The sequence below is a fragment of the Eleutherodactylus coqui genome, chromosome 10, assembly GCF_035609145.1.
Source record: "Eleutherodactylus coqui strain aEleCoq1 chromosome 10, aEleCoq1.hap1, whole genome shotgun sequence".
NCBI classification, from domain to species: Eukaryota; Metazoa; Chordata; class Amphibia; order Anura; family Eleutherodactylidae; genus Eleutherodactylus; species Eleutherodactylus coqui.
In genome coordinates this window covers 1,745,889-1,817,977 of record NC_089846.1, presented here as the reverse complement: position 1 = coordinate 1,817,977, position 72,089 = coordinate 1,745,889, and the positions used below count along the sequence as shown (strand labels likewise).

General features: G+C 51.5%; 1 protein-coding gene across 2 annotated transcripts; it reads left to right on the top strand.

The window, feature by feature from the left end:
* Positions 1-34,560: 34,560 nt before the first annotated feature.
* LOC136579659 (myoD family inhibitor-like) lies at positions 34,561-62,886 on the top strand. 2 transcript variants are annotated; one of them, XM_066579705.1, is made up of 4 exons: positions 34,561-34,812; positions 37,983-38,104; positions 38,398-38,556; positions 57,477-58,079. In XM_066579705.1, exons 2-4 carry the CDS (start codon positions 37,993-37,995, stop codon positions 57,728-57,730), a joined length of 525 nt encoding a protein of 174 aa, XP_066435802.1. In that variant the 5' UTR covers positions 34,561-34,812; positions 37,983-37,992; the 3' UTR covers positions 57,731-58,079. The 2 variants fall into 2 exon arrangements, with proteins under 2 accessions (XP_066435802.1, XP_066435804.1); XM_066579707.1 differs by lacking the exon at positions 57,477-58,079 and adding an exon at positions 62,553-62,886 and having other exon boundaries at positions 34,587-34,812.
* Positions 62,887-72,089: the final 9,203 nt, after the last annotated feature.

Below are 72,089 nucleotides of genomic sequence, written 5' to 3'. Positions count from 1 at the left end.
GTACCCCTATAAATACTACTGGTGTACCCCTATAAACACTACCGGTGTACCCCTATAAACACTACTGGTGTACCCCTATAAATACTACTGGTGTACCCCTATAAACACTACTGGTGTACCCCTATAAATACTACCGGTGCACCCCTATAAATACTACCGGTGTACCCCTATAAACACTACCGGTGTACCCCTATAAATACTACCGGTGTACCCCTATAAACACTACTGGTGTACCTCTATAAATACTACTGGTGTACCCCTATAAATACTACTGGTGCACCCCTATAAATACTACTGGTGTACCCCTATAAATACTACCGGTGTACCCCTATAAATACTACTGGTGTACCCCTATAAACACTACCAGTGTACCTCTATAAATACTACCGGTGTACCTCTATAAATACTACCAGTGCACCCCTATAAATACTACCGGTGTACCCCTATAAATACTACCGGTGTACCTCTATAAATACTACTGGTGTACCCCTATAAATACTACCAGTGTGCCCCTATAAATACTACTGGTGTACCCCTATAAATACTACCAGTGTACCCCTATAAATACTACTGGTGTACCCCTATAAATACTACCAGTGTACCCCTATAAATACTACCAGTGTACCTCTATAAATACTACTGTTGTACCCGAATTAATACTAGTGTACCCCTATAAATACTACTGGTGTACCCCTATAAATACTACTGGTGTACCCCAATTAATACTACTGGTGTAACCCAATAAATACTACTGGTGTACCCCTTTAAATACTAGTGTACTCAAATAAATACTACCGGTGTACCCTAATAAATACTACTGGTGTACCCGAATTAATACTACTGGTGTACCCGAATTAATACTACTGTACCCCTATAAATACTACTGGTGTACCCCAATTAATACTACCGGTGTAACCCAATAAATACTACTGGTGTACCCCAATAAATACTACTGGTGTACCCCTATAAATACTACATGCGTACCCCAATGAATACTACTGGTGTACCCCTATAAATACTACCAGTGTACCCGAAAAAATACTACCGGTGTACCCTAATAAATACTACTGGTGTACCCGAATTAATACTACTAGTGTACCCGAATTAATACTAGTGTACCCCTGTAAATACTACTGGTGTACCCCAATTAATACTACCGGTGTAACCCAATAAATACTACTGGTGTACCCCAATAAATACTAGTGTATCCCTATAAATACTACCAGTGTACCCCAATAAATACTAGTGTACCCCTATAAATAACTACTGGTGTACCTCAATTAATACTACCGGTGTAACCCAATAAATACTACCGTGTACCCCAAATAATACTACTGGTGTAACCCAATAGATACTGCTGATGTACACCAATAAATACTAGTGCACCCCTATAAATACTAGTGTACCCCAATAAATACTACTGTTGTACCCCAATACTACTGGGGAACCCCAATTAATACTACCGGTGTACCCCAATTAATACTACTGGTGTACCCCAATTAATACTAGTGTACCCCTATAAATAACTACTGGTGTACCTCAATTAATACTACCGGTATAACCCAATAAATACTACCGATGTACCCCATAAATACTAGTGTACCCCTATAAATACTGCTGGTGTACCCTAATTAATACTACCGGTGTAACCCAATAAATACTACCGTGTACCCCAAATAATACTACTGGTGTAACCCAATAAATACTGCTGATGTACACCAATAAATACTAGTGCACCCCTATAAATACTAGTGTACCCCAATAAATACTACTGGTGTACCCCAATACTACTGGGGAACCCCAATTAATACTACCGGTGTACCCCAATAAATGCTACTGGTGTAACCCAATAAATGCTACCGGTGTACCCCAATAAATACTACCGGTGTACCCCAATAAATACTACTGGTGTACCGCAATTAATACTACTGGTGTACTCCAATAAATACTAGTGTGTGTGAGACAGTGACTGACAAAGTGCTGGAGGGTGGATACGTGCCACCGAGCGGCCTGGGCTCGGTGCAGGAAGCCAGCATTTCTGTGTCAGTAACGCTATGTTACTGACACGTTGTAGTTTGTAAGTGGCTCCAAGCCGCATAGTCCGGGCCGGCTTTTCCTGGAGCGGTCAAAGCGAAGGGTGGGATGGCCACTCCCACGTACCAGGTGAGGCTGGTACCAGGCCTTATAAAGCCTGGGCCTGCAGGTCAGAGCCGGAGAGAGAGTGTCTGGCTGAGAGCCAGAGAGTGTCTGGCTGAGAGCCAGAGAGTGTCTGGCTGAGAGCCAGAGAGTGTCTGGCTGAGAGCCAGAGAGTGTCTGGCTGAGAGCCAGAGAGTGTCTGGCTGAGAGCCAGAGAGTGTCTGGCTGAGAGCCAGAGAGTGTCTGGCTGAGAGCCAGAGAGACGGCTAGCCCAGCGTGTGGGCTGAGAGAGCCAAAGGCGAGGTTGACAGGGTGACGCCCCTAACCTCAACACCCCGGAGGGTGTGGTGAGACCTCCACAGGTCTGAGGACCGGACTGGCTATGTGACATTTTGAAGTGAGTAGTCAGGGCCGGACTCTGTGTAGTAAGCGCTCAGACGAGCAGGTGATTATTTTATGTTGGCCTGAAGTCAAGGCCGGGTTTATTTGTGTTGTATGCTGCAATAAACCCAGGCGAAGCCTGGACTAAAGGACCTTTTGTTGCCCGGTGTCACTGTCTCTGGCCGCGGATGCCCACGCTGCTACTGACCCTAAACGCTAATCCCCACAGTGCCCCTATAAATACTACCGGTGTACCCCAATTAATACTACCGGTGTAACTCAATTAATACTACCGCTATACTCCAATTATTACTAGTGGTGTACCCCCAAAAATACTAGTGTACCCCAATTAATACTACCGGTGTAACTCAATTAATACTACCGCTGTACTCCAATTATTACTACTGGTGTACCCCCAAAAATACTACTGGTGTACCCCAATTAATACTACCAGTGTACCCCAATAAATACAAGTGTACCCCAACTAATACTACCGTATACCCCAATAAATACTACCGGTGTACCAAAATACTACTGGTATACCCCAAATAATACTACCGGTGTACCCCAATAAATACTACTGTTGTACGCCAATAAATACTAGTGTACCCCAATGAATACTACTGGTGTACCCCAATGAATACTACTGGTGTACCCCAATAAATACTACCGGTGTACCCTAATAAATACTACTAGTGTACCCGAATTAATACTACTGGTGTACCCGAATTAATACTAGTGTACCTCTATAAATACTACTGGTGTACCCCAATAAATACTACCGGTGTAACCCAATAAATACTACCGATATACCCCATAAATACTAGTGTACCCCTATAAATACTGCTGGTGTACCCTAAGTAATACTACCGGTGAAACCCAATAAATACTACTGTGTACCCCAAATAATACTACTGGTGTAACCCAATAAATACTGCTGATGTACACCAATAAATACTAGTGCACCCCTATAAATACTAGTGTACCCCCAAAAATACTACTGGTGTACCCCAATACTACTGGTGTACCCCAATTAATACTACCGGTGTACCCCGATTAATGCTAATGGTGTACCCCAATAAATGCTACTGGTGTACCCCAATAAATGCTACCGGTGTACCCCAATAAATGCTACCGGTGTACCCCAATTAATACTAGTGTATCCCTATAAATACTACCAGTGTACACCAATAAATACTAGTGTGCCCCTATAAATACTACTGGTGTACCCCAATTAATACTACCGGTGTAACTCAATTAATACTACCGCTATACTCCAATTAATACTACCAGTGTACCCCAATAAATACAAGTGTACCCCAACTACTACCGTATACCCCAATAAATACTACCGGTGTACCCCAATATTACTGGTGTACCACAATACTACTGGTATACCCCAAATAATACTACCGGTGTACCCCAATAAATACTACTGTTGTACGCGAATAAATACTAGTGTAACCCTATAAATACTACCAAGGTACCCCAATAAATACTACCGGTGTACCCCAATAAATACTACCGGTGTACCCCTATAAATACTACATGTGTACCCTAATGAATACTACTGGTGTACCCCAATGAATACTACTTGTGTACCCCTATAAATACTACCGGTGTACCCCTATAAATACTACCGGTGTACCCAAATTAATACTACTGGTGTACCCAAATTAATACTACTGGTGTACCCCTATAAATACTACCAGTGTACCCGAATAAATACTACCAGTGTACCCGAATAAATACTACTTGTGTACCCTAATAAATACTACTTGTGTACCCCTATAAATACTACTGGCGTAACCCAATAAATACTACCGATGTAACCCAATAAATACTACTGGTGTACCCCAATAAATACTACCGGTGTACCCCAATGAATACTACTGGTGTACCCCAATTAATACTAGTGTACCCCTATAAATAACTACTGGTGTACCTCAATTAATACTACCGGTATAACCCAATAAATACTACCGATGTACCCCATAAATACTAGTGTACCCCTATAAATACTGCTGGTGTACCCTAATTAATACTACCGGTGTAACCCAATAAATACTACCGTGTACACCAAATAATACTACTGGTGTAACCCAATAAAAACTGCTGATGTACACCAATAATACTAGTGCACCCCTATAAATACTACCGGTGTACCCCAATAAATACTACCGGTGTACCCCAATAAATACTACCGTGTACACCAAATAATACTACTGGTGTAACCCAATAAAAACTGCTGATGTACACCAATAATACTAGTGCACCCCTATAAATACTAGTGTACCTCAATAAATACTACCGGTGTACCCCAATAAATACTACCGGTGTACCCCAATAAATACTACTGGTGTACCTTAATTAATACTTCCAGTATACCACAATAAATACCACCGGTGTACCCCAATTAATACTACCGGTGTACCCCAATAAATACTACTGGAGTACCCCAATTAATACTACCAGTGTACCCCTACAAATAGTACCAGTGTATCCCTATGAATACTACCGGTGTGCCCCGTACATACTGCAGCAACCCCCTTATTAAGAGTAGCAGTGTACCCCTATGGATATTTTATTAAGAAGACCAATGTACCCATATTAATACTACCAGTGTACCCCTAAAGATAGTGCCACAACCCCCTATAAATACTACCAGTATACCCCTATACATAGTATCGCAAACCCCTTATTATCAGAGTACCCCTATCAATACTACCAAAGGGTACTAATAAATTGTACCAGTGCTCTCATAGAAATAGTGCCAGAATGCCCATTATTGTTCTGGGTATAATAGATGATGGGAGAGATCTCTGTACTGACCTCTGATATATCTATACATAGTTATTAGAGCGCCCCCTTGTTACAGTCCTGGGTATAATAGATGATGGGAGAGATCTCTGTACTGGCCCCTGATATATTATACATAGTTATTAGAGCGCCCCCTTGTTACAGTCCTGGGTATAATAGATGATGAGAGAGATCTCTGTACTGACCTCTGATATATCTATACATAGTTATTAGAGCGCCCCCTTGTTACAGTCCTGGGTATAATAGATGATGAGAGAGATCTCTGTACTGACCGCTGATATATCTATACATAGTTATTAGAGCGCCCCCTTGTTACAGTCCTGGGTATAATAGATGATGGAAGAGATCTCTGTACTGATCCTGATATATTATTCATAGTTATCAGAGCGCCCCCCCTTTTTACAGTCCTGGGTATAATAGATAATGGGTGAGATCTCTGTACTGACCCCTGATATATTATACATAGTTATTAGAGCGCACACTTGTTACAGTCCTGGGTATAATAGATGATGGCAGAGATCTCTGTACTGACCCCTGATATATTATACATAGTTATTAGAGCGCCCCCTTGTTACAGTCCTGGGTATAATAGATGATGGGAGAGATCTCTGTACTGCCCCCTGATATATTATACATAGTTATTAGAGCGCCCCCTTGTTACAGTCCTGGGTATAATAGATGATGGGAGAGATCTCTGTACTGACCCCTAATATAGCATACATCGTTATTAGAGCGCCCGCTTGTTACAGTCCTGGGTATAATATACGATGGGAGAGATCTCTGTACTGACCCTTGATATATCTATACATAGTTATTAGAGCAACCCCTTGTTACAGTCTTGGGTATACTAGGTGATGGGAGAGATCTCTGTACTGACCCCTTATATATATATCTATACATAGTTATTAGAGCGCCCCTTTGTTACAGTCCTGGGTATAATAGATGATGGGAGAGATCTCTGTACTGACCCTTGATATATTCATTCATAATTATTAGAGCGCCCCCTTGTTACAGTTTTGGGTATACTAGGTGATGGGAGAGATCTCTGTACTGACCCTTCATATATTATACATAGTTATTAGAGCGCCCCCTTGTTACAGTCCTGGGTATAATAGATGGGGGAGATCTCTGTACTGACCCCTCATATATCTATACATAGTTATTAGAGCGCCCCCTTATTACAGTCCTGGGTATCATAGATGATGGGAGAGATCACTGTACTGACCGCTGATATATCTATACATAGTTATTAGAGCACCCCCTTTTTACAGTCCTGGGTATAATAGATGATGGGAGAGATCTCTGTACTGACCCCTCATATATCTATACATAGTTATTAGAGCGCCCCCTTATTACAGTCCTGGGTATAATAGATAATGGGTGAGATCTCTGTACTGACCCCTGATATATTATACATAGTTATTAGAGCGCACACTTGTTACAATCCTGGGTATAATAGATGATGGGAGAGATCTCTGTACTGACCCCTGATATATTATACATAGTTATAAGAGCGCCCCCTTGTTACAGTCCTGGGTATAATAGATGATAGGAGAGATCTCTGTACTGATCCCTGATATATCTATACATAGTTATTAGAGCGCCCCCTTGTTACAGTCCTGGGTATAATAGATGATGGGAGAGATCTCTGTACTGACCCCTGATATATTATACATAGTTATTAGAGCGCCCCCTTGTTACAGTCCTGGGTATAATAGATGATAGGAGAGATCTCTGTACTGACCCCTGACATATTATACAAAGTTATTAGAGCGCCCCCTTGTTACAGTCCTGGGTATAATAGATGATGGGAGAGATCTCTGTACTGACCCCTGATATATCTATACATAGTTATTAGTGCACCCCCTTATTACAGTCCTGGGTATACTAGATGATGGGAGAGATCTCTGTACTGACCCCTGATATATTATACATAGTTATTGGAATGCCCCCTTATTACAGTCCTGGGTATAATAGATGATGGGGGAGATCTCTGTACTCACCCCTGATGTGTATATACATAGTTATTAGAGCACCCCGTTGTTACAGTCCTGGTATAATAGATGATGGGAGAGATATCTGTAGTGACCCGACATATATCTATACATAGTTATTAGAGCGCCCCCTTGTTACAGTCCTGGGTATAATAGATGATGGGAGAGATCTCTATACTGACCCCTGATATATTATACATAGTTATTAGAGCGCCCCCTTGTTACAGTCCTGCGTATAATAGATGATGGGAGAGATCTCTGTACTGACCCCTGATATATTATACGTAGTTATTAGAGCGCCCCCTTGCTACAGTTCTGGGTATAATAGATGATGGGAGAGATCTCTGTACTGACCCCTGATATATTATACATAGTTATTAGAGCGCCCCCTTGTTACAGTCCTGCGTATAATAGATGATGGGAGAGATCTCTGTACTGACCCCTGATATATTATACATAGTTATTAGAGCGGCCCCTTGTTACAGTCCTGGGTATAATAGATGATGGGAGAGATCCCTGTACTGATCCTTATATATCTATACATAGTTATTAGAGCGCCCCTTTGTTACAGTCCTGGGTATAATATATGATGGGAGAGATCTCTGTACTGACCCCTGATATATTATACATAGTTATTAGAGCGCCCCCTTGTTACAGTCCTGTGTATGATAGATGATGGGAGAGATCTCTGTAGTGACCCCTGATATATGATACATAGTTATTAGAGCGCCCCCTTGTTACAGTCCTGGGTATAATATATGATGGGAGAGATCTCTGTACTGACCCCTGATATATCTATACATAGTTATTAGAGCGCCCCCTTGTTACAGTCCTGGGTATAATATATGATGGGAGAGATCTCTGTACTGACCCGAGATATATCTATACATAGTTATTAGAGCGCCCCTTTGTTACAGTCCTGGGTATAATATATGATGGGAGAGATCTCTGTAGTGACCCCTGATATATTATACATAGTTATTAGAGCGCCCCCTTGTTACAGTTCTGGGTATAATAGATGATGGGAGAGATCTCTGCACTGACCCCTGATATATCTATACATAGTTATTAGAGTGCCCCTTGTTACAGTCCTGGGTATAATAGATGATGGGAGAGATCTCTGTACTGACTACTGATATATTATACATAGTTATTAGAGCGCCCCCTTGTTACAGTCCTGGGAATAATAGATGATAGGAGAGATCTCTGTACTGACCCCTGATATATTATACATAGTTATTAGAGTACTCCCTTGTTACAGTCCTGGGTATAATAGATGATGGGAGAGATCTCTGTACTGACCCCTGATATATCTATACATAGTTATTAGAGCGCCCCCTTGTTACAGTCCTGAGTATAATAGATGATGGGAGAGATCTCTGTACTGACCCCTGATATATCTATACATAGTTATTAGAGCGCCCCCTTGTTACAGTCCTGGGTATAATAGATGATGGGAGAGATCTTTGTACTGACCCCTGATATATCATACATAGTTATTAGAGCGCCCCCTTGTTACAGTCCTGGATATAATAGATGATGGGAGAGATCTCTGTACTGATCCCTGATATATCTATACACAGTTATTAGAGCGCCCCCTTGTTACAGTCCTGGGTATAATAGATGATGGGAGAGATCTCTGTAACTCTATTTTATTTGAAAAATGAAAAACATAACAAAACAAGCCTTTTGGACTAAGCCAAGAAAACAACAGAAATGTACAAGACAACGTAAACAGGTTTGCTTCAAACTGCATCCATGGGACCTCCAGTATGCGCCCACTTCAGACTTGCATTGTATCCCCGATCTTCCAGATCTTTTCTGGTTAGAGACCTTTTGTTCGGACTCCAGGTGTTCCTCAGGTATTTACCGTCCGTCTGGAAACAGAATAGAAAAGGATACAATTACTAACGAGGTCATACCCCACCGAGACCGATGCTGCACAAAGAGGTGTTACAGACATTGTAGCAGAAGCCACAGCAGAAGCCGCACCGACCATCTCTATTACAGCGTGAATATATACATCATTTGTGATCATTATACTCCCCATAATACACTTTACCATATATATATATCCCCCCCCCCCCCGCTCTGGGTGCCGCACACATTCAGGTGGGAAATGATGCATCATATTGTCAGCTTACCCGGATCCGGACCAAACGACCCAAACAATGTCACTTTTGATCGAGGTGTGATGTAAGCAGCGTTCAGGTAGTTTTACAGAGACCTCTTCACACCAACTTCCAAAGTAAAAACCGTCTCTTTTATTCCATTCCTTTGCTAAAAAACGCCTGCAACCTTCAGTCTTGGCAAAGGAATGGAATAAAAGAGACGGTTTTTACTTTGTAAGTTGGTGTGAAGAGGTCTCTGTAAAACTACCTGAACGCTGCTTACATCACACCTCGATCAGAACTACACAGAAACCTTCTTATTTAGTTATATATATACACACTTTTTTTTCCATTCTTCTCTTTAGTTTATACTAATACCGCACACCTTATACCCTACATACCACACACCTTATACCCTACATACCACACACCTTATACCCTACATACCACACACCTTATACCCTACATACCACACACCTTATACCCTACATACCACACACCTTATACCCTACATACCGCACACCTTATACCCTACATACCACACACCTTATACCCTACATACCACACACCTTATACCCTACATACCACACACCTTATACCCTACATACCGCACACCTTATACCCTACATACCGCACCTTATACCCTACATACCACACACCTTATACCCTACATACCACACACCTTATACCCTACATACCATACACCTTATACCCTACATACCGCACACCTTATACCCTACATACCACACACCTTATACCCTACATACCACACACCTTATACCCTACATACCGCACACCTTATACCCTACATACCACACACCTTATACCCTACATACCGCACACCTTATACCCTACATACCACACACCTTATACCCTACATACCGCACACCTTATACCCTACATACCACACACCTTATACCCTACATACCATACACCTTATACCCTACATACCGCACACCTTATACCCTACATACCGCACACCTTATACCCTACATACCACACACCTTATACCCTACATACCACACACCTTATACCCTACATACCACACACCTTATACCCTACATACCGCACACCTTATACCCTACATACCATACACCTTATACCCTACACACCGCACCTTATACCCTACATACCGCACCTTATACCCTACACACCACACACCTTATACCCTACATACCGCACACCTTATACCCTACATACCGCACACCTTATACCCTACATACCACACACCTTATACCCTACATACCGCACACCTTATACCCTACATACCACACACCTTATACCCTACATACCACACACCTTATACCCTACATACCACACACCTTATACCCTACACACCACACACCTTATACCCTACATACCGCACACCTTATACCCTACATACCATACACCTTATACCCTACATACCACACACCTTATACCCTACATACCACACACCTTATACCCTACATACCGCACACCTTATACCCTACATACCACACACCTTATACCCTACATACCACACACCTTATACCCTACATACCACACACCTTATACCCTACACACCACACACCTTATACCCTACATACCACACACCTTATACCCTACATACCGCACACCTTATACCCTACATACCACACACCTTATACCCTACATACCACACACCTTATACCCTACATACCGCACACCTTATACCCTACACACCACACACCTTATACCCTACACACCATACACCTTATACCCTACATACCGCACACCTTATACCCTACATACCGCACACCTTATACCCAACACACCGCACACCTTATACCCTACACACCGCACACCTTATACCCTACATACCACACACCTTATACCCTACATACCACACACCTTATACCCTACATACCGCACACCTTATACCCTACATACCATACACCTTATACCCTACATACCACACACCTTATACCCTACATACCATACACCTTATACCCTACATACCACACACCTTATACCCTACATACCGCACACCTTATACCATACATACCGCACACCTTATACCCTACACACCACACACCTTATACCCTACATACCACACACCTTATACCCTACATACCACACACCTTATACCCTACATACCGCACACCTTATACCCTACATACCGCACACCTTATACCCTACATACCGCACACCTTATACCCTACATACCACACACCTTATACCCTACATACCATACACCTTATACCCTACACACCGCACACCTTATACCCTACATACCGCACACCTTATACCCTACATACCGCACACCTTATACCCTACATACCGCACACCTTATACCCTACATACCGCACACCTTATACCCTACATACCACACACCTTATACCCTACACACCACACACCTTATACCCTACACACCACACACCTTATACCCTACATACCGCACACCTTATACCCTACACACCGCACACCTAATACCCTACACACCACACACCTTATACCCTACATACCGCACACCTTATACCCTACATACCGCACACCTTATACCCTACATACCGCACACCTTATACCCTACATACCACACACCTTATACCCTACATACCACACACCTTATACCCTACACACCACACACCTTATACCCTACATACCGCACACCTTATACCCTACATACCACACACCTTATACCCTACATACCACACACCTTATACCCTACACACCACACACCTTATACCCTACATACCACACACCTTATACCCTACATACCACACACCTTATACCCTACATACCGCACACCTTATACCCTACATACCGCACACCTTATACCCTACATACCACACACCTTATACCCTACACACCACACACCTTATACCCTACACACCACACACCTTATACCCTACATACCACACACCTTATACCCTACATACCACACACCTTATACCCTACATACCGCACACCTTATACCCTACATACCGCACACCTTATACCCTACACACCACACACCTTATACCCTACACACCACACACCTTATACCCTACATACCGCACACCTTATACCCTACATACCACACACCTTATACCCTACATACCACACACCTTATACCCTACATACCACACACCTTATACCCTACATACCGCACACCTTATACCCTACATACCGCACACCTTATACCCTACATACCACACACCTTATACCCTACATACCGCACACCTTATACCCTACATACCGCACACCTTATACCCTACACACCACACACCTTATACCCTACACACCACACACCTTATACCCTACATACCACACACCTTATACCCTACATACCGCACACCTTATACCCTACACACCACACACCTTATACCCTACATACCGCACCTTATACCCTACATACCATACACCTTATACCCTACATACCATACACCTTATACCCTACATACCACACACCTTATACCCTACATACCGCACACCTTATACCCTACATACCATACACCTTATACCCTACATACCACACACCTTATACCCTACATACCGCACACCTTATACCCTACATACCGCACACCTTATACCCTACATACCATACACCTTATACCCTACATACCACACACCTTATACCCTACACACCGCACACCTTATACCCTACATACCGCACACCTTATACCCTACATACCGCACACCTTATACCCTACATACCACACACCTTATACCCTACATACCATACACCTTATACCCTACATACCACACACCTTATACCCTACACACCACACACCTTATACCCTACATACCACACACCTTATACCCTACATACCACACACCTTATACCCTACACACCACACACCTTATACCCTACATACCGCACACCTTATACCCTACATACCACACACCTTATACCCTACATACCACACACCTTATACCCTACATACCGCACACCTTATACCCTACATACCACACACCTTATACCCTACATACCACACACCTTATACCCTACATACCGCACACCTTATACCCTACATACCATACACCTTATACCCTACATACCACACACCTTATACCCTACATACCGCACACCTTATACCCTACATACCGCACACCTTATACCCTACATACCATACACCTTATACCCTACATACCGCACACCTTATACCCTACATACCACACACCTTATACCCTACATACCACACACCTTATACCCTACATACCACACCTTATACCCTACACATCATACACCTTATACCCTACACACCACACACCTTATACCCTACATACCACACACCTTATACCCTACATACCATACACCTTATACCCTATATACCACACACCTTATACCCTACATACCACACACCTTATACCCTACACACCATACACCTTATACCCTACATACCGCACACCTTATACCCTACATACCACACACCTTATACCCTACATACCACACACCTTATACCCTACATACCACACACCTTATACCCTACATACCACACACCTTATACCCTACATACCATACACCTTATACCCTACACACCATACACCATATACCCTACACACCGCACACCTTATACCCTACATACCATACACCTTATACCCTACATACCACACACCTTATACCCTACATACCACACACCTTATACCCTACATACCACACACCTTATACCCTAGATATCACACACCTTATACCCTACATACCACACACCTTATACCCTACATACCACACACCTTATACCCTACATACCGCACACCTTATACCCTACATACCACACACCTTATACCCTACATACCACACACCTTATACCCTACACACCATACACCTTATACCCTACATACCACACACCTTATACCCTACATACCACACACCTTATACCCTACACACCGCACACACCTTATACCCTACATACCATACACCTTATACCCTACATACCACACACCATACACCTTATACCCTACACACCATACACCTTATACCCTACATACCATACACCTTATACCCTACATACCACACACCTTATACCCTACATACCACACACCTTATACCCTACATACCACACACATTATACCCTACATACCGCACACCTTATACCCCACATACCACACAGCTTATACCCTACATACCATACACCTTATGCCCTACATACCATACACCTTATACCCTACATACCACACACCTTATACCCTACATACCACACACCTTATACCCTACATACCACACACCTTATACCCTACATACCACACACCTTATACCCTACACACCGCACCTTATACCCTACATACCATACACCTTATACCCTACATACCACACACCTTATACCCTACATACCACACACCTTATACCCTACATACCGCACACCTTATACCCTACATACCATACACCTTATACCCTACATACCACACACCTTATACCCTACATACCAGACACCTTATACCCTACATACCGCACACCTTATACCCTACATACCACACACCTTATACCCTACATACCACACACCTTATACCCTACATACCACACACCTTATACCCTACATACCACACACCTTATACCCTACATACCACACACCCTATACCCTACATACCACACACCTTATACCCTACATACCGCACACCTTATACCCTACATACCACACACCTTATACCCTACATACCACACACCCTATACCCTACATACCACACACCTTATACCCTACATACCGCACACCTTATACCCTACATACCGCACACCTTATACCCTACATACCACACACCTTATACCCTACATACCATACACCTTATACCCTACACACCATACACCTTATACCCTACATACCACACACCTTATACCCTACATACCACACACCTTATACCCTACACACCGCACACCTTATACCCTACATACCACACACCTTATACCCTACATACCATACACCTTATACCCTACATACCACACACCTTATACCCTACATACCACACACCTTATACCCTACACACCACACACCTTATACCCTACATACCATACACCTTATACCCTACATACCGCACACCTTATACCCTACATACCACACACCTTATACCCTACATACCGCACACCTTATACCCTACATACCACACACCTTATACCCTACATACCATACACCTTATACCCTACATACCACACACCTTATACCCTACATACCACACACCTTATACCCTACATACCACACACCTTATACCCTACACACCACACACCTTATACCCTACATACCGCACACCTTATACCCTACATACCACACACCTTATACCCTACATACCGCACACCGTATACCCTACATACCACACACCTTATACCCTACATACCACACACCTTATACCCTACATACCATACACCTTATACCCTACATACCGCACACCTTATACCATTAAGAAGCTCAAGTTCAGTGCTTACAAGCCCTCTTTTCTTCCTCTATTTACTAAAACAAAAAGCTATCAAGTGAATAGAATAAAATTAGCCCATCACCGGGAAAGGAGACCCCAGGCTAGGGCACTCCAAAAGAAAGACCCCTCCATAGGCGAGAGGTCCTGAGTGCACCCAACCTGTTGAACTCCAAAGAACGCACCTTCACCAGGTCACCGAGGATGTCCCTACACACCACATCCACAGGGAGGATTTTTTTGACGCGTCGAAACTAAACACCGCGCGTGCCACGTGTAGTACCTAACCACTAGACTAACTAGATATAATGTGCACCTGTCCCGTCCACCCAGATCTCTGAATGCCCCATAGGCCCACTCAGGATAGGAGAGGACAGCCAGCCTAGGCCAACCGATGGAAGCCCCTACCCTTCTATAGACCTCTGTATTAAAGGGACACTGAAGTAAGAAATGCTCCATAGTTTCCACTACAGAGCCACACTCCTCCCGGGGACAGTCCCTCTCTTCCACCTTTCTGTACTTCCAGTTATCCCTCACATACAACATACCATGGAAGGAGCGCCAGGCCAAATCCCAAAACTTCAATGGGACCCTTACTGAATTTAACAAAACTAACCCTACCTCTAGGTCCTGACCTGGGCAGTCCCTCAGGGCCAGTGGATTTTGGAAGCGGGTGACCAGAACCCTGTTGTCAAGGAACCTCCTTGACAGAGTCCTAATCTCCTCAGCCCCCAAGCCTCAGAGACGGATGACCTTCAGAACCAGCGCAACGTAAGCCGGGAGATGTCCATGGGTTGAACGAAAATCTTTCAAATGCCCTCCTGTCTCCCATTCCTGGAAGAAAGGCTGAAACCATGCCTTAGAGGAGACTACCCACAAAGGAGCCCTTCCTGTATTCCAGAAGTTTGCTATATTGGTTTTAAGAAAGGTATTCACTAGGAATACCACGGGGTTGACCATACACAACCCCCCTAGTCTCCTTGTGCGGTATGTGACCTCCCTCTTTACTAGGTTCAGTCTGCTCCCCCACAACAGCTGGAAGAACAGACTATAGACCCGTGTCCAGAGAGGCTCCGGCAAGATACATACACTGCCCAAATAGATTAACAATGGGAGCAGGAAAGTCTTGATAAGGCTAACCCTTTCTCTCAGGGACAAAGACCATCCCTTCCACTGGTCAACCTTCTGACTGGCATCTTTCAGTTTACCGTCCCAATTTCTCCCTGGGTAATCACCCTGGCCAAATTGGATGCCTAAAACTTTTGCAAATTCTTGAGGCTCCGGGAGAGTGTCCGGGAGACTGAAATCAGGATCTCCTTCCCCCAGCCAGAGACTTTCACACTTGTCCCAATTGACTCGGGATCCGGAAGCCTCCGAATACCTAACCACCTCCGACATCACCCATCCAGCCTCCTCCTTGGACGAGACAAAGACAGTGACATTTTCAGCGTAGGCCACCACCCTAAGTGCAGACTCCGGCCCCACCAGGCCCATCCCGACCTCCACCAATGGTCCGCCACTCAACCGCCTTAAAAAGGGGTCAATTGCGAACACATATAGCAACAGGCTCAAAGGACAACCCTGGCGGACACCAGACCCTACCCCAAAGGGGCGCCCGACCCAACCGTTCACCAGCAGGAAACTCTCAGCCCCTGCATACAAAACTTTAAGCCAATCAATAAACCCTATTGGTAAACCGTATCTCAGAAGGACTGACCAGAGGTACTCATGGTCAACCCTATCAATGCCTTGGCCTGATCCAAGGACAGCAAGAACACTTTCCAATTACTGGCCCTACCCTGTTCCCCAGCCTCCCGGACACCCAGTACAGCACTAAAAGTACTTTGGCCAGGAACAGAGTAGTGCTGGTCCCCCGAAAGTAGTTTGGGTGCGAAATGCACCAGCCTGTTAAAAATGATCTTTGCAAGAACCTTCCGGTCCGTATTGAGAAGCGCTATGGGATGGCAATTCTCAATCTGGGATGGATCTTTACCCTTTGACAAAATGATCAGGGCCGACCTCCTCATTGACTCTGGCAGAATGCCCGAGGATAGACATTCATTAATTATCTCGGTCAACAGGGGAGCCAACAGCTCCTTAAAGGTCTTATAAAACTCGGATGTTAGGCCATCCGGACCTGGCGTTTTCTTGAGCGCAAGCCCATCAAAGGCCAGTCTCACTTCCTTTTCCCTGATCGGTTCTGTCAAAATGTCAAGCGACGACGCCACCCCCTGCTCAGGGATGGTATCAGCCAGGAAAGCCGACATCTTGACGCGATCTAGATCCTTCCTTGCCAAAAGGTGTGAGTAGAAAGATCTGACGACCTCCAGGATCCCTGAACTGGACCTTTTCAGAGATCCTGTACTATCAACCAGACCCGTTACCAACCTACTATTCACTGACAACTTACAGTTTCTGTAGGGGTCGGGCGAGCGGAATTTCCTTAAATCCCTCTCAAAAACTAAAGCTGTGTGCCTATCATACTGACATCCCTTCAGCAAGGCTTTCACCCTGGAGGCCTCCTCACGGCTGCCCCCAGTCGAGACAATTTGCTTGAGTTTCCTCCTCAAAGCTTGATATAAACGGTACTGGGTCAAACTTCTGAGGTTTGAGAGCTCACGGAAATATTTTGCAACCCGTTTCTTGAAGATCTCCCACCACTCTGACTTACTGTTACAAAGGCCCATCAGTGGAAGCTGGCTCTGCAGAAAATCCTCAAAGGACTGTCTTATTTCCACCTCCTCCAGGAGTGCCGAATTTAACTTCCATAAACCTCTTCCCATCCGAGGGGTTTCTGAAACATTCAGAGAAAACATAATTAAACAGTGATCAGAGAATTCCACCTCCACCACCAGAATTGGTGAGGAGACAGCCTCCTCCTTTAAATAAAACCTATCTATTCTAGATCTACAACTACCTCTATAAAAAGTGAACCCCGTGTCGCCTGTGGTGTGCCGAATGTGGACATCCACCAGGCGAGCCTCACTCACTATATTATTCAAGGCGACGCTGTCGTAAGCCAACTTGTCTCTGGCACCTCCCCTATCACAGAGCCTCGAGACATTATTGAAGTCTCCACCAAAGATCACCAGTCGACTCGTAAAAAGAAAGGGCTTGATCCTTATGAAGAGGTCCTTCCTCTCGTTCTTGCTCTGAGGACCATAAATATTTATGAGCCGAAGCTCTTGACCTCTCATAAGGACGTCCAAGACCAAGCACCTCCCCATTTCCACCTCGATTACCCGTCTGCATTCAACCGCCGCGGTTTTAAAAAGAACCGCCACCCCGCTATATGGTTCGGCCGCAAGAGACCAATAGGAGGGCCCATGCGTCCACTCCCTCTTTGCTTTATGGATACTGGCCAGGTCTGTTAGCCTGGTCTCTTGCAAAAACAAAATATCAGCTTCATTCCGGCTGAAATAAATCAAAGGCCATAAAGCGAGCCATATCAGACTTAATGCTAGCGACATTAATGGTCGCCAACGTCAACGGGGTGAGTGCCGCCATCAAGGGTGATCGAGTTGGACAGCTCTCTTCTTTACATTACCCGATTCCCCACCAGAATCCCTACCACCCCTTTTTAAACACTCCGACATATCCATTTCTACAATATTTATATTTTTTACATGATTGTTTATTTCTTTTTGCGAACCCCCCTCCAGATTCGGAGAGGAGCCGTCACCTTTGTCCCGTGGCACTGAGTCTCCCCTAACCCCCGGAGGAACTTGTGGCCCCCCAGGGGGGAGGGGAGCGACGTCCCCCACCGGCACTACTCTATTCCTTGGCTCCCCCACCTCCTCCTCCTCTAATGAGGAGGATTCAGGGTCGCCTCCTTCCAGAGTCTGAAAGCGGTTTGTTAAGATGACCAGAAGGGAGCCGGTTTGGCCCTCCTTTAGCATCTGACCTGGAGGGGGAGAAGATTTCTTTTTCCCCTTCTTTTTATTCTGTTTACCCTTCTTACGTTTTTCCTTTTGCCATTCCCTACTCTCCTCATCTACACTCTCTTCTGGATGGGAACTTGATAGGGAACTGGACCTTTCGTCCTCCTCTCTCGCCAGTCTCCTGACCTCTTCCTCCAAATCGCTGCCCCTTATGTCCTCAGAGGTGGTCACTGGCCCTTGGGAAACAGGGACCAAGGTCATCCTACTGGATTCCCCCCCTTCCCCTGCCTCCTTTCGGGATATCTGGTGGGGGGTATCTGGTCTTACTCTTCCACCTTTTTCCATCACCGGACCTCCAGACCCCCTAATTCCGCCCACTCCCTCTCCAGCTGAGGCCCCGCTGCCCCGGGGTACCCCAGTCGGATCAGGAGCAACATCAGCACGGGCACGCTGAGGACAGCGACTGAAGGGGTGTCCTAGGACACCACACAGGTTGCAGCGAATGTCCGTACTCGAGGCGGCATGGTGACCCTCTCCCCCACACAATGTACACATCACTTTGGTACATGCCGCACTGAAATGTGTGGGGTCACCGCACTTGTGACAGACCTTCGGCTGCCCCTGGTAAAAGGCCAGGATCCTATCTTTTCCCAAGAAAGCAGAGGAGGGAATGTGGGTAACAGAGTTTCCGGACCGCTTCAATTTCACCAGGAAAGTCCAGGCTCCAGACCAGATGCCGTACTCGTCACGGTTCTTTGTGGGGTTGCCCTGCACCTCCCCGTAACGAGCTATCCAGGTCATGATGTCAATGAACGACAGTGACTCATTATGGGTTAAAACGGTCACTGACTTCACCGTGTCCTGGCGGGAAACGGGAATCACCACGAAATCCCGCCAGTCGGGCCTAGTCTGAACCAGCTCATAATTCGACCAGAAAAGTTCAAGACCTTCTGACCGAACAAAGCTGATATCAAACTCCGAGGTGCCAAAAGGATGGATCAGGGCAAAGATGTCATATGCCCTGAAGCCCATATTCAGCAGGAGCTCAACCACCTTCCCCCGTTTTGGGCATGTATCTCTGCTACCTATATGCCGAAGACGGACTACATTCCTTCTGGCCCCTGATGGCCCGCTTGTTGGGAGCGACCAATTCCCTCTATTCTCTCAGAAGGCCCCAAGTCCATGCCGCTGGATCCAGAACTCGAGGTTAACCTGCTCACCCTCTATATTGGCCGTCTTTTCTCCCCGCCTCAGGGCCTCCAAGAGACACCGCTGTAAATTTCCCTGTCCAGCCCCACGGGAAGAAGGCCTCTCTGCCCCCCCCCCCCCCCCCGGTAACCGCTCCAGCATAACTTTTGGGGCCAGGCACCACCGGGAGGGGAGATGGGTCAGACACAGCCCCCACCACACCCCACACTACGGCAACATCAGCCCTGGCCTGTTCCTGGGCACCAGTCCTATTATGTGTAGATAATGCAGCATCTCCACCAAAACCATCTGAAGACGCAGCACCACTAACCATAGCACCAGATGGGGGGGCAATCATCCCCACAGCATCCCTTTCTGGACAAGCCCTCCCATCCCTAGACTCCGGCTGTTGTACGTCGGCAGAGGAGGTGACCAGGTTTTGAGCCTCTCCCCACAATCTAGGACCAACAACACCCTGCATGGACCCCCCGGTCACCCTTATAGTGGCCGGGCTAGCCTGCACAGCCGGACACCCTCCTGACTTTCCTAATTCTGAAGAAACACTCTTTACATCACTCATGGTTTCCCATCCCACTGCACCTGCCACTACCATCCCAGACATCCTCTCCTCCTGTGACTCTGGATCCACTACCATCCCCACCATTCCTACTACCACCCTCCTCCTCTGCAACCACAGTAGATATGCTACACCCACCCTTATGTAGCCCCTTCCCCTGGACCTCCTTCACACTTTCACGTCCCACCACCTGCATCCCTGTTGACACTAGTACCCCTGAAACAGGAGAAGCCTTCTTCACTCCAACTGCTATTTGACCTCCATGACCAGATGTCACCGATTTTGCCACTGTAACGTCACTAGGCTCTGCCCCCTTCCTAGATGCCGGCACCGCCCCCGATGCCCTGGTGTCCCGTGCTGCCGGAGCAGCTGCAATCCCGTTTCCCTCCCTGCTCAGCATCCAACACCATTACTGGTACCGGGGTCGGCTGAGCAGGGGGGTCTTTCCCATCCTCCCCCTGGGTGCCGCTGGGAAAGATTCTCTCCCTCTGATCCATTCCCGGGACCACCACAGATGCCGAGTCTGTTTGACCAGAGGGGCTAGGAAATGGTACAAAACGGGTGCATACGACCTGTAATTGCTTCTTCTTCTTGTTCTTCTTCTGCTTGCCTTTTCCTGATCTTTCTTTGCCCTCCTCAGGTAGGTCGTCCCCAAAAGAAAGATTAGACATATTAGTGGGGGATTCCATTCTTTTAATTTCTGCCATTAAATAACCACCTTCTTCCTCCCTTTCCTCCTCATCTGAGGAGTAAGAAGCACTCAGCCTTGGGCTGGGCTGCCTTGGGGTGATGGGCTGGGAAATCTCCACAGGTGATAGATCTGGAGACGCCCTGCAGGACATCACACCTGGAGACGCCATTACACCTGCCTCATCCTCCTCACTGTCAGACACAGAGGTCACTGCTAACTCCTTCCCAGAGAGGTTCCTCATGCTGTCCAATCTCTCTTGGTCGCTCAGTCTTTCTTTAAATCCACCAGCATTCTGTAAAATATACTCTTTTCTTGTGAGATGAAGCTTAATGGCCTCTCTCACCTTCCCCATCTCTTCTGATATAGTAACACGGTCCTTTCTCCTTGTAGCAGTCTCGGCCCGAGCCTTCAAAGATTTCAGCTCCATCTGCAGCTTTTTAAGCTTCTGACCGCATGCCTCAAATTCATTAGTACATAGATTAATTCTGGTACTATACTTGTTGGTGGTCTCCCCGGGACGGCGCTCACCCCACCCATGGTACTGGATAAGGGAACTGCCACCATCCCGTCCTTGGGAAGACTCACCTTTCTTTCCAGGATGGCCTGCACTCTCCATGGAGTCTTGCTGCATCAGCCTCTGAGATCTTCTTAGTCGCTCTCCTCCTGAGACCAGTAACACACCATCATTCCCCGCTGGTCTCACCCGGGGAACGGTGGAGGATGTGCTAGGTTGCACACTCATGGAGGCCCCCTCACCTCTCCAGGGGCCTCCCTATGAATGATGTCAGAGCACCCCTAGAACTATTGCCCGGGCGTCCCTATGAATGCTGTCAAAGCACCCCTAGAACTATTGCCCGGGCGTCCCTATGAATGCTGTCAAAGCACCCCTAGAACTATTGCCCGGGCGTCCCTATGAATGATGCCAGAGCACCCCTAGAACTAGTTGCAGGGACATCCCTATGAATGATGTCAGAGCACCCCTGGAATTAGTGCTGAGTGTTCCTATGAATGATGTCAGAGCACCCCTAGAACTATTGCCCGGGAGTCCCTATGATTGTTGTCAGAGCACCCCTAGAATTAGTGCTGGGGTGTCCCTATGAATGATGTCAGAGCACCCCTAGAATTAGTGCTGGGGTGTCCCTATGAATGATGTCAGAGCACCCCTAGAATTAGTGCTGTGTCCCTATGAATGATGTCAGAGCACCCCTAGAACTAGTGCTGAGTGTCCCTATAAAGGATGTCAGAGCATCCCTAGAACTAGTGCCAGGGTGTCCCTATGAATGATGTCAGAGCACCCCTAGAACTAGTGCTGGGGCCTCCCTATGAATGATGTCTGAGCATCGCTAGAACTATTGCCTGGGCGTCCCTATGAATGATGTCAGAGCACCTCTAGAACCTCTAGAGCACCTCTAGTTGCAGGGACAATCACTATGAATGATGTAAGAGGACCCCTAGAATTAGTGCTGAGTGTCCCTATGAATGATGTCAGAGCACCCCTAGAACTAGTGCCAGGGTGTCCCTATGAATGATATCACAGCACCCCTAGAATTAGTGCTGAGTGTCCCTATGAATGATGTCAGAGCAGCCCTAGAACTAGTGCCACGGTGTCCCTATGAATGATGTCAGAGCACCCCTAGAACTAGTGCCAGGGTGTCCCTATGAATGATGTCAGAGCACCCCTAGAACTAGTGCCAGGGTGTCCCTATGAATGATGTTAGAGCACCCCTAGAACTAGTGCCGGGGCATCCCTATGAATAATGTCAGAGCACCCCTAGAACTAGTGCCAGGGTGTCCCTATGAATGATGTCAGAACACCCCTAGAACTAGTGCCAGGGTGTCCCTATGAATGATGTCAGAGCACCCCTAGAACTAGTGCCAGGGTGTCCCTATGAATGATGTCAGAGCACCCCTAGAACTAGTGCCAGGGTGTCCCTATGAATGATGTTAGAGCACCCCTAGAACTAGTGCCGGGCCATCCCTATGAATGATGTCAGAGCACGCCTAGAACTAGTGCCAGGGTGTCCCTATGAATGATGTCAGAACACCCCTAGAACTAGTGCCAGGGTGATCCCTATGAATGATGTCAGAGCACTCCTAGAACTAGTGCTGAGTGTCGCTATAAAGGATGTCAGAGCACCCCTAGAACTAGTGCTGGAACGTCCCTATGAATGATGTCAGAGCACCCCTAGAACTAGTGCTGGGGCGTCCCTATGAATGATGTCAGAGCACCCCTAGAACTAGTGCTGGGGCGTCCCTATGAATGATGTCTGAGCATCGCTAGAACTAGTGCCGGGGCGTCCCTATGAATGATGTCAGAGCACCCCTAGAACTAGTGCTGGAACTTCCCTATGAATGATGTCAGAGCACAGCTAGAACTAATGCCAGGGCGTCCCTATGATGTCAGAGCACCCCTAGAACTAGTGCTGGAACGTCCCTATGAATGATGTCAGAGCACCCCTAGAACTAGTGCCGAGGCGTCCCTATGAATGATGTCACAGCACCCCTAGAACTAGTGCCGGGGCGTCTCTATGAATGATGTCAGAGCACCTCCAGAACTAGTGCCAGGGCATCCCTATGAATGATGTCAGAGCACCCCTAGAACTAGTGCCAGGGTGTCCCTATGAATGATGTCAGAGCACCCCTAGAACTAGTGCCAGGGTGTCCCTATGAATGATGTCAGAGCACCCCTAGAACTAGTGCTGGGGTGTCCCTATGAATGATGTCTGAGCACCCCTAGAACTAGTGTTGGCACGTCTCTATAAATGTTGTCAGAGCACCCCTAGAACTAGTGTCGGGGTGTCCCTATGAATGATGTTAGAGCACCCCTAGAACTAGTGCTGGGGTGTCCCTATGAATGATGTCAGAGCACCCCTAGAACTAGTGCTGGGGTGTCCCTATGAATGATGTCAGAGCACCCCTAGAACTAGTGCTGGGGTGTCCCTATGAATGATGTCAGAGCACCCCTAGAACTAGTGCTGGGGTGTCCCTATGAATGATTTCTGAGCACCCCTAGAACTAGTGCTGGAACGTCCCTATGAATGATGTCAGAGCACCCCTAGAACTAGTGTCGGGGCGTCTCTATGAATGATGTCAGAGCACCCCTAGAACTAGTGCTGGGACGTCCCTATGAATGATGTCAGAGCACCCCTAGAACTAGTGCTGGAACGTCCCTATGAATGATGTCAGAGCACCCCTAGAACTAGTGCTGGAACGTCCCTATGAATGATGTCAGAGCACCCCTAGAACTAGTGCTGGGACGTCCCTATGAATGATTTCTGAGCACCCCTAGAACTAGTGCTGGAACGTCCCTATGAATGATGTCACAGCACCCCTAGAACTAGTGCTGGGACGTCCCTATGAATGATTTCTGAGCACCCCTAGAACTAGTGCTGGAACGTCCCTATGAATGATGTCACAGCACCCCTAGAACTAGTGCTGGGACGTCCCTATGAATGATTTCTGAGCACCCCTAGAACTAGTGCCGGGGCGTCCCTATGAATGATGCCAGAGCACCCCTAGAACTAGTTGCAGGGACATCCCTATGAATGATGTCAGAGCACCCCTGGAATTAGTGCTGAGTGTTCCTATGAATGATGTCAGAGCACCCCTAGAATTAGTGCTGGGGTGTCCCTATGAATGATGTCAGAGCACCCCTAGAATTAGTGCTGGGGTGTCCCTATGAATGATGTCAGAGCACCCCTAGAATTAGTGCTGTGTCCCTATGAATGATGTCAGAGCATCCCTAGAACTAGTGCCGGGGTGTCCCTATGAATGATGTCAGAGCACCCCTAGAACTAGTGCTGGGGCCTCCCTATGAATGATGTCTGAGCATCGCTAGAACTATTGCCTGGGCGTCCCTATGAATGATGTCAGAGCACCCCTAGAACTAGTGCGGGGCGTCCCTATGAATGATGTCAGAGCACCTCTAGAACCTCTAGAGCACCTCTAGTTGCAGGGACAATCACTATGAATGATGTAAGAGGACCCCTAGAATTAGTGCTGAGTGTCCCTATGAATGATGTCAGAGCACCCCTAGAACTAGTGCCAGGGTGTCCCTATGAATGATATCACAGCACCCCTAGAATTAGTGCTGAGTGTCCCTATGAATGATGTCAGAGCAGCCCTAGAACTAGTGCCAGGGTGTCCCTATGAATGATGTCAGAGCACCCCTAGAACTAGTGCCAGGGTGTCCCTATGAATGATGTTAGAGCACCCCTAGAACTAGTGCCGGGGCATCCCTATGAATGATGTCAGAGCACCCCTAGAACTAGTGCCAGGGTGTCCCTATGAATGATGTCAGAGCACCCCTAGAACTAGTGCCAGGGTGTCCCTATGAATGATGTTAGAGCACCCCTAGAACTAGTGCCGGGGCATCCCTATGAATGATGTCAGAGCACGCCTAGAACTAGTGCCAGGGTGATCCCTATGAATGATGTCAGAGCACTCCTAGAACTAGTGCCGGGGCATCCCTATGAATGATGTCAGAGCACGCCTAGAACTAGTGCCGGGGCATCCCTATGAATGATGTCAGAACACCCCTAGAACTAGTGCCAGGGTGATCCCTATGAATGATGTCAGAGCACTCCTAGAACTAGTGCTGAGTGTCGCTATAAAGGATGTCAGAGCACCCCTAGAACTAGTGCTGGAACGTCCCTATGAATGATGTCAGAGCACGCCTAGAACTAGTGCCAGGGTGTCCCTATGAATGATGTCAGAACACCCCTAGAACTAGTGCCAGGGTGATCCCTATGAATGATGTCAGAGCACTCCTAGAACTAGTGCTGGGGCGTCCCTATGAATGATGTCAGAGCACCCCTAGAACTAGTGCTGGAACGTCCCTATGAATGATGTCAGAGCACCCCTAGAACTAGTGCTGGGGCGTCCCTATGAATGATGTCAGAGCACCCCTAGAACTAGTGCTGGGGCGTCCCTATGAATGATGTCAGAGCACCCCTATAACTAGTGCTGGAACGTCCCTATGAATGATGTCAGAGCCCCCCTAGAACTAGTGCTGGGGCGTCCCTATGAATGATGTCAGAGCACCCCTAGAACTAGTGCTGGGGCGTCCCTATGAATGATGTCTGAGCATCGCTAGAACTAGTGCCGGGGCGTCCCTATGAATGATGTCAGAGCACCCCTAGAACTAGTGCTGGAACTTCCCTATGAATGATGTCAGAGCACAGCTAGAACTAATGCCGGGGCGTCCCTATGATGTCAGAGCACCCCTAGAACTAGTGCTGGAACGTCCCTATGAATGATGTCAGAGCACCCCTAGAACTAGTGCCGAGGCGTCCCTATGAATGATGTCACAGCACCCCTAGAACTAGTGCCGGGGCGTCTCTATGAATGATGTCAGAGCACCTCTAGAACTAGTGCCAGGGCATCCCTATGAATGATGTCAGAGCACCCCTAGAACTAGTGCCAGGGTGTCCCTATGAATGATGTCAGAGCACCCCTAGAACTAGTGCCAGGGTGTCCCTATGAATGATGTCAGAGCACCCCTAGAACTAGTGCTGGGGTGTCCCTATGAATGATGTCTGAGCACCCCTAGAACTAGTGTTGGCACGTCTCTATAAATGTTGTCAGAGCACCCCTAGAACTAGTGTCGGGGTGTCCCTATGAATGATGTTAGAGCACCCCTAGAACTAGTGCTGGGGTGTCCCTATGAATGATGTCAGAGCACCCCTAGAACTAGTGCTGGGGTGTCCCTATGAATGATGTCAGAGCACCCCTAGAACTAGTGCTGGGGTGTCCCTATGAATGATGTCAGAGCACCCCTAGAACTAGTTTCAGGGTCGTCCCTATGAATGATGTCAGAGCACCCCTAGAACTAGTTTCAGGGTCGTCCCTATGAATGATGTGAGAGCACCCCTAGAACTAGTGCTGGAACGTCCCTATGAATGATGTCAGAGCACCGCTAGAACTAGTGCTGGGCGTCCCTATGAATGATTTCTGAGCACCCCTAGAACTCGTGCTGGGACGTCCCTATGAATGATGTCAGAGCACCCCTAGAACTAGTGCTGGAACGTCCCTATGAATGATGTCAGAGCATCGCTAGAACTAGTGCCGGGGCGTCCCTATGAATGATGTCAGAGCACCCCTAGAACTAGTGCTGGGACGTCCCTATGAATGATTTCTGAGCACCCCTAGAACTAGTGCTGGAACGTCCCTATGAATGATGTCAGAGCACCCCTAGAACTAGTGCTGAAGTGTCCCTATGAATGATGTCAGAGCACCCCTAGAACTAGTGCTGGGGTGTCCCTATGAATGATTTCTGAGCACCCCTAGAACTAGTGCTGGAACGTCCCTATGAATGATGTCACAGCACCCCTAGAACTAGTGCTGGGACGTCCCTATGAATGATTTCTGAGCACCCCTAGAACTAGTGCTGGGACGTCCCTATGAATGATTTCTGAGCACCCCTAGAACTAGTGCTGGAACGTCCCTATGAATGATGTCAGAGCACTCCTAGAACTAGTGCTGGGACGTCCCTATGAATGATTTCTGAGCACCCCTAGAACTAGTGCTGGGACGTCCCTATGAATGATTTCTGAGCACCCCTAGAACTAGTGCCGGGGCGTCCCTATGAATGATGCCAGAGCACCCCTAGAACTAGTTGCAGGGACATCCCTATGAATGATGTCAGAGCACCCCTGGAATTAGTGCTGAGTGTTCCTATGAATGATGTCAGAGCACCCCTAGAACTATTGCCCGGGAGTCCCTATGATTGTTGTCAGAGCACCCCTAGAATTAGTGCTGGGGTGTCCCTATGAATGATGTCAGAGCACCCCTAGAATTAGTGCTGGGGTGTCCCTATGAATGATGTCAGAGCACCCCTAGAATTAGTGCTGTGTCCCTATGAATGATGTCAGAGCACCCCTAGAACTAGTGCTGAGTGTCCCTATAAAGGATGTCAGAGCATCCCTAGAACTAGTGCTGGGGCCTCCCTATGAATGATGTCTGAGCATCGCTAGAACTATTGCCTGGGCGTCCCTATGAATGATGTCAGAGCACCCCTAGAACTAGTGCGGGGCGTCCCTATGAATGATGTCTGAGCATCGCTAGAACTATTGCCTGGGCGTCCCTATGAATGATGTCAGAGCACCCCTAGAACTAGTGCGGGGCATCCCTATGAATGATGTCAGAGCACCTCTAGAACCTCTAGAGCACCTCTAGTTGCAGGGACAATCACTATGAATGATGTAAGAGGACCCCTAGAATTAGTGCTGAGTGTCCCTATGAATGATGTCAGAGCACCCCTAGAACTAGTGCCAGGGTGTCCCTATGAATGATATCACAGCACCCCTAGAATTAGTGCTGAGTGTCCCTATGAATGATGTCAGAGCACCCCTAGAACTAGTGCCAGGGTGTCCCTATGAATGATGTCAGAGCACCCCTAGAACTAGTGCCAGGGTGTCCCTATGAATGATGTTAGAGCACCCCTAGAACTAGTGCCGGGGCATCCCTATGAATGATGTCAGAGCACCCCTAGAACTAGTGCCAGGGTGTCCCTATGAATGATGTCAGAACACCCCTAGAACTAGTGCCAGGGTGTCCCTATGAATGATGTCAGAGCACTCCTAGAACTAGTGCCAGGGTGTCCCTATGAATGATGTCAGAGCACCCCTAGAACTAGTGCCAGGGTGTCCCTATGAATGATGTTAGAGCACCCCTAGAACTAGTGCCGGGGCATCCCTATGAATGATGTCAGAGCACGCCTAGAACTAGTGCCAGGGTGTCCCTATGAATGATGTCAGAGCACTCCTAGAACTAGTGCTGAGTGTCGCTATAAAGGATGTCAGAGCACCCCTAGAACTAGTGCTGGAACGTCCCTATGAATGATGTCAGAGCACCCCTAGAACTAGTGCTGGGGCGTCCCTATGAATGATGTCTGAGCATCGCTAGAACTAGTGCCGGGGCGTCCCTATGAATGATGTCAGAGCACCCCTAGAACTAGTGCTGGAACGTCCCTATGAATGATGTCACAGCACCCCTAGAACTAGTGCTGGGACGTCCCTATGAATGATTTCTGAGCACCCCTAGAACTAGTGCTGGAACTTCCCTATGAATGATGTCAGAGCACAGCTAGAACTAATGCCGGGGCGTCCCTATGATGTCAGAGCACCCCTAGAACTAGTGCTGGAACGTCCCTATGAATAATGTCAGAGCACCCCTAGAACTAGTGCCGAGGCGTCCCTATGAATGATGTCACAGCACCCCTAGAACTAGTGCCGGGGCGTCTCTATGAATGATGTCAGAGCACCTCTAGAACTAGTGCCAGGGCATCCCTATGAATGATGTCAGAGCACCCCTAGAACTAGTGCCAGGGTGTCCCTATGAATGATGTCAGAGCACCCCTAGAACTAGTGCCAGGGTGTCCCTATGAATGATGTCAGAGCACCCCTAGAACTAGTGCTGGGGTGTCCCTATGAATGATGTCTGAGCACCCCTAGAACTAGTGTTGGCACGTCTCTATAAATGTTGTCAGAGCACCCCTAGAACTAGTGTCGGGGTGTCCCTATGAATGATGTTAGAGCACCCCTAGAACTAGTGCTGGGGTGTCCCTATGAATGATGTCAGAGCACCCCTAGAACTAGTGCTGGGGTGTCCCTATGAATGATGTCAGAGCACCCCTAGAACTAGTGCTGGGGTGTCCCTATGAATGATGTCAGAGCACCCCTAGAACTAGTTTCAGGGTCGTCCCTATGAATGATGTCAGAGCACCCCTAGAACTAGTTTCAGGGTCGTCCCTATGAATGATGTGAGAGCACCCCTAGAACTAGTGCTGGAACGTCCCTATGAATGATGTCAGAGCACCGCTAGAACTAGTGCTGGGCGTCCCTATGAATGATTTCTGAGCACCCCTAGAACTAGTGCTGGGACGTCCCTATGAATGATTTCTGAGCACCCCTAGAACTAGTGCTGGAACGTCCCTATGAATGATGTCAGAGCATCGCTAGAACTAGTGCCGGGGCGTCCCTATGAATGATGTCAGAGCACCCCTAGAACTAGTGCTGGGACGTCCCTATGAATGATTTCTGAGCACCCCTAGAACTAGTGCTGGAACGTCCCTATGAATGATGTCAGAGCACCCCTAGAACTAGTGCTGAAGTGTCCCTATGAATGATGTCAGAGCACCCCTAGAACTAGTGCTGGGGTGTCCCTATGAATGATTTCTGAGCACCCCTAGAACTAGTGCTGGAACGTCCCTATGAATGATGTCAGAGCACCCCTAGAACTAGTGTCGGGGCGTCTCTATGAATGATGTCAGAGCACCCCTAGAACTAGTGCTGGGACGTCCCTATGAATGATGTCAGAGCACCCCTAGAACTAGTGCTGGAACGTCCCTATGAATGATGTCAGAGCACCCCTAGAACTAGTGCTGGAACGTCCCTATGAATGATGTCAGAGCACCCCTAGAACTAGTGCTGGGACGTCCCTATGAATGATTTCTGAGCACCCCTAGAACTAGTGCTGGAACGTCCCTATGAATGATGTCACAGCACCCCTAGAACTAGTGCTGGGACGTCCCTATGAATGATTTCTGAGCACCCCTAGAACTAGTGCTGGAACGTCCCTATGAATGATGTCACAGCACCCCTAGAACTAGGTTTGGGACGTCCCTATGAATGATTTCTGAGCACCCCTAGAACTAGTGCTGGAACGTCCCTATGAATGATGTCAGAGCACTCCTAGAACTTGTGCTGAGCGTCTCTATGAATGATGTCTGAGCACCCCTAGAACTAGCGCTGAGCGTCCCTATGAATGATGTAAGAGCATCACTAGAACTAGTGCCGGGGCGTCCCTATGATGTCAGAGCACCCCTAGAACTAGTGCCGGGGAGTCCCTATGATGTCAGAGCACTCCTAGAACTAGTGTCGGGGCATCCCTATGAATGATGTCAGAGCACCCCTAGAACTAGTGCTGGGTGTCCCTATGAATGATGTCAGAGCACCCCTAGAACTAGTGCCGGGGCGTCCCTATGAATGATGTCACAGCACCCCTAGAACTAGTTTCGGGGTCGTCCCTATGAATGATGTCAGAGCACCCCTAGAACTAGTGCCGGGGCGTTCCTATGAATGATGTCAGAGCACCCCTAGAACTAGTGCCGGGGTCATCCCTATGAGTGATGTCACAGCACCCCTAGAACTAGTGTTGGGCGTCCCTATGAATGATGTCAGAGCACCCCTAGAACTAGTGCCGGGGCGTCCCCATGATGTCAGAGCACCCTTAGAACTAGTGCGGGGGCATCCCTATGATGTCAGAGCACTCCTAGAACTAGTGTTGGGCGTCCCTATGAATGATGTCAGAGCACCCCTAGAACTAGTGCCGGGGCGTCCCCATGATGTCAGAGCACCCTTAGAACTAGTGCGGGGGCATCCCCATGATGTCAGAGCACTCCTAGAACTAGTGTTGGGCGTCCCTATGAATGATGTCAGAGCACCCCTAGAACTAGTGCGGGGCGTCCCTATGATGTCAGAGCACCCCTAGAACTAGTGCGGGGCGTCCCTATGATGTCAGAGCACCCCTAGAACTAGTGCTGGAACGTCCCTATGAATGATGTCAGAGCACCCCTAGAACTAGTGCGGGGCGTCCCTATGATGTCAGAGCACCCCTAGAACTAGTGCTGGAACGTCCCTATGAATGATGTCAGAGCACCCCTAGAACTAGTGCCGGGGCGTTCCTATGAATGATGTCAGAGCACCCCTAGAACTAGTGCCGGGGTCATCCCTATGAGTGATGTCACAGCACCCCTAGAACTAGTGTTGGGCGTCCCTATGAATGATGTCAGAGCACCCCTAGAACTAGTGCCGGGGCGTCCCCATGATGTCAGAGCACCCTTAGAACTAGTGCGGGGGCATCCCTATGATGTCAGAGCACTCCTAGAACTAGTGTTGGGCGTCCCTATGAATGATGTCAGAGCACCCCTAGAACTAGTGCCGGGGCGTCCCCATGATGTCAGAGCACCCTTAGAACTAGTGCGGGGGCATCCCCATGATGTCAGAGCACTCCTAGAACTAGTGTTGGGCGTCCCTATGAATGATGTCAGAGCACCCCTAGAACTAGTGCGGGGCGTCCCTATGATGTCAGAGCACCCCTAGAACTAGTGCGGGGCGTCCCTATGATGTCAGAGCACCCCTAGAACTAGTGCTGGAACGTCCCTATGAATGATGTCAGAGCACCCCTAGAACTAGTGCGGGGCGTCCCTATGATGTCAGAGCACCCCTAGAACTAGTGCTGGAACGTCCCTATGAATGATGTCAGAGCACCCCTAGAACTAGTGCGGGGCGTCCCTATGAATGATGTCAGAGTGTTGCTGTACTTTCTGGGTGCCGCCCTGGGGCCCTGGTGTTTAGTACCCCTGGAGGCGCTCCTGGTGATGCCGGCGTGCTGAACGCCCCGGAGCGTTCTCTGTGAAGGATTCCATAAGACGTGTTGCTCTCGGCGGTCCATCGTGAACGTCTTCCGGAGTTCTGGCTGCAGTCCTCGAGGGATCCGCCGCAGGCGGTGATTGTAGTCCTGGCATGAATAATGCATCGTCTGCAGTTAGCTGCTCTCCGGCAGCAGTAATCCGGGAGGGCGTCCCGCGCTTATCACCCCGGGGGCATGTGGGGAGAGAACACTTGGAGGACCCAGGAAATCAAGGACATAATGGTCCAAAGTGCTGCCAGGGCCCTCCAGACTCACATGTCCCCAGAGCCTACCTGGGATTGCCAGCTTTGCACCCCTCTAGGAGCTGGCTGTTTCGGCACCCCCCCACCTCTCTAAGGGCTCTGGCGCCATTTTTGCGCGTTTTTAACATTAGAAAGTCCCATTGACAATCGCGTGAACAAAACGCACAAGAAAAACACAAGTGTGCCGGAGCCCTTAGAGAGGGGGGGGGGGGGGGTGCCGAAACAGCCGGCTCCGAGAGGGGTTAAAAGTACGCAGCGATGCCGCAAGTGGATGTGAGCCCTAACAGGGACTCGGACTGTTGGCCACAGCGTGCCCTTGTGGCCGCACTCCGGTACTGCAGTGTAGGGGATGTGTCTGCTGCACATCTGCAGCCCTCAGTAGTCAGACACCCTAAAGAGGAGGGTTGTAGCGGCCAGAAGGCCCCCGAAGCACAATCCTCAGTCTAAGTGACTTGCAACCTGGCAAGTGGCATAGAGGAGGAGCGGGCAGGAGGAGGCCACAAAGAGACAGCCGACACATTGTAGCAAGCCACGTCTGGTGGACCCCCACAGGAAGTCATGCCACCATGCTGTCATTCCTGGGGGCGCCCCTCGTGCTGCTCTATAGGGGTGCTGGAGCTCGTTGGGGACACAGATGCCCCCTGGGCGGTGGAGGGTGATGGTGGTGATATGCCGGCACACCAGACATCAACCCTTCACTCTCTCATATTGGGTCCCAACAATATTCGACCCCCGAGAGCCGGAGCGCCCGGGGCAATAGAGCCTGCAGCTGCCATCTGTAGTCCTGATGTCTGACTCCTGGGGGTCCGGGTGTTCCTATGATGCGGGGGGCCGCTTCCTGTTGTGTGGTCTGATGTTTTCTTTTCCATCCTCGCTCCCTCCGCCCGCAGGATACGGTGACGCCAGCAAAAGCTTTTTAACACCATCCACAATTTAATCATGTGAGAGAGTAAGAAAGGGTGTGAATACTAACGCACTGAGTGCCAAGCGGAGAGGTGATGAGGAGGCATCCATCCTCATCAGCGCCACCACAACCCACCCAGGTGAGTCCCATAGGTGACTGGAGGAGAAGTGTCCGAACATGGAGGGGCTGGGCTGTGAGTGTAGTGACCGGAGGGGCCAGGCCGTGTGTGTAATGTCCTAAAGGGGCCGGGCCATGTGTGTAGTGACCGGAGGGGCCGGGCCATGTGTGTAGTGACCGGAGGGGCCGGGCCATGTGTGTAGTGACCGGAGGGGCCGGGCCATGTGTGTAGTGACCGGAGGGGCCGGGCCATGTGTGTAGTGACCGGAGGGGCCGGGCCGTGTGTGTAGTGACCGGAGGGGCCAGGCCATGTGTGTAGTGACCGGAGGGGCCGGGCCCTGTGTGTAGTGACCGGAGGGGCCGGGCCGTGTGTAATGTCCTGAAGGGGCCGCGCCGTGTGTGTAGTGACCGGAGGGGCTGGGCTGTGAGTGTAGTGACCGGAGGGGCCAGGCCATGTGTGTAGTGACCGGAGGGGCTGGGCTGTGAGTGTGGTGACCGGAGGAGCCAGGCCGTGTGTGTAATGTCCTGAAGGGGCCGCGCCGTGTGTGTGGTGACCGGAGGGGCCAGGCCGTGTGTGTAATGTCCTGAAGGGGCCGCGCCGTGTGTGTGGTGACCGGAGGGGCCGGGCCATGTGTGTAGTGACCGGAGGGGCCGGGCCGTGTGTGTAGTGACCGGAGGGGCCAGGCCATGTGTGTAGTGACCGGAGGGGCTGGGCTGTGAGTGTGGTGACCGGAGGGGCCAGGCCGTGTGTGTAATGTCCTGAAGGGGCCACGCCGTGTGTGTGGTGACCGGAGGGGCCGGACCGTGTGTGCAGTGACCGGAGGGGCCGGGCCGTGTGTGTAGTGACTGGAGGGGCTGTTTCCTGTGTGTAATGTCCTGAAGGGGCCGCGCCGTGTGTGTAGTGACCGGAGGGGCCGGGCCGTGTGTGTAATGTCCTGAAGGGGCCGCGCCGTGTGTGTGGTGACCGGAGGGGCCGGGCCGTGTGTGCAGTGACCGGAGGGGCCGGGCTGTGAGTGTAGTGACTGGAGGGGCCGTGCCCTGTGTGTAATGTCCTGAAGGGGCCGCGCCGTGTGTGCAGTGACCGGAGGGGCCGGGCCGTGTGTGCAGTGTCCTGAAGGAGTCAGGCCGTGTGTGTAGTGACCAGAGGGGCTGGGCTGTGAGTGTAGTGACCGGAGGGGCCAGGCCGTGTGTGTAGTGACCGGAGGGGCTGGGCTGTGAGTGTAGTGACCGGAGGGGCCAGGCCATGTGTGTAGTGACCGGAGGGGCTGGGCTGTGAGTGTGGTGACCGGAGGAGCCAGGCCGTGTGTGTAATGTCCTGAAGGGGCCGCGCCATGTGTGTGGTGACCGGAGGGGCCAGGCCGTGTGTGTAATGTCCTGAAGGGGCCGCGCCGTGTGTGTGGTGACCGGAGGGGCCGGGCCGTGTGTAGTGACCAGAGGGGCCGGGCCGTGTGTGTAGTGACCAGAGGGGCCAGGCCATGTGTGTAGTGACTGGAGGGGCTGGGCTGTGAGTGTGGTGACCGGAGGGGCCAGGCCGTGTGTGTAATGTCCTGAAGGGGCCACGCCGTGTGTGTGGTGACCGGAGGGGTCGGACCGTGTGTGCAGTGACCGGAGTGGCCGGGCCGTGTGTGTAGTGACCGGAGGGGCCAGGCCATGTGTGTAGTGACCGGAGGGGCTGGGCTGTGAGTGTGGTGACCGGAGGGGCCAGGCCGTGTGTGTAATGTCCTGAAGGGGCCACGCCGTGTGTGTGGTGACCGGAGGGGCCGGACCGTGTGTGCAGTGACCGGAGGGGCCGGGCCGTGTGTGTAGTGACTGGAGGGGCTGTTTCCTGTGTGTAATGTCCTGAAGGGGCCGCGCCGTGTGTGTAGTGACCGGAGGGGCCGGGCCGTGTGTGTAATGTCCTGAAGGGGCCGCGCCGTGTGTGTGGTGACCGGAGGGGCCGGGCCGTGTGTGCAGTGACCGGAGGGGCCGGGCTGTGAGTGTAGTGACTGGAGGGGCCGTGCCCTGTGTGTAATGTCCTGAAGGGGCCGCGCCGTGTGTGCAGTGACCGGAGGGGCCGGGCCGTGTGTGCAGTGTCCTGAAGGAGTCAGGCCGTGTGTGTAGTGACCAGAGGGGCTGGGCTGTGAGTGTAGTGACCGGAGGGGCCAGGCCGTGTGTGTAGTGACCGGAGGGGCTGGGCTGTGAGTGTAGTGACCGGAGGGGCCAGGCCATGTGTGTAGTGACCGGAGGGGCTGGGCTGTGAGTGTGGTGACCGGAGGAGCCAGGCCGTGTGTGTAATGTCCTGAAGGGGCCGCGCCGTGTGTGTGGTGACCGGAGGGGCCAGGCTGTGTGTGTAATGTCCTGAAGGGGCCGCGCCGTGTGTGTGGTGACCGGAGGGGCCGGGCCGTGTGTAGTGACCGGAGGGGCCGGGCCGTGTGTGTAGTGACCGGAGGGGCCAGGCCATGTGTGTAGTGACTGGAGGGGCTGGGCTGTGAGTGTGGTGACCGGAGGGGCCAGGCCGTGTGTGTAATGTCCTGAAGGGGCCACGCCGTGTGTGTGGTGACCGGAGGGGTCGGACCGTGTGTGCAGTGACCGGAGTGGCCGGGCCGTGTGTGTAGTGACTGGAGGGGCCGTTTCCTGTGTGTAATGTCCTGAAGGGGCCGCGCCGTGTGTAGTGACCGGAGGGGCCGGGCCGTGTGTGTAATGTCCTGAAGGGGCCGCGCCGTGTGTGTGGTGACCGGAGGGGCCGGGCCGTGTGTGCAGTGACCGGAGGGACCGGGCTGTAAGTGTAGTGACCAGAGGGGCCAGGCCATGTGTGTAGTGACCGGAGGGGCTGGGCTGTAAGTGTAGTGACTGGAGGGGCCGTGCCCTGTGTGTAATGTCCTGAAGGGGCCGCGCCGTGTGTGCAGTGACCGGAGGGGCCGGGCCGTGTGTGCAGTGTCCTGAAGGAGTCAGGCTGTGAGTGTAGTGACCGGAGGGGCCGGGCCGTGTGTGTAGTGACTGGAGGGGCGAGGCCGTGTGTGTGGTGACCGGGGGGCCGGGCCGTGTTAGTGACCGGAGGGGCGAGGCCGTGTGTGTAGTGACTGGTGGGCCGGGCAGTGTATGTATTGACCGGTGGGCCGGGCAGTGTATGTATTGACCGGTGGGCCGGACTGTGCGTGTAGTGAACGGATGGGCCTGGCCGTGTGTAGAGACTTATCTTTGCTTATCGCCCAGGTAGCACAGGATGACTGACGGCCCATCCAGCAGCGCTGAAGCTTTAGTGAAAACATTGGATCGTCTTCCTCCTGGAAAGAAATCTGCAAAAGTCCATTTTGGAGAAGTCGTTGTGGAGCGCGGTACGGTATTCGTGCGGTCGGCCGCTGTCTACGTTGCTGCCGCTTTGGGTTGCTTCCTTAGATTTGAGGTGTTTTAGAACATCCGGTAGCTGATTGGATGACAGGAGAGTGATGATGATGGGGGTCAGATGCCACAACGCCCCATCACACTGACTGCAGCCGGGCTTTACAGGCTTTTAGGCTGTAGATATAAAAAAGAAATGTTCCCATTCACTGACAGCTAGCAGAGATATTACAATTCCTGGACTGTCAGTTTGTTAGTCCCGTCATTAGTGACCCTGTCTGTGTTCCAGGGGACGTCCAGGCGGTGACGCAGCCTCCTCACCAGCAGGGTCTCAAGAACCCGAATGTCACTTGTACCAAACAGAAATCATCCCGGAGGAGCAGCCAGAGGAACAGCCGGCAGGGGCCTGTGCTGTCCGCCAGCCACATAGAGGCGGCTGCAGGAGACGGTGAGTGTTGTGATCCCGACAAAGGCAGAGTAGCTTGTTGGCGCCCCCATCTGACACGGAGCGCTGGAGCGTGTGCCCCACCCACAGGGGTCACAGGAGCGGCGCACGCGGCGTTCATCTCTCGGCGCTGGAATGACGCTTTTTTTTCTGTGCTTTTGATGCGCATGTAAACTGCAAGTTAGAAAGTTTCTGCATCCGTGTAACCGCGGCTGTCCGGTGGCGGCTGTCCGGTGGCGGCTGTCCGGTGGCGGCTGTCCGGTGGCGGCTGTCTGGTGGCGGCTGTCCGTGGCGGTTGTGGGGGGGGGGGGGGTGTTTTGGACGTTTTATATTTTCTTTTATTTTTTGAAGAAAAATGAACTAAATCTTCTTTTACACTTTTTCTGGGGGACGTGAACTTGTGATCATGTGATCGCTTCTACTATACAGAGCAATACTTCAGTACTGCAGCACATAGTCACTTGCCATGCTGCCGCAGGCATCTACAAGGGGCAGCTCTGGGGCCTTCAGTTCGCTGCGACTTCATGAGATTCCACTTATTACCTGCAGAAGAAAAATGCGCGTTGGGAGCACCAGAACCGGCGAATCTGTGAAGATGCTGCGCCCCTCCCCCTTTATGATGTCATCACTAAAATAGATTACAGAGTTGGGTTCCAGTAGCCATCAAAGAAAGAGTGCCCACATACACTGTGCCCAGTAGAGAGTGCCCACATACACTGTGCCCGGTAGAGAGTGCCCCCATACACTGTGCCCAGTAGAGAGTGCCCCCATACACTGTGCCCAGTAGAGAGTGCCCCCATACACTGTGCCCAGTAGAGAGTGCCCCCATACACTGTGCCCAGTAGAGAGTGCCCCCATACACTGTGCCAGGTAGAGAGTGCCCCCATACACTGTGCCAGGTAGAGAGTGCCCCCATACACTGTGCCCAGTAGAGAGTGCCCCTATACACTGTGCCCGGTAGAGAGTGCCCCCATACACTGTGCCCAGTAGAGAGTGCCCCCATACACTGTGCCCAGTAGAGAGTGCCCCCATACACTGTGCCAGGTAGAGTGTGCCTCCATACACTGTGCCCAGTAGAGAGTGCCCCCATACACTGTGCCCAGTAGAGAGTGCCCCCATACACTGTGCCCGGTAGAGAGTGCCCCCATACACTGTGCCCGGTAGAGAGTGCCCCCATACACTGTGCCCGGTAGAGAGTGCCCCCATACACTATGCCCGGTAGAGAGTGCCCCCATACACTGTGTCAGGTAGAGAGTGCCCCCATACACTGTGCCAGGTAGAGAGTGCCCCCATACACTGTGCCCAGTAGAGAGTGCCCCCATACACTGTGCCCGGTAGAGAGTGCCCCCATACACTATGCCCGGTAGAGAGTGCCCCCATACACTGTGTCAGGTAGAGAGTGCTCCCATACACTGTGCCCGGTAGAGAGTGCCCCCATACACTGTGCCCAGTAGAGAGTGCCCCCATACACTGTGCCCAGTAGAGAGTGCCCCCATACACTGTGCCCGGTAGAGAGTGCCCCCATACACTATGCCCGGTAGAGAGTGCCCCCATACACTGTGTCAGGTAGAGAGTGCCCCCATACACTGTGCCAGGTAGAGAGTGCCCCCATACACTGTGCCCAGTAGAGAGTGCCCCCATACACTGTGCCCGGTAGAGAGTGCCCCATACACTATGCCCGGTAGAGAGTGCCCCCATACACTGTGTCAGGTAGAGAGTGCCCCCATACACTGTGCCCAGTAGAGAGTGCCCCCATACACTGTGCCCAGTAGAGAGTGCCCCCATACACTGTGCCCAGTAGAGAGTGCCCCCATACACTGTGCCCGGTAGAGAGTGCCCCCATACACTATGCCCGGTAGAGAGTGCCCCCATACACTGTGTCAGGTAGAGAGTGCCCCCATACACTGTGCCAGGTAGAGAGTGCCCCCATACACTGTGCCCAGTAGAGAGTGCCCCCATACACTGTGCCCAGTAGAGAGTGCCCCCATACACTGTGCCCAGTAGAGAGTGCCCCCATACACTGTGCCCAGTAGAGAGTGCCCCCATACACTGTGCCAGGTAGAGTGTGCCTCCATACACTGTGCCCAGTAGAGAGTGCCCCCATACACTGTGTCAGGTAGAGAGTGCCCCCATACACTGTGCCCGGTAGAGAGTGCCCCCATACACTGTGCCCAGTAGAGAGTGCCCCCATACACTGTGCCCAGTAGAGAGTGCCCCCATACACTGTGCCCAGTAGAGAGTGCCCCCATACACTGTGCCCAGTAGAGAGTGCCCCCATACACTGTGCCAGGTAGAGAGTGCCCCCATACACTGTGCCAGGTAGAGAGTGCCCCCATACACTGTGCCCAGTAGAGAGTGCCCCTATACACTGTGCCCAGTAGAGAGTGCCCCCATACACTGTGCCCGGTAGAGAGTGCCCCCATACACTGTGCCAGGTAGAGTGTGCCTCCATACACTGTGCCCAGTAGAGAGTGCCCCCATACACTGTGCCCAGTAGAGAGTGCCCCCATACACTGTGCCCGGTAGAGAGTGCCCCCATACACTGTGCCCGGTAGAGAGTGCCCCCATACACTGTGCCCGGTAGAGAGTGCCCCCATACACTATGCCCGGTAGAGAGTGCCCCCATACACTGTGTCAGGTAGAGAGTGCCCCCATACACTGTGCCAGGTAGAGAGTGCCCCCATACACTGTGCCCAGTAGAGAGTGCCCCCATACACTGTGCCCGGTAGAGAGTGCCCCCATACACTATGCCCGGTAGAGAGTGCCCCCATACACTGTGTCAGGTAGAGAGTGCTCCCATACACTGTGCCCGGTAGAGAGTGCCCCCATACACTGTGCCCAGTAGAGAGTGCCCCCATACACTGTGCCCAGTAGAGAGTGCCCCCATACACTGTGCCCGGTAGAGAGTGCCCCCATACACTATGCCCGGTAGAGAGTGCCCCCATACACTGTGTCAGGTAGAGAGTGCCCCCATACACTGTGCCAGGTAGAGAGTGCCCCCATACACTGTGCCCAGTAGAGAGTGCCCCCATACACTGTGCCCGGTAGAGAGTGCCCCATACACTATGCCCGGTAGAGAGTGCCCCCATACACTGTGTCAGGTAGAGAGTGCCCCCATACACTGTGCCCAGTAGAGAGTGCCCCCATACACTGTGCCCAGTAGAGAGTGCCCCCATACACTGTGCCCAGTAGAGAGTGCCCCCATACACTGTGCCCGGTAGAGAGTGCCCCCATACACTATGCCCGGTAGAGAGTGCCCCCATACACTGTGTCAGGTAGAGAGTGCCCCCATACACTGTGCCAGGTAGAGAGTGCCCCCATACACTGTGCCCAGTAGAGAGTGCCCCCATACACTGTGCCCAGTAGAGAGTGCCCCCATACACTGTGCCCGGTAGAGAGTGCCCCCATACACTGTGTCAGGTAGAGAGTGTCCCCATACACTGTGCCCGTTGGAGAGTGCCCCCATACACTGTGCCAGGTAGAGTGCCCCCATACACTGTGCCCAGTAGAGAGTGCCCCCATACACTGTGTCAGGTAGAGAGTGCCTCCATACACTGTGCCCGGTAGAGAGTGCCCCCATACACTGTGCCAGGTAGAGTGCCCCCATACACTGTGCCCAGTAGAGAGTGCCCCCATACACTTTGCCCAGTAGAGAGTGCCCACATACACTGTGTCAGGTAGAGAGTGCCCCCATACACTGTGCCCGGTAGAGAGTGCCCCCATACACTGTGCCTGGTAGAGAGTGCCCCCATACACTGTGCCTGGTAGAGAGTGCCCCCATACACTGTGCCCGGTAGAGAGTGCCCCCATACACTGTGCCCGGTAGAGAGTGCCCCCATACACTGTGCCCGGTAGAGAGTGCCCCCATACACTGTGCCAGGTAGAGTGCCCCCATACACTGTGCCCAGTAGAGAGTGCCCCCATACACTGTGCCCAGTAGAGAGTGCCCCCATACACTGTGCCCAGTAGAGAGTGCCCACATACACTGTGTCAGGTAGAGAGTGCCCCTATACACTGTGCCCGGTAGAGAGTGCCCCCATACACTGTGTCTGGTAGAGAGTGCCCCATACACTGTGCCCGGTAGAGAGTGCCCCCATACACTATGCAGCAGTAGAGAGTGCCCCCATACACTGTGCCCGGTAGAGAGTGCCCCCATACACTGTGTCAGATAGAGAGTTCCCCCATACACTGTGCCAGGTAGAGAGTGCCCCCATACACAGTGTCAGGTAGAGAGTGCCTCCATACACTGTGCCCGGTAGAGAGTGCCCCCATACACTGTGTCAGATAGAGAGTGCCTCCATACACTGTGCCCGGTAGAGAGTGCCCCCATAAACTGTGCCCGGTAGGGAGTGCCTCCATACACTGTGCCCGGTAGAGAGTGCCCCCATACACTGTGTCAGATAGAGAGTGCCTCCATACACTGTGCCCGGTAGAGAGTGCCCCCATAAACTGTGCCCGGTAGAGAGTGCCTCCATACACTGTGCCTGGTAGAGAGTGCCCCCATATACTGTGCCAGCTAAAGAGTGCCCCCATACACTGTGCCCGGTAGAGAGTGCCCCCATACACTGTGCCAGGTAGAGAGTGCTCCCATACACTGTGCCCAGTAGAGAGTGCCCCCATACACTGCGCCCGGTAGAGAGTGCCTCCATACACTGTGCCAGCTAGAGAGTGCCTCCATACACTGTGCCAGCTAGAGAGTGCCTCCATACACTGTGCCAGGTAGAGAGTGCCCCCATACACTGTATCAGGTAGAGAGTGCCTCCATACATTGTGCCCAGTAGAGTGCCCCCATACACTGTGCCAAGTAGAGAGTGCCCCCATACACTGTGCCAAGTAGAGATTGCCCCCATACACTGTGCCCAGTAGAGAGTGCCCCCATACACTGTGCCCGGTAGAGAGTGCCCCCATACACTGTGCCCAGTAGAGAGTGCCCCCATACACTGTGCCCGGTAGAGAGTGCCCCCATACACTGTGCCAGGTAGAGTGTGCCTCCATACACTGTGCCCAGTAGAGAGTGCCCCCATACACTGTGCCCAGTAGAGAGTGCCCCCATACACTGTGCCCGGTAGAGAGTGCCCCCATACACTGTGCCCAGTAGAGAGTGCCCCCATACACTGTGCCCGGTAGAGAGTGCCCCCATACACTATGCCTGGTAGAGAGTGCCCCCATACACTGTGTCAGGTAGAGAGTGCCCCCATACACTGTGCCAGGTAGAGAGTGCCCCCATACACTGTGCCCAGTAGAGAGTGCCCCCATACACTGTGCCCGGTAGAGAGTGCCCCCATACACTATGCCCGGTAGAGAGTGCCCCCATACACTGTGTCAGGTAGAGAGTGCTCCCATACACTGTGCCCGGTAGAGAGTGCCCCCATACACTGTGCCCAGTAGAGAGTGCCCCCATACACTGTGCCCAGTAGAGAGTGCCCCCATACACTGTGCCCAGTAGAGAGTGCCCCCATACACTGTGCCCGGTAGAGAGTGCCCCCCATACACTATGCCCGGTAGAGAGTGCCCCCATACACTGTGTCAGGTAGAGAGTGCCCCCATACACTGTGCCAGGTAGAGAGTGCCCCCATACACTGTGCCCAGTAGAGAGTGCCCCCATACACTGTGCCCGGTAGAGAGTGCCCCCATACACTATGCCCGGTAGAGAGTGCCCCCATACACTGTGTCAGGTAGAGAGTGCCCCCATACACTGTGCCCAGTAGAGAGTGCCCCCATACACTGTGCCCGGTAGAGAGTTCCCCCATACACTATGCCCGGTAGAGAGTGCCCCCATACACTGTGTCAGGTAGAGAGTGCCCCCATACACTGTGCCAGGTAGAGAGTGCCCCCATACACTGTGCCCAGTAGAGAGTGCCCCCATACACTGTGCCCAGTAGAGAGTGCCCCCATACACTGTGCCCGGTAGAGAGTGCCCCCATACACTGTGTCAGGTAGAGAGTGTCCCCATACACTGTGCCCGGTAGAGAGTGCCCCCATACACTGTGCCAGGTAGAGTGCCCCCATACACTGTGCCCAGTAGAGAGTGCCCCCATACACTGTGTCAGGTAGAGAGTGCCTCCATACACTGTGCCCGGTAGAGAGTGCCCCCATACACTGTGCCAGGTAGAGTGCCCCCATACACTGTGCCCAGTAGAGAGTGCCCCCATACACTGTGCCCAGTAGAGAGTGCCCACATACACTGTGTCAGGTAGAGAGTGCCCCCATACACTGTGCCTGGTAGAGAGTGCCCCCATACACTGTGCCTGGTAGAGAGTGCCCCCATACACTGTGCCCAGTAGAGAGTGCCCCCATACACTGTGCCCGGTAGAGAGTGCCCCCATACACTGTGCCCGGTAGAGAGTGCCCCCATACACTGTGCCCGGTAGAGAGTGCCCCCATACACTGTGCCAGGTAGAGTGCCCCCATACACTGTGCCCAGTAGAGAGTGCCCCCATACACTGTGCCCAGTAGAGAGTGCCCACATACACTGTGTCAGGTAGAGAGTGCCCCCATACACTGTGCCCGGTAGAGAGTGCCCCCATACACTGTGTCTGGTAGAGAGTGCCCCATACACTGTGCCCGGTAGAGAGTGCCCCCATACACTATGCAGCAGTAGAGAGTGCCCCCATACACTGTGCCCGGTAGAGAGTGCCCCCATACACTGTGTCAGATAGAGAGTTCCCCCATACACTGTGCCAGGTAGAGAGTGCCCCCATACACAGTGTCAGGTAGAGAGTGCCTCCATACACTGTGCCCGGTAGAGAGTGCCCCCATACACTGTGTCAGATAGAGAGTGCCTCCATACACTGTGCCCGGTAGAGAGTGCCCCCATAAACTGTGCCCGGTAGGGAGTGCCTCCATACACTGTGCCCGGTAGAGAGTGCCCCCATACACTGTGTCAGATAGAGAGTGCCTCCATACACTGTGCCCGGTAGAGAGTGCCCCCATACACTGTGTCAGATAGAGAGTGCCTCCATACACTGTGCCCGGTAGAGAGTGCCCCCATACACTGTGTCAGATAGAGAGTGCTCCCATACACTGTGCCCAGTAGAGAGTGCCCCCATACACTGCGCCCGGTAGAGAGTGCCTCCATACACTGTGCCAGGTAGAGAGTGCCCCCATACACTGTGCCAGGTAGAGTGCCCCCATACACTGTGCCCAGTAGAGAGTGCCCCCATACACTGTGCCAAGTAGAGATTGCCCCCATACACTGTGCCCAGTAGAGAGTGCCCCCTTACACTGTGCCCGGTAGAGAGTGCCTCCATACACTGTGCCAGCTAGACAGTGCCTCCATACACTGTGCCCGGTAGAGTGTGCCCCCATACACTATGCAGCGGTAGAGACTGCCCCCATACACTGTGCCCGGTAGAGAGTGCCTCCATACACTGTGCCAGGTAGAGAGTGCCCCCAATACACTGTGCCAGGTAGAGTGCCCCATAAACTGTACGAGGTAGAGTGCCGCCATACACTGTGCCAGGTAAAGAGTGGCCCTATAAACTGTACCAGGTAGAGAGTGCCCCCATACACTATGCCCAGTAGAGAGTGCCCCCATACACTGTGCCCGGTAGAGTGCCCCATAAACTGTGCCAGGTACAGTGCCCCCATACACTGTGCCAGGTAGAAAGAGCCCCCCCATACACTGTGCCCGGTAGAGAGTGTCCCCATAAACTGTACCAGGTAGAGTGCTCCCATACACTGTGCCTGGTAGAGAGTGCCCCCATACACTGTGCCCGGTAGAGAGTGCCCCCATACACTGTGCCAGGTAGAAAGAGCCCCCCATACACTCTGTAAGGTAGAGAGTGCCTCAATACACTGTGCCAGGTAGAGTGCCCATATGTAATGTGCCAGGTAGAGTGCCACATACACTGTGCCAGGGAGAGAGGGTCCCCATAAACTGTACCAGGTAGAGTGCTCCAATACAGTGTGCCAGGTAGAGTACCCCAATACACTGTGCCAGGTAAAGTGCCCCCATACACTGTGCCCAGTAGAGAGTGCCCCCATACACTGTGCCCAGTAGAGAGTGCCCCCATACACTGTGCCAGCTAGAGAGTTCCCCCATACACTGTGCCAGCTAGAGAGTTCCCCCATGCACTGTGTCAGGTAGAGTGTACATATAAACTGTGCCAGGTAAAGAGTGCCCCTATACACTGTGCCCGGTAGAGAGTGCCCCCATACATTGTGCCTGGTAGAAAGAGCCCCCCATACACTCTGTAAGGTAGAGAGTGCCTCAATACACTGTGCCAGGTAGAGTGCCCATATGTAATGTGCCAGGTAGAGTGCCACATACACTGTGCCAGGGAGAGAGGGTCCCCATAAACTGTACCAGGTAGAGTGCTCCAATACAGTGTGCCAGGTAGAGTACCCCAATACACTGTGCCAGGTAAAGTGCCCCCATACACTGTGCCCAGTAGAGAGTGCCCCCATACACTGTGCCCAGTAGAGAGTGCCCCCATACACTGTGCCAGCTAGAGAGTTCCCCCATACACTGTGCCAGCTAGAGAGTTCCCCCATGCACTGTGTCAGGTAGAGTGTACATATAAACTGTGCCAGGTAAAGAGTGCCCCTATACACTGTGCCCGGTAGAGAGTGCCCCCATACATTGTGCCTGGTAGAAAGAGCCCCCCATACACTGTGTAAGGTAGAGAGTGCCTCAATACACTGTGCCAGGTAGAGTGCCCATATGTAATGTGCCAGGTAGAGTGCCCCATAAACTGTGCCAGGTACAGTGCCCCATACACTGTGCCAGGGAGAGAGGGTCCCCATAAACGGTACCAGGTAGAGTGCTCCCATACAGTGTGCCAGGTAGAGTGCCCCAATACACTGTGCCAGGTAGAGTGTCCCTATAAACTGTGCCAGGTAAAGAGTGCCCCTGTACACTGTGCCAGGTAAAGTGCCCCCATACACTGTGCCCAGTAGAGAGTGCCCCCATACACTGTGCCAGGTAGAGAGTGCTCCCATACACTGTGCCCAGTAGAGAGTGCCCCCATACACTGTGCCCGGTAGAGAGTGCCCCCATACACTGTGCCAGCTAGAGAGTGCCTCCATACACTGTGCCAGCTAGAGAGTGCCTCCATACACTGTGCCAGCTAGAGAGTGCTCCCATACACTGTATCAGGTAGAGAGTGCCCCCATACACTGTGCCCAGTAGAGAGTGCCCCCATACACTGTGCCCAGTAGAGAGTGCCCCCATACATTGTGCCCGGTAGAGAGTGCCTCCATACACTGTGCCAGCTAGACAGTGCCTCCATACACTGTGCCCAGTAGAGAGTGCCCCCATACACTATGCCAGGTAGAAAGAGCCCCCCATACACTCTGTAAGGTAGAGAGTGCCTCAATACACTGTGCCAGGTAGAGTGCCCATATGTAATGTGCCAGGTAGAGTGCCACATACACTGTGCCAGGGAGAGAGGGTCCCCATAAACTGTACCAGGTAGAGTGCTCCAATACAGTGTGCCAGGTAAAGAGTGCCCCTATACACTGTGCCAGGTAGAGAGTGCCCCCATACACTGTGCCCAGTAGAGAGTGCCCCCATACACTGTGCCTGGTAGAGAGTTCCCCCATACACTGTGCCAGGTAGAGAGTGCCCCCATACACAGTGCCAGGTAGAGTGTGCCCCTATAAACTGTGCCCGGTAGAGAGTGCCTCCATACACTGTGCCCAGTAGAGATTGCCCCCATACACTGTGTCAGGTAGAGAGTGCCCCCATACACTGTGCCCGGTAGAGAGTGCCCCCATACACTGTGCCCAGTAGAGAGTGCCCCCATACACTGTGCCCAGTAGAGAGTGCCCCCATACACTGTGCCCAGTAGAGAGTGCCCCCATACACTGTGCCCAGTAGAGAGTGCCCCCATACACTGTGCCAGGTAGAGAGTGCCCCCATACACTGTGCCAGGTAGAGAGTGCCCCCATACACTGTGCCCAGTAGAGAGTGCCCCTATACACTGTGCCCGGTAGAGAGTGCCCCCATACACTGTGCCCAGTAGAGAGTGCCCCCATACACTGTGCCCAGTAGAGAGTGCCCCCATACACTGTGCCAGGTAGAGTGTGCCTCCATACACTGTGCCCAGTAGAGAGTGCCCCCATACACTGTGCCCAGTAGAGAGTGCCCCCATACACTGTGCCCGGTAGAGAGTGCCCCCATACACTGTGCCCGGTAGAGAGTGCCCCCATACACTGTGCCCGGTAGAGAGTGCCCCCATACACTATGCCCGGTAGAGAGTGCCCCCATACACTGTGTCAGGTAGAGAGTGCCCCCATACACTGTGCCAGGTAGAGAGTGCCCCCATACACTGTGCCCAGTAGAGAGTGCCCCCATACACTGTGCCCGGTAGAGAGTGCCCCCATACACTATGCCCGGTAGAGAGTGCCCCCATACACTGTGTCAGGTAGAGAGTGCTCCCATACACTGTGCCCGGTAGAGAGTGCCCCCATACACTGTGCCCAGTAGAGAGTGCCCCCATACACTGTGCCCAGTAGAGAGTGCCCCCATACACTGTGCCCGGTAGAGAGTGCCCCCATACACTATGCCCGGTAGAGAGTGCCCCCATACACTGTGTCAGGTAGAGAGTGCCCCCATACACTGTGCCAGGTAGAGAGTGCCCCCATACACTGTGCCCAGTAGAGAGTGCCCCCATACACTGTGCCCGGTAGAGAGTGCCCCATACACTATGCCCGGTAGAGAGTGCCCCCATACACTGTGTCAGGTAGAGAGTGCCCCCATACACTGTGCCCAGTAGAGAGTGCCCCCATACACTGTGCCCAGTAGAGAGTGCCCCCATACACTGTGCCCAGTAGAGAGTGCCCCCATACACTGTGCCCGGTAGAGAGTGCCCCCATACACTATGCCCGGTAGAGAGTGCCCCCATACACTGTGTCAGGTAGAGAGTGCCCCCATACACTGTGCCAGGTAGAGAGTGCCCCCATACACTGTGCCCAGTAGAGAGTGCCCCCATACACTGTGCCCAGTAGAGAGTGCCCCCATACACTGTGCCCAGTAGAGAGTGCCCCCATACACTGTGCCCAGTAGAGAGTGCCCCCATACACTGTGCCAGGTAGAGTGTGCCTCCATACACTGTGCCCAGTAGAGAGTGCCCCCATACACTGTGTCAGGTAGAGAGTGCCCCCATACACTGTGCCCGGTAGAGAGTGCCCCCATACACTGTGCCCAGTAGAGAGTGCCCCCATACACTGTGCCCAGTAGAGAGTGCCCCCATACACTGTGCCCAGTAGAGAGTGCCCCCATACACTGTGCCCAGTAGAGAGTGCCCCCATACACTGTGCCAGGTAGAGAGTGCCCCCATACACTGTGCCAGGTAGAGAGTGCCCCCATACACTGTGCCCAGTAGAGAGTGCCCCTATACACTGTGCCCAGTAGAGAGTGCCCCCATACACTGTGCCCGGTAGAGAGTGCCCCCATACACTGTGCCAGGTAGAGTGTGCCTCCATACACTGTGCCCAGTAGAGAGTGCCCCCATACACTGTGCCCAGTAGAGAGTGCCCCCATACACTGTGCCCGGTAGAGAGTGCCCCCATACACTGTGCCCGGTAGAGAGTGCCCCCATACACTGTGCCCGGTAGAGAGTGCCCCCATACACTATGCCCGGTAGAGAGTGCCCCCATACACTGTGTCAGGTAGAGAGTGCCCCCATACACTGTGCCAGGTAGAGAGTGCCCCCATACACTGTGCCCAGTAGAGAGTGCCCCCATACACTGTGCCCGGTAGAGAGTGCCCCCATACACTATGCCCGGTAGAGAGTGCCCCCATACACTGTGTCAGGTAGAGAGTGCTCCCATACACTGTGCCCGGTAGAGAGTGCCCCCATACACTGTGCCCAGTAGAGAGTGCCCCCATACACTGTGCCCAGTAGAGAGTGCCCCCATACACTGTGCCCGGTAGAGAGTGCCCCCATACACTATGCCCGGTAGAGAGTGCCCCCATACACTGTGTCAGGTAGAGAGTGCCCCCATACACTGTGCCAGGTAGAGAGTGCCCCCATACACTGTGCCCAGTAGAGAGTGCCCCCATACACTGTGCCCGGTAGAGAGTGCCCCATACACTATGCCCGGTAGAGAGTGCCCCCATACACTGTGTCAGGTAGAGAGTGCCCCCATACACTGTGCCCAGTAGAGAGTGCCCCCATACACTGTGCCCAGTAGAGAGTGCCCCCATACACTGTGCCCAGTAGAGAGTGCCCCCATACACTGTGCCCGGTAGAGAGTGCCCCCATACACTATGCCCGGTAGAGAGTGCCCCCATACACTGTGTCAGGTAGAGAGTGCCCCCATACACTGTGCCAGGTAGAGAGTGCCCCCATACACTGTGCCCAGTAGAGAGTGCCCCCATACACTGTGCCCAGTAGAGAGTGCCCCCATACACTGTGCCCGGTAGAGAGTGCCCCCATACACTGTGTCAGGTAGAGAGTGTCCCCATACACTGTGCCCGTTGGAGAGTGCCCCCATACACTGTGCCAGGTAGAGTGCCCCCATACACTGTGCCCAGTAGAGAGTGCCCCCATACACTGTGTCAGGTAGAGAGTGCCTCCATACACTGTGCCCGGTAGAGAGTGCCCCCATACACTGTGCCAGGTAGAGTGCCCCCATACACTGTGCCCAGTAGAGAGTGCCCCCATACACTTTGCCCAGTAGAGAGTGCCCACATACACTGTGTCAGGTAGAGAGTGCCCCCATACACTGTGCCCGGTAGAGAGTGCCCCCATACACTGTGCCTGGTAGAGAGTGCCCCCATACACTGTGCCTGGTAGAGAGTGCCCCCATACACTGTGCCCGGTAGAGAGTGCCCCCATACACTGTGCCCGGTAGAGAGTGCCCCCATACACTGTGCCCGGTAGAGAGTGCCCCCATACACTGTGCCAGGTAGAGTGCCCCCATACACTGTGCCCAGTAGAGAGTGCCCCCATACACTGTGCCCAGTAGAGAGTGCCCCCATACACTGTGCCCAGTAGAGAGTGCCCACATACACTGTGTCAGGTAGAGAGTGCCCCTATACACTGTGCCCGGTAGAGAGTGCCCCCATACACTGTGTCTGGTAGAGAGTGCCCCATACACTGTGCCCGGTAGAGAGTGCCCCCATACACTATGCAGCAGTAGAGAGTGCCCCCATACACTGTGCCCGGTAGAGAGTGCCCCCATACACTGTGTCAGATAGAGAGTTCCCCCATACACTGTGCCAGGTAGAGAGTGCCCCCATACACAGTGTCAGGTAGAGAGTGCCTCCATACACTGTGCCCGGTAGAGAGTGCCCCCATACACTGTGTCAGATAGAGAGTGCCTCCATACACTGTGCCCGGTAGAGAGTGCCCCCATAAACTGTGCCCGGTAGGGAGTGCCTCCATACACTGTGCCCGGTAGAGAGTGCCCCCATACACTGTGTCAGATAGAGAGTGCCTCCATACACTGTGCCCGGTAGAGAGTGCCCCCATAAACTGTGCCCGGTAGAGAGTGCCTCCATACACTGTGCCTGGTAGAGAGTGCCCCCATATACTGTGCCAGCTAAAGAGTGCCCCCATACACTGTGCCCGGTAGAGAGTGCCCCCATACACTGTGCCAGGTAGAGAGTGCTCCCATACACTGTGCCCAGTAGAGAGTGCCCCCATACACTGCGCCCGGTAGAGAGTGCCTCCATACACTGTGCCAGCTAGAGAGTGCCTCCATACACTGTGCCAGCTAGAGAGTGCCTCCATACACTGTGCCAGGTAGAGAGTGCCCCCATACACTGTATCAGGTAGAGAGTGCCTCCATACATTGTGCCCAGTAGAGTGCCCCCATACACTGTGCCAAGTAGAGAGTGCCCCCATACACTGTGCCAAGTAGAGATTGCCCCCATACACTGTGCCCAGTAGAGAGTGCCCCCATACACTGTGCCCGGTAGAGAGTGCCCCCATACACTGTGCCCAGTAGAGAGTGCCCCCATACACTGTGCCCGGTAGAGAGTGCCCCCATACACTGTGCCAGGTAGAGTGTGCCTCCATACACTGTGCCCAGTAGAGAGTGCCCCCATACACTGTGCCCAGTAGAGAGTGCCCCCATACACTGTGCCCGGTAGAGAGTGCCCCCATACACTGTGCCCAGTAGAGAGTGCCCCCATACACTGTGCCCGGTAGAGAGTGCCCCCATACACTATGCCTGGTAGAGAGTGCCCCCATACACTGTGTCAGGTAGAGAGTGCCCCCATACACTGTGCCAGGTAGAGAGTGCCCCCATACACTGTGCCCAGTAGAGAGTGCCCCCATACACTGTGCCCGGTAGAGAGTGCCCCCATACACTATGCCCGGTAGAGAGTGCCCCCATACACTGTGTCAGGTAGAGAGTGCTCCCATACACTGTGCCCGGTAGAGAGTGCCCCCATACACTGTGCCCAGTAGAGAGTGCCCCCATACACTGTGCCCAGTAGAGAGTGCCCCCATACACTGTGCCCAGTAGAGAGTGCCCCCATACACTGTGCCCGGTAGAGAGTGCCCCCCATACACTATGCCCGGTAGAGAGTGCCCCCATACACTGTGTCAGGTAGAGAGTGCCCCCATACACTGTGCCAGGTAGAGAGTGCCCCCATACACTGTGCCCAGTAGAGAGTGCCCCCATACACTGTGCCCGGTAGAGAGTGCCCCCATACACTATGCCCGGTAGAGAGTGCCCCCATACACTGTGTCAGGTAGAGAGTGCCCCCATACACTGTGCCCAGTAGAGAGTGCCCCCATACACTGTGCCCGGTAGAGAGTTCCCCCATACACTATGCCCGGTAGAGAGTGCCCCCATACACTGTGTCAGGTAGAGAGTGCCCCCATACACTGTGCCAGGTAGAGAGTGCCCCCATACACTGTGCCCAGTAGAGAGTGCCCCCATACACTGTGCCCAGTAGAGAGTGCCCCCATACACTGTGCCCGGTAGAGAGTGCCCCCATACACTGTGTCAGGTAGAGAGTGTCCCCATACACTGTGCCCGGTAGAGAGTGCCCCCATACACTGTGCCAGGTAGAGTGCCCCCATACACTGTGCCCAGTAGAGAGTGCCCCCATACACTGTGTCAGGTAGAGAGTGCCTCCATACACTGTGCCCGGTAGAGAGTGCCCCCATACACTGTGCCAGGTAGAGTGCCCCCATACACTGTGCCCAGTAGAGAGTGCCCCCATACACTGTGCCCAGTAGAGAGTGCCCACATACACTGTGTCAGGTAGAGAGTGCCCCCATACACTGTGCCCGGTAGAGAGTGCCCCCATACACTGTGCCTGGTAGAGAGTGCCCCCATACACTGTGCCCAGTAGAGAGTGCCCCCATACACTGTGCCCGGTAGAGAGTGCCCCCATACACTGTGCCCGGTAGAGAGTGCCCCCATACACTGTGCCCGGTAGAGAGTGCCCCCATACACTGTGCCAGGTAGAGTGCCCCCATACACTGTGCCCAGTAGAGAGTGCCCCCATACACTGTGCCCAGTAGAGAGTGCCCACATACACTGTGTCAGGTAGAGAGTGCCCCCATACACTGTGCCCGGTAGAGAGTGCCCCCATACACTGTGTCTGGTAGAGAGTGCCCCATACACTGTGCCCGGTAGAGAGTGCCCCCATACACTATGCAGCAGTAGAGAGTGCCCCCATACACTGTGCCCGGTAGAGAGTGCCCCCATACACTGTGTCAGATAGAGAGTTCCCCCATACACTGTGCCAGGTAGAGAGTGCCCCCATACACAGTGTCAGGTAGAGAGTGCCTCCATACACTGTGCCCGGTAGAGAGTGCCCCCATACACTGTGTCAGATAGAGAGTGCCTCCATACACTGTGCCCGGTAGAGAGTGCCCCCATAAACTGTGCCCGGTAGGGAGTGCCTCCATACACTGTGCCCGGTAGAGAGTGCCCCCATACACTGTGTCAGATAGAGAGTGCCTCCATACACTGTGCCCGGTAGAGAGTGCCCCCATACACTGTGTCAGATAGAGAGTGCCTCCATACACTGTGCCCGGTAGAGAGTGCCCCCATACACTGTGTCAGATAGAGAGTGCTCCCATACACTGTGCCCAGTAGAGAGTGCCCCCATACACTGCGCCCGGTAGAGAGTGCCTCCATACACTGTGCCAGGTAGAGAGTGCCCCCATACACTGTGCCAGGTAGAGTGCCCCCATACACTGTGCCCAGTAGAGAGTGCCCCCATACACTGTGCCAAGTAGAGATTGCCCCCATACACTGTGCCCAGTAGAGAGTGCCCCCTTACACTGTGCCCGGTAGAGAGTGCCTCCATACACTGTGCCAGCTAGACAGTGCCTCCATACACTGTGCCCGGTAGAGTGTGCCCCCATACACTATGCAGCGGTAGAGACTGCCCCCATACACTGTGCCCGGTAGAGAGTGCCTCCATACACTGTGCCAGGTAGAGAGTGCCCCCAATACACTGTGCCAGGTAGAGTGCCCCATAAACTGTACGAGGTAGAGTGCCGCCATACACTGTGCCAGGTAAAGAGTGGCCCTATAAACTGTACCAGGTAGAGAGTGCCCCCATACACTATGCCCAGTAGAGAGTGCCCCCATACACTGTGCCCGGTAGAGTGCCCCATAAACTGTGCCAGGTACAGTGCCCCCATACACTGTGCCAGGTAGAAAGAGCCCCCCCATACACTGTGCCCGGTAGAGAGTGTCCCCATAAACTGTACCAGGTAGAGTGCTCCCATACACTGTGCCTGGTAGAGAGTGCCCCCATACACTGTGCCCGGTAGAGAGTGCCCCCATACACTGTGCCAGGTAGAAAGAGCCCCCCATACACTCTGTAAGGTAGAGAGTGCCTCAATACACTGTGCCAGGTAGAGTGCCCATATGTAATGTGCCAGGTAGAGTGCCACATACACTGTGCCAGGGAGAGAGGGTCCCCATAAACTGTACCAGGTAGAGTGCTCCAATACAGTGTGCCAGGTAGAGTACCCCAATACACTGTGCCAGGTAAAGTGCCCCCATACACTGTGCCCAGTAGAGAGTGCCCCCATACACTGTGCCCAGTAGAGAGTGCCCCCATACACTGTGCCAGCTAGAGAGTTCCCCCATACACTGTGCCAGCTAGAGAGTTCCCCCATGCACTGTGTCAGGTAGAGTGTACATATAAACTGTGCCAGGTAAAGAGTGCCCCTATACACTGTGCCCGGTAGAGAGTGCCCCCATACATTGTGCCTGGTAGAAAGAGCCCCCCATACACTCTGTAAGGTAGAGAGTGCCTCAATACACTGTGCCAGGTAGAGTGCCCATATGTAATGTGCCAGGTAGAGTGCCACATACACTGTGCCAGGGAGAGAGGGTCCCCATAAACTGTACCAGGTAGAGTGCTCCAATACAGTGTGCCAGGTAGAGTACCCCAATACACTGTGCCAGGTAAAGTGCCCCCATACACTGTGCCCAGTAGAGAGTGCCCCCATACACTGTGCCCAGTAGAGAGTGCCCCCATACACTGTGCCAGCTAGAGAGTTCCCCCATACACTGTGCCAGCTAGAGAGTTCCCCCATGCACTGTGTCAGGTAGAGTGTACATATAAACTGTGCCAGGTAAAGAGTGCCCCTATACACTGTGCCCGGTAGAGAGTGCCCCCATACATTGTGCCTGGTAGAAAGAGCCCCCCATACACTGTGTAAGGTAGAGAGTGCCTCAATACACTGTGCCAGGTAGAGTGCCCATATGTAATGTGCCAGGTAGAGTGCCCCATAAACTGTGCCAGGTACAGTGCCCCATACACTGTGCCAGGGAGAGAGGGTCCCCATAAACGGTACCAGGTAGAGTGCTCCCATACAGTGTGCCAGGTAGAGTGCCCCAATACACTGTGCCAGGTAGAGTGTCCCTATAAACTGTGCCAGGTAAAGAGTGCCCCTGTACACTGTGCCAGGTAAAGTGCCCCCATACACTGTGCCCAGTAGAGAGTGCCCCCATACACTGTGCCAGGTAGAGAGTGCTCCCATACACTGTGCCCAGTAGAGAGTGCCCCCATACACTGTGCCCGGTAGAGAGTGCCCCCATACACTGTGCCAGCTAGAGAGTGCCTCCATACACTGTGCCAGCTAGAGAGTGCCTCCATACACTGTGCCAGCTAGAGAGTGCTCCCATACACTGTATCAGGTAGAGAGTGCCCCCATACACTGTGCCCAGTAGAGAGTGCCCCCATACACTGTGCCCAGTAGAGAGTGCCCCCATACATTGTGCCCGGTAGAGAGTGCCTCCATACACTGTGCCAGCTAGACAGTGCCTCCATACACTGTGCCCAGTAGAGAGTGCCCCCATACACTATGCCAGGTAGAAAGAGCCCCCCATACACTCTGTAAGGTAGAGAGTGCCTCAATACACTGTGCCAGGTAGAGTGCCCATATGTAATGTGCCAGGTAGAGTGCCACATACACTGTGCCAGGGAGAGAGGGTCCCCATAAACTGTACCAGGTAGAGTGCTCCAATACAGTGTGCCAGGTAAAGAGTGCCCCTATACACTGTGCCAGGTAGAGAGTGCCCCCATACACTGTGCCCAGTAGAGAGTGCCCCCATACACTGTGCCTGGTAGAGAGTTCCCCCATACACTGTGCCAGGTAGAGAGTGCCCCCATACACAGTGCCAGGTAGAGTGTGCCCCTATAAACTGTGCCCGGTAGAGAGTGCCTCAATACACTGTGCCAGGTAAAGTGCCCATATGTAATGTGTCAGGTAGAGAGCCGCGGCCGCTCTGCCCGCACGACTTCTGTTGATGGCAGTGGAAGCCGTCCGACCCGCGGCCCATCCTCAATTATCATTGCGGGAAGGTCGTGGGATCCAGGTGAGGGCCCGGCGCGGCGGCGGCATTATCTGTACTGCGCATGCAGGCGGCCCTAATCGGCTCTTCACCGCCGGTGATCACCTCACTGGGGGGTCCCCTGGTTGGCCGTGTGCATGAGCCCCCCAGGGACCGCCGGCTGACGGCTCTCCCCATTCTCTCCACAGTGTCGGATCTCACGGCCTCTCTGCTCCTCGCCTGTCTCTTCTGCCATTTCTCGGACTGTCTGCTCCTCCTGCCGGGCACCTGCCTCTCAGGTGTGCGCTGCCTCTGCTCCTACACCTGCCTGCCGGACCTGCATGACCTCTGCTGCTGCGGCACCTCTTCCTGCTGCACTAACAGCGGCTGCCTGGACCTGTGTCAGCACACGGCCGAGTGCTTGGAGCTGGCCATGGAGATCTCCGAGCTGTGCTACCACTAACCCAGGTCATCCCTCCTGTCAGAGCCAACGATGCGGAGTGTAGCCCCATATGGCGGGGTTCGGTACTGCAGCTCAGCGCCTGCTCTGTTCACTTCAATGGGGATGAGATGCAATACCAGACACGGCCTACGGGCAGACGTGGCGCTGTGACACAACAGCTTCTTTCTACCCTGGAGAAGTCCTTAGGGGGACGTGCGGACTATCCTCTATGTCTGGCCTGCCCACTATGGCTGCACGGCGACTCGGGCACCAACCGTCACTGCAGTCTCCGTGAGACGCCAACCTCAGGGATCTGCGGGTCGCGGGCACAGAACTGCCAGACCGCCGGACTTCATGAGGATCTGTCCCGTCTGAGGTCTCTATAATGTACAATGGCAGCAGTCTCTTTTAATCATGTGACTCTCCCTATAATGTTCATCACGTATGACAGTCTCTTGCAGTCTCTCTCAGCCACTGTACCCGCTGTCTCCCGCCTGACAACTGTCTCTCTGTAGACTGGTGTACCCGCTGTCTCCTGCCTGACAACCGTCTCTCTGTAGACAGGTGTGCCCGCTGTCTCCCGCCTGACAACCGTCTCTCTGTAGACAGGTGTGCCCGCTGTCTCCCGCCTGACAACCGTCTCTCTGTAGACAGGTGTGCCCGCTGTCTCCCGCCTGACAACCGTCTCTCTGTAGACAGGTGTGCCCGCTGTCTCCTGCCTGACAACCGTCTCTCTGTAGACAGGTGTGCCCGCTGTCTCCCGCCTGACAACCGTCTCTCTCTGTAGACAGGTGTGCCTGTTGTCTCCTGCCTGACAACCATCTCTCTGTAGACAGGTGTGCCTGCTGTCTCCTGCCTGACAACCATCTCTCTGTAGACAGGTGTGCCCGCTGTCTTCTGCCTGACAACCGTCTCTCTGTAGACAGGTGTGCCCGCTGTCTCCCGCCTGACAACCGTCTCTCTCTGTAGACAGGTGTGCCTGTTGTCTCCTGCCTGACAACCATCTCTCTGTAGACAGGTGTGCCTGCTGTCTCCTGCCTGACAACCGTCTCTCTGTAGACAGGTGTGCCCGCTGTCTTCTGCCTGACAACCGTCTCTCTGTAGACAGGTGTGCCCGCTGTCTCCTGCCTGACAACAGTCTCTCTGTAGACAGGTGTGCCCGCTGTCTTCTGCCTGACAACTGTCTCTCTCTGTAGACAGGTGTGCCCACTGTCTCCTGCCTGACAACTGTCTCTCTCTGTAGACAGGTGTGCCCACTGTCTTCTGCCTGACAACTGTCTCTCTCTGTAGACAGGTGTGCCCACTGTCTCCTGGCTGACAACCGTCTCTCTGTAGACAGGTGTGCCCGCTGTCTCCTGCCTGACAACCGTCTCTCTCTGTAGACAGGTGTACCCGCTGTCTCCTGCCTGACAACCGTCTCTCTCTGTAGACAGGTGTGCCCACTGTCTCCTGCCTGACAACAGTCTCTCTGTAGACAGGTGTGCCCGCTGTCTTCTGCCTGACAACTGTCTCTCTCTGTAGACAGGTGTGCCCACTGTCTCCTGCCTGACAACCGTCTCTCTGTAGACAGGTGTGCCCGCTGTCTCCTGGCTGACAACCATCTCTCTCTGTAGACAGGTGTGCCCGCTGTCTTCTGTCTGACAACCATCTCTCTCTGTAGACAGGTGTGCCTGCTGTCTCCTGCCTGACAACCATCTCTCTGTAGACAGGTGTGCCCGCTGTCTCCTGCCTGACAACCGTCTCTCTGTAGACAGGTGTGCCCGCTGTCTCCCGCCTGACAACCGTCTCTCTCTGTAGACAGGTGTACCTGCTGTCTCCTGCCTGACAACCGTCTCTCTGTAGACAGGTGTGCCCGCTGTCTCCTGCCTGACAACCGTCTCTCTCTGTAGACAGGTGTACCCGCTGTCTCCTGCCTGACAACTGTCTCTCTCTGTAGACAGGTGTACCCGCTGTCTCCTGCCTGACAACCGTCTCTCTCTGTAGACAGGTGTGCCCACTGTCTCCTGCCTGACAACAGTCTCTCTGTAGACAGGTGTGCCCGCTGTCTTCTGTCTGACAACCGTCTCTCTCTGTAGACAGGTGTACCTGCTGTCTCCTGCCTGACAACCATCTCTCTGTAGACAGGTGTGTCCGCTGTCTTCTGCCTGACAACCGTCTCTCTCTGTAGACAGGTGTGCCCGCTGTCTCCTGCCTGACAACTGTCTCTCTCTGTAGACAGGTGTGCCCGCTGTCTCCTGCCTGACAACTGTCTCTCTCTGTAGACAGGTGTGCCCGCTGTCTCCTGCCTCACAACCGTCTCTCTGTAGACAGGTGTGCCCGCTGTCTTCTGTCTGACAACCGTCTCTCTCTGTAGACAGGCATGCCCGCTGTCTCCTGGCTGACAACCATCTCTCTCTGTAGACAGGTGTGCCCGCTGTCTTCTGTCTGATAACCATCTCTCTGTAGACAGGTGTGCCCGCTGTCTCCCGCCTGACAACCGTCTCTCTCTGTAGACAGGTGTGCCCGCTGTCTCCTGCCTGACAACCGTTTCTCAGTAGACAGGTGTGCCTGCTGTCTCCCGCCTGACAACCGTCTCTCTCTGTAGACAGGTGTGCCCGCTGTCTCCTGCCTGACAACCATCTCTCTGTAGACAGGTGTGCCCGTTGTCTCCAGCCTGACAACCGTCTCTCTGTAGACAGGTGTGCCCGCTGTCTCCTGCCTGATAACCATCTCTCTGTAGACAGGTGTGCCCGCTGTCTCCAGCCTGACAACCGTCTCTCTGTAGACAGGTGTGCCCGCTGTCTCCCGCCTGACAACCGTCTCTCTCTGTAGACAGGTGTGCCTGCTGTCTCCAGCCTGACAACCGTCTCTCTGTAGACAGGTGTGCCCGCTCTCTTCTGTCTGACAACCGTCTCTCTCTGTAGACAGGTATGCCCGCTGTCTCCTGCCTGACAACCATCTCTCTCTGTAGACAGGTGTGCCCGCTGTCTTCTGTCTGATAACCATCTCTCTGTAGACAGGTGTGCCCGCTGTCTCCCGCCTGACAACCGTCTCTCTCTGTAGACAGGTGTGCCCGCTGTCTCCCGCCTGACAACCGTCTCTCTCTGTAGACAGGTGTGCCCGTTGTCTCCAGCCTGACAACCGTCTCTCTGTAGACAGGTGTGCCTGCTGTCTCCCGCCTGACAACCGTCTCTCTCTGTAGACAGGTGTGCCTGCTGTCTCCAGCCTGACAACCGTCTCTCTGTAGACAGGTGTGCCCGCTGTCTTCTTTCTGACAACCGTCTCTCTCTGTAGATAGGTGTGCCCGCTGTCTCCTGTCTGACAACCGTCTCTCTGTAGACAGGTGTGCCCGCTGTCTTCTTTCTGACAACCGTCTCTCTCTGTAGACAGGTGTACCCGCTGTCTCCTGCCTGATAACCATCTCTCTGTAGACAGGTGTGCCTGCTGTCTCCTGCCTGACAACAGTCTCTCTCTGTAGACAGGTGTACCCGCTGTCTCCTGTCTGACAACCGTCTCTCTGTAGACAGGTGTGCCTGCTGTCTCCCGCCTGACAACTGTCTCTCTCTGTAGACAGGTGTACCCGCTGTCTCCTGCCTGATAACCATCTCTCTGTAGACAGGTGTACCCGCTGTCTCCTGTCTGACAACCGTCTCTCTGTAGACAGGTGTACCCGCTGTCTCCTGCCTGACAACCGTCTCTCTCTGCAGACAGGTGTACCCGCTGTCTCCTGCCTGACAACCGTATCTCTGTAGACAGGTGTACCCGCTGTCTCCTGCCTGACAACCATCTCTCTGTAGACAGGTGTACCCACTGTCTCCTGCCTGACAACCGTCTCTCTCTGCAGACAGGTGTACCCGTTGTCTCCTGCCTGACAACCGTCTCTCTGTAGACAGGTGTACCCGCTGTCTCCTGCCTGACAACCGTCTCTCTCTGTAGACAGGTGTACCCGCTGTCTCCTGCCTGACAACTGTCTCTCTCTGTAGACAGGTGTACCCGCTGTCTCCTGCCTGACAACCGTCTCTCTCTGTAGACAGGTGTGCCCACTGTCTTCTGCCTGACAGCAGTCTCTCTTTGTAGACAGGTGTGCCCGCTGTCTCCTGCCTGACAACCGTCTCTCTGTAGACAGGTGTGCCCGCTGTCTTCTGTCTGACAACCGTCTCTCTCTGTAGACAGGTGTACCCGCTGTCTCCTGCCTGACAACTGTCTCTCTCTGTAGACAGGTGTGCCCGCTGTCTCCTGCCTGACAACCGTCTCTCTGTAGACAGGTGTGCCCGCTGTCTTCTGTCTGACAACCGTCTCTCTCTGTAGACAGGTGTGCCCGCTGTCTCCTGGCTGACAACCGTCTCTCTCTGTAGACAGGTGTACCCGCTGTCTCCTGCCTGATAACCATCTCTCTGTAGACAGGTGTGCCCGCTGTCTCCTGCCTGACAACCATTTCTCTGTAGACAGGTGTGCCCGCTGTCTCCTGCCTGACAACCATTTCTCTGTAGACAGGTGTACCCGCTGTCTCCTGCCTGACAACCGTCTCTCTCTGTAGACAGGTGTACCCACTGTCTCCCGCCTGACAACCGTCTTTCTCTGTAGACAGGTGTGCCCGCTGTCTCCAGCCTGACAACCGTCTCTCTGCAGACAGGTGTGCCCGCTGTCTTCTGTCTGACAACCGTCTCTCTCTGTAGACAGGTGTGCCCGCTGTCTTCTGTCTGACAACCGTCTCTCTCTGTAGACAGGTGTGCCCGCTGTCTTCTGTCTGACAACCGTCTCTCTCTGCAGACAGGTGTACCCGCTGTCTTCTGTCTGACAACCGTCTCTCTCTGTAGACAGGTGTGCCCGCTGTCTCCTGCCTGACAACTGTCTCTCTCTGTAGACAGGTGTGCCCGCTGTCTCCTGGCCAGCCTGTTCTGCGAGGTCTCCATCCTGTGCTCTGCAGTCCTGGGGTGTGTGAGCTGCGGGCTCTGCGGTGACGGAGCCCTGTGTGGGTCACTGTGCCCTGATGGATTGATGTGTGCCCGGATTTGGCCCTGTGGCCCTGGTTGTGCCCTGCTGGACGAGGGCTGCCACTCATCGGACTGCCTGGACATTTGCCTGGAGTGTTGTTCCCTCTGCTTCCCGTCCTGAACCGCCCGCCGCGCCAACATTTAGATGGAGTAACACAATATGCCAGCGCCTGTACCCACATGTCAATAAAGCTGTATGCCCTCTGTCCAGTGTCGTCATTGTGTATCCACCAGGGGATTCGGAGTCCCGAGATGCCGCAGTGAATGGCCCTGAGCCCGCAGCATCATGGAGTACGGCGGCTCCAAGTCACACCACGAAGGGTTAATAATGGCCAATCAGTAGACAAAAAAAGCTACAAGTTACAATTCTTAGCTGGAAAGGGCAGTGCCGGATTATCAGGGGGTCCGGATTATCAGGGGGTTCGGATTATCAGGGGGTCCGCATTATCCGGGGTTCTGGATTATCAGAGGGTCCGGATTATCAGGGGGTCTGCATTATCCGGGATTCCGGATTATCAGAGGGTCCGGATTATCAAAGGGTCCGGATTATCAGAGGGTCCGGATTATCAGGGGGTCCGGATTATCAGGGGGTCCGCATTATCAGGGGGTCCGCATTATCCGGGGTTCCGGATTATCAGGGGGTCCGGATTATCAGAGGGTCCGGATTATCAGGGGGTCCGGATTATCAGAGGGTCTGGATTATCAGGGGGTCCGCATTATCCGGGGTTCCGGATTATCAGAGGGTCCGGATTATCAGGGGGTCCGGATTATCAGGGGGTCCGGATTATCAGGGGGTCCGGGTTATCAGGGGGTCCGGATTATCAGGGGGTTCGGGTTATCAGGGGGTCCGGATTATCAGGGGGTCCGGATTATCAGGGGGTCCGGATTATCAAAGGGTCCGGATTATCAGGGGGTCCGGGTTATTAGGGGGTCCGGATTATCAGGGGGTCCGGATTATCAGAGGGTCCGGATTATCAGAGGGTCTGGATTATCAGGGGGTCTGGATTATCAGGGGGTCCGGATTATCAGAGGGTCCGGATTATCAGAGGGTCCGGATTATCAGGGGGTCCGGATTATCAGGGGGTCCGGATTATCAGGGGGTCCGGGTTATCAGGGGGTCCGGATTATCAGGGGGTCCGGCTGTTGGTAGGGAATCTGATTATCAAGAGGTCTGCAGTATTCTTGCAGGTTACATAGTAACATAGTATGTAAAACCGAACCCCGCCCATCCAGGCCCGCCGGTTACCCCCACAGCTGATCCAGGGGAAGGCAAAACCCCAAGGAGGAAGAAATCCTCATTTAATCTGTCTCCAATCTGACAATGAGAATAATCCCCGGATCCCCGACGCTGCGGAGTGACCGGTCATGTAACACTCCAGAAGGGCGTCCAGAACCTCTTATATCGTATCACCATCACCGCGTCCGCAGGAGAGAGTTATATACTGTTACTGCTCTTACAGTAAAGAACCTCCTCCTGTGTTGTAGAAACATTCTGTCCTCTAGATGTAGAGAGCGCCCCCTTGGTACAGTCTGGGTATAATAGATGATGAGAGATCACTGTACTGACCCCTGATATATCTATACATAGTTATTAGAGCACCCCCTTGTTACAGTCCTGGGTATAATAGATGATGGGAGAGATCTCTGTACTGACCCCTGATATATCTATACATAGTTATTACAGCGCCCCCTTGTTACAGTCCTGGGTATAATAGATGATGGGAGAGATCTCTGTACTGACCCCTGATATATCTATACATAGTTATTAGAGCGCCCCCTTGTTACAGTCCTGAGTATAATAGATGATGGGAGAGATCTCTGTAGTGACCCCTGATATATTATACATAGTTATTAGAGCGCCCCCTTGTTACAGTCCTGGGTATAATAGATGATGGGAGAGATCTCTGTACTGACCCCTGATATATCTATACATAGTTATTAGAGCGCCCCCTTGTTACAGTCCTGGGTATAATAGATGATGGGAGAGATCTCTGTACTGACCCCAGATATATCCATGCATAGTTATTAGAGTGCCCCCTTGTTACAGTCCTGGGTATAATAGATGATGGAGGAGATCTCTGTACTGACCCCTGATATATCTATACATAGTTATTAGAGCGCCCCCTTGTTACAGTCCTGGGTATAATAGATGATGGGAGAGATCTCTGTACTGACCCCTGATATATTATATATACAGATAGTCCCCGACTTGCGAACATTTGAGTTACGAATTTCGCTAGATACGAACTATCTGTCCTGCACAGTATCATGCTATGGCATTACATCATACTGTGCAGGGAGCGGACAGGCTACTATCAAGCCTGATAGAAGCCTGTCCGGTCACATCGCGGTTGCTGGGCACTCTGCATAGGCAGCCCTGGGGCCTTTCAGGAGGTCCCCGGCTGCCTAGCAACCGCACAGCGTCCCGCGATCTCATCGTGGGACGCTGTACGGGCCCCCTGAACGTCGGGTGCCGGCTGTTTCTTACAGCGGGCACCCGGCGGCAGCAGTTCCGACGAGCCGCGCCGCTCGTCAGAACTGTTAACACTTTAAATACCGCTGTCAGAGCGGTATTTAAAGTGTTAACAGTTCCGACAAGCGGCGCGGCTCGTCGGAACTGCTGCCGCCGGGTGCCCGCTGTAAGAAACAGCCGGCACCCGACGTTGTATGGAGCGGGATCCACCCGCGATCCCCTCCATACTACCATTTGTTCGACTTGCGAACAAAACGGACTTGCGAACGGGCTCCCGGAACGGAACCTGTTCGCAACTCGGGGAGCACCTGTAGTTATTAGAGCGCCCCCTTGTTACTGTCCTGGGTATAATAGATGATGGGAGATATCTCTGTACTGACCCCTGATATATTATACATAGTTATTAGAGCGCCCCCTAGTTACAGTCCTGGGTATAATAGATGGTGGGAGAGATCTCTGTACTGACCCCTGATATATTATACATAGTTATTAGAGCGTCCCCTTGTTAAGTCTTGCGTATAATAGATGATGAGAGATCTCTGTACTGACCCCCGATATATCTATACATAGTTATTAGAGCGCCCCCTTGTTACAATCCTGGTTATAAAAGATGATGGGTGAGATCTCTGTACTGACCCCCGATATATCTGAACATAGTTATTAGAGCGCCTCCTTGTTACACTCTTGGGTCTAATAGTTGATGAGACAGATCTCTGTACTGACCCCTGGTATATCAATACATAGTTATTAGAGCGCCCCCTTGTTACTGTCCTGGGTATAATAGATGATGGGAGAGATCTCTGTACTGACCCCTGGTATATCTATACATAGTTATTAGATCGCCCCCTTGTTACAGTCCTGGGTATAATAGTTGATGAGAGATCTCTGTATTGACCCCTGAAATATCTATACATAGTTATTAGAGCGCCCCCTTGTTACAGTGCTGGGTATAATAGATGATAGGAGAGATCTCTGTACTGACCCCCGATATATCTATACATAGTTATTAGAGCGCCCCCTTGTTACAATCCTGGTTATAAAAGATGATGGGTGAGATCTCTGTACTGACCCCTGATATATCTAAACATAGTTATTAGAGCGCCTCCTTGTTACACTCTTGGGTATAATAGTTGATGAGACAGATCTCTGTACTGACCCCTGGTATATCAATACATAGTTATTAGAGCGCCCCCTTGTTACTGTCCTGGGTATAATAGATAATGGCAGAGATCTCTGTACTGACTCTGATATAGCATACATAGTTATTAGAGCGCCCCCTTGTTACAGTCCTGGGTATAATAGATGATGGGAGAGATCTCTGTACTGACCCCTGATATAGTATACATAGTTATTAGAGTGCCTTCTTGTTACAGTCCTAGGTATAATAGATGATGGGAGAGATCTCTGTACTGACCCCTGATATAGTATACATAGTTATTAGAGTGCCCTCTTGTTACAGTCCTGGGTATAATAGATGATAGGAGAGATCTCTGTACTGATCACTGATATATCTATACATAGATATTAGAGCGCCCCCTTGTTAGAGTCGTGCTTATAATAGATGATGGGAGAGTTCTCTGTACTGACCCCTGATATATTATACATAGTTACAGCGCCCCCTTGTTGCAGTTATGCGATTAATACATGGTGGTAAAGATCTCTGTACTGACCCCTAATATATTGTACATAGTTATTAGAGCGCCCTCTTGTTACATTCCTGGGTATAATAGATGATGAGAGAGATCTCTGTCCTGACCCCTGATATATCTATACATAGTTATTAGAGCGCCCCCTTGTTACAGTCCTGGGTATAATAGATGATGAGAGAGATCTCTGTACTGACCCCTAATATATTGTACATAGTTATTAGAGTGCCCTCTTGTTACAGTCCTGGGTTTAATAGATGATGGAAGAGATCTCTGTACTGACTCTGATATAGCATACATAGTTATTAGAGTGCCCCCATGTCACAGTCCTAGGTATAATAGATGATGGGAGAGATCTCTGTACTGACCCCTGATATAGTATACATAGTTATTAGTGCGCCCCCTTGTTACAGTCCTGGGTATAATAAATGATGGGAGAGATCTCTGTACTGACCTCTCATATATTATACACAGTTATTAGAGCGCCCCCTTGTTACAGTCCTGGGTATAATAGATGATGGGAGAGGTCTCTGTACTGACCCCTGATATATCTATACATAGTTATTAGAGTGCCCCCTTGTTACAGTCCTGGGTATAATAGATGATGGGAGTGAGCTCTGTACTGACCGCTGATATGTTATACATAGTTATCAGAGTGCCCCCTTGTTACAGTCCTGGATATAATAGATGATGGAAGATCTCTGTATTGACCCCTGATATAGTATACATAGTTATTAGAGAGCCCCCTTGTTACTGTCCTGGGTATAATAGATGATGGTAGAGATCTCTGTACTGACCCCTGATATATCTATACATAGTTATTAGAGCGCCCCCTTGTTACAGCCCTAGGTATAATAGATGATGGGAGAGATCTCTGTACTGACCCTTGATATATCTATACATAGTTATTAGAGCGCCTCCTTGTTACAGCCCTAGGTATAATAGATGATGGGAGAGATCTCTGTACTGACCCTTGATATATCTATACATAGTTATTAGAGCGCCCCCTTGTTACATTCCTGGGTATAATAGATGATGGGAGAGATCTCCGTACTGACCCCTGATATATCTATACATAGTTATTAGAGCGCCCCCTTGTTACAGTCCTGGGTATAGCAGATGATGGTAGAGAACTCTGCACTGACTCCTGATGTCTTATACATAGTTATTGGAGCGCCCCCTTGTTACAGTCCTGGGTATAATAGTTGATGGGAGAGATCTCTGTACTGACCCCTGACATATTATACATAGATAATAGAGAGCCCCCTTGTTACACTCCTGGGTATAATAGATGATGGGAGAGATCTCTGTACTAACCCCAGATATATCTATACATAGTTATTAGAGCGCCCCCTTGTTACAGTCCTGGTTATAAAAGATGATGGGTGAGATCTCTGTACTGACCCCCGATATATCTATACATAGTTATTAGAGCGCTCCCTTGTTACTGTCCTGGGTATAATAGATGATGGGAGAGATCTCTGTACTGACCCCTGATATATCTAAACATAGTTATTAGAGCACCCCCTTGTTACAGTCCTGGGTATAATAGATGATGAGAGAGATCTCTGTACTGACCCCTGATATATTATGCATAGTTATTAGAGTGCCCCCTTTTTACAGTCATGGGTATAATAGATGATGAGAGAGATCTCTGTACTGACCCCTGATATATGATATATAGTTATTAGAGTGCCCCCTTTTTACACTCTTGGATATAATAGATGATGAGAGAGATCTCTGTACTGACCCCTGATATATGATATATAGTTATTAGAGTGCCCCCTTTTTACAGTCATGGGTATAATAGATGGTGGGAGAGATGTCTGTACTGACCCCTGATATATCTATACATAGTTATTAGAGCGCCCCCTAGTTACAGTCCTGGGTATAATAGATGAGGGGGGAGATCTCTGTACTGACCCCTGATGTATTATACATAGTTATTAGAGCGCCCCCTTGTTACAGTCCTCGGTATAATAGATGATGGCAGAGATCTCTGTACTGACCCCTGATATATTATACACAGTTATTAGAGCGCCCCCTTGTTACAGTCCTGGGTATAATAGATGATGGCAGAGATCTCTGTACTGACTCCTGATATAACTATACATAGTTATTAGAGCACCCTTTTGTTACAGTCCTGGGTATAATAGATGATGGGAGAGATCTCTGTACTGACCTCTGATATATTATACATAGTTATTAGAGTGCCCCCTTGTTACAGCCCTAGGTATAATAGATGATGGGAGAGATCTCTGTACTGACCCCTGATATATTATACATAGTTATTAGAGCGCCCCCTTGTTACAATCCTGGGTATAATAGATGATGGGAGAGATCTCTGTACTGACTCCTGATATAACTATACATAGTTATTAGAGCACCCCCTTGTTACAGTCCTGGGTATAATAGATGATGGGTGAGATCTCTGTACTGCCCCCTGATATATCTATACATAGTTATTAGAGCACCCCCTTGTTACAGTTCTGGGTATAATAGATGATGGGAGAGATCTCTGTACTGACCCCTGATATATCTATACATAGTTATTACAGCGCCCTCTTGTTACAGCCCTGGGTATAATAGATGATGGAGAGATCTCTGTACAGACCCCTGATATATCTATACACAGTTATTAGAGCGCCCCCTTGTTACAGCCCTGCATATAACAGATGAAGGGAGAGATCTCTGTACTGACCCCTGATATATCTATACATTGTTATTAGAGCGCCCCCTTGTTACAGTCCTGGATATAATAGATGATGGCAGAGATCTCTGTACTGACCCCTGATATATCTATACACAGTTATTAGAGCGCCCCCTTGTTACAGTCCTGGGTATAATAGATGATGGCAGAGATCTCTGTACTGACCCCTGATATATCTATACACAGTTATTAGAGCGCCCCCTTGTTACAGTCCTGGGTATAATAGATGATGGGAGAGATCTCTGTAACTCTATTTTATTTGAAAAATGAAAAACATAACAAAACAAGCCTTTTGGACTAAGCCAAGAAAACAACAGAAATGTACAAGACAACGTAAACAGGTTTGCTTCAAACTGTATCCATCGGACCTCCAGTATGCGCCCACTTCAGACTTGCATTGTATCCCCGATCTTCCAGATCTTTTCTGGTTAGAGACCTTTTGTTCGGACTCCAGGTGTTCCTCAGGTATTTACCGTCCGTCTGGAAACAGAATAGAAAAGGATACAATTACTAACGAGGTCATACCCCACCGAGACCGATGCTGCACAAAGAGGTGTTACAGACATTGTAGCAGAAGCCACAGCAGAAGCCGCACCGACCATCTCTATTACAGCGTGAATATATACATCATTTGTGATCATTATACTCCCCATAATACACTTTACCATATATATATATCCCCCCCCCCCCCGCTCTGGGTGCCGCACACATTCAGGTGGGAAATGATGCATCATATTGTCAGCTTACCCGGATCCGGACCAAACGACCCAAACAATGTCACTTTTGATCGAGGTGTGATGTAAGCAGCGTTCAGGTAGTTTTACAGAGACCTCTTCACACCAACTTCCAAAGTAAAAACCGTCTCTTTTATTCCATTCCTTTGCTAAAAAACGCCTGCAACCTTCAGTCTTGGCAAAGGAATGGAATAAAAGAGACGGTTTTTACTTTGTAAGTTGGTGTGAAGAGGTCTCTGTAAAACTACCTGAACGCTGCTTACATCACACCTCGATCAGAACTACACAGAAACCTTCTTATTTAGTTATATATATACACACTTTTTTTTCCATTCTTCTCTTTAGTTTATACTAATACCGCACACCTTATACCCTACATACCACACACCTTATACCCTACATACCACACACCTTATACCCTACATACCACACACCTTATACCCTACATACCACACACCTTATACCCTACATACCACACACCTTATACCCTACATACCGCACACCTTATACCCTACATACCACACACCTTATACCCTACATACCGCACACCTTATACCCTACATACCACACACCTTATACCCTACATACCGCACACCTTATACCCTACATACCACACACCTTATACCCTACATACCGCACACCTTATACCCTACATACCACACACCTTATACCCTACATACCGCACACCTTATACCCTACACACCGCACACCTTATACCCTACATACCGCACACCTTATACCCTACATACCGCACACCTTATACCCTACATACCACACACCTTATACCCTACATACCACACACCTTATACCCTACATACCACACACCTTATACCCTACATACCATACACCTTATACCCTACACACCGCACCTTATACCCTACATACCACACACCTTATACCCTACATACCGCACACCTTATACCCTACATACCACACACCTTATACCCTACATACCACACACCTTATACCCTACATACCGCACACCTTATACCCTACATACCACACACCTTATACCCTACATACCGCACACCTTATACCCTACATACCACACACCTTATACCCTACATACCGCACACCTTATACCCTACATACCGCACACCTTATACCCTACATACCACACACCTTATACCCTACATACCGCACACCTTATACCCTACATACCACACACCTTATACCCTACATACCGCACACCTTATACCCTACATACCATACACCTTATACCCTACATACCGCACACCTTATACCCTACATACCGCACACCTTATACCCTACATACCACACACCTTATACCCTACATACCGCACACCTTATACCCTACACACCACACACCTTATACCCTACACACCATACACCTTATACCCTACATACCGCACACCTTATACCCTACATACCATACACCTTATACCCTACATACCACACACCTTATACCCTACATACCACACACCTTATACCCTACATACCACACACCTTATACCCTACATACCGCACACCTTATACCCTACATACCACACACCTTATACCCTACATACCACACACCTTATACCCTACATACCGCACACCTTATACCCTACATACCACACACCTTATACCCTACATACCATACACCTTATACCCTACATACCGCACACCTTATACCCTACATACCGCACACCTTATACCCTACATACCACACACCTTATACCCTACATACCACACACCTTATACCCTACATACCGCACACCTTATACCCTACATACAATACACCTTATACCCTACACACCGCACCTTATACCCTACATACCGCACCTTATACCCTACACACCACACACCTTATACCCTACATACCGCACACCTTATACCCTACA

Bases quoted from the DNA above. Each gene is read 5' to 3' on its own strand.
- LOC136579659 (XM_066579705.1), top strand. From the start codon at position 37,993: ATGACTGACGGCCCATCCAGCAGCGCTGAAGCTTTAGTGAAAACATTG. The intron at 38,105-38,397 runs GTACGGTATTCG...TCTGTGTTCCAG, and splicing joins AGAAGTCGTTGTGGAGCGCG to GGGACGTCCAGGCGGTGACG. The intron at 38,557-57,476 runs GTGAGTGTTGTG...TTCTCTCCACAG, and splicing joins AGAGGCGGCTGCAGGAGACG to TGTCGGATCTCACGGCCTCT.